General features: G+C 42.9%; 1 non-coding gene and 1 pseudogene across 1 annotated transcript; one reads left to right on the plus strand and one right to left on the minus strand.

Annotated features, from left to right (window-relative positions):
- Window positions 1–28,775: 28,775 nt before the first annotated feature.
- Window positions 28,776–28,893, minus strand: LOC124717259 (annotated as a pseudogene).
- Window positions 28,894–30,282: 1,389 nt separating this feature from the next.
- Trnar-gcg lies at window positions 30,283–30,357 on the plus strand. The gene has a single exon. It is a non-coding gene; the product is annotated as a tRNA-Arg (tRNA).
- Window positions 30,358–72,089: the final 41,732 nt, after the last annotated feature.

The raw sequence follows: 72,089 nt of genomic DNA on the forward strand, positions 1-72,089 counted from the left end.
AGCGTCACACGGAATCATATCACGCAAAGTAATATTAAGAACATATTCATCACACACGCGAGTCCTCAACTGATACCATGAACGAGTACTTCTCTTTATCTTTTGTCTCATACACAGTTTGAGACTAACACAGTACTCACCACGTGGAAGTACTCGTCTCTAATTTCAAGTCCTGCACACGCCATTTCTTAAATATTTCAACTTATGGTACACACGCTATTTCTTAAATATTTCAACTTATTGTACACGCGCTAGTAATTCAGCTTAACTTAAGCACACGGAAGTATTTCAACTTATTGCTACACGTGGTTTCATTGTGACCGTTGGTCACTTCCGAAGATTACTACAATCCCATTAATATTACCTGCCTGACATTTAATTCTCCCCACAAAAGTTCCTGAAATAGAGAAATTAATATTTCAAACTACTCTTAAATATTCCACAAGCATACCATGTCTCCACTCTTTCGTCATTACGGAGCACAACTAAAACAGGTCTTAACAGCACAAGATCCAGCGGCAGAGTGCTGAAACATGGCCGTTCTCTAGGTCCTCTCACACCTCTGTCGAAGTGGGGAGGCACCTTGTTACCGTATTGGTCAGCCACATTTCAGGCGCTCAAAGCTCAGGCAAATTTCATCCCTTTGGACCCACCAAAGGTGGCCAAAGGATCGACTCAAAGATCATCATATATTCACATTCACTATCTGTGGTTAGCAGACGACCATACATTCATTCAATTCACAGATCTCACCAAACTGGATGTAGGGATTTACTTTGTGGGAGTGCACATGTGATCAATTAAATAAATAAATTATCATTCTTTCCCACACTGGTATCTGGCTTCGCTATATTAATTGAAATTGAGTTATTTTACAAAAAAATGTGTTCTTCTGACAAAAATAATGAAGTATGTTGTACCTATTTTCAATGTCGGGCGGTACTGTACCCTTTCAGTAGTACTGATCTCGTAGCATTCTTTCAGTTCATACAGGTACTTTGCTTGCAAATGCCTCTGAAAGTTCTTTAATAACATCGTTGGTTAAAACAGTTCGTAGATTACACTTTATAATCAATTTAAGTACAGACGTCACATATACATAAACAAGACTAATCATTCAGTAGGTTTCTTTTAAGATGCTGAAGGGTATAAAATCCCTTAATTTTATTGGTTTTAGGATATGCCAAGTGGAAACTTCTCCATGTTGAACCCCGACTACTTTATAAAAACCTTTGCGTAAAAGCTGCCAATTACGATTTCTTCTGTGAAGGAGCGAAGATTTCGGTTGGATTTCCAACAGAACACATTCTCTTACCTGATTTATTGGCATTTTCTGTAATATTTTATCACAGTATGTTGTTTCTCAAATTTGCTTCCTCAGTGAGTGCGGCTAAGGCTTGTCTTAGCTTTTCCTCCCAGGAACATTCTTCTCTCTGAAGATGTGGAAATGGATCTGTCCATTCATTATTCTCATCCGTCTTGCAAATTCGTTCAGCTGGATGAATTTCGTACTGCACAAACTGTTCAAAAATAACTCTAAATGTTCTATTAATCATGAATGATGACTGTGTGCACGGATTTGGATGATAGAGTGAAATTCACGAAAAATACGTTCTGTGGAATTCCTTTCTGGGTGAAATCGTAATAGTTGCAATTGTTTAATTTCATATTCGCCTAGAAACGTTTCCCGTGCTCGTCAAGTGACATTTGATGCGTTGCCTCACAACAAGTCGGCAGACTTACCAATTATCGATATACAATCGTTTACTATTCTTTTAATGATTGGACCTGCTGCAATAGAATTTGTGGCATACGACTTGTCATACTTTATTTGCCTTGGTTCACGGATGACTGCCACTCTCTTGGTCCCTGTAGTGGAATATGTATTCTGACAGCATGTGTCATATGGGGTGAACTTCCATTTGATTTTGGTAAGTGTTAAATATACCAGGTTTGTTTCCAAATACATTGTAAATACTTTAGGAGTAATTGTTTTAATTACATTTGTTCCAATGAGTCAATAGTAATAGATGCTGCGACCTTATCTTTTTCTTGATCATCAATATTCTCAACCTGATTACTGACGTGTACTACTGATGTATGTTGTCTTTGCCTCAAGAAACTTTACCCTTTAGCGCTGGCAACATTTATCACGCTCTATCTTTGTTTTTACTAAGTCAATAACAGTATTTTGGCTATAGTTTTTCAGAAAGCATTTTCCTGTAGAGAAGTCGATCACTGCATCTTTCTCCCTAAGAAAATCTGCAAAAAAAAATTGCATTCTACAACTAGTCCACTTACTGTTAGAAAAAGGGAATATCCAACTTCGTTTCCTATTTAAACTTCCACCTGCATTTGCATTTTGACTGTCCATGATTTAACACCAATCAAGGATGTTAATGGTTTTTCAAGCAAACAATAAAATTGATCATCGACTACCTCCTAACCTAAAAAGAACACATCAGTGTCTTCTGATACAACGCACCAGATACACACATTGCATTAGTCGTTCATATAAAAAATACACGACATCCATTTAAAAGTGTACAATGCAACCTTAAACTAAGCAACCTTAAACTGATACACAGAATGAACAAATGATACAATATGTCTATGATAACTAGAAATCTATATCCACAGAATGAAATTGGAAAAAATCTATACAATGAAACTAACGGTATAGGTTCAACCAAATTTTCCAAAACCTTTGAAAAAGTATTTAAAGTATTTAAATGCAGAGCAATTTAATTAACCTCCTCCATTTAAATCCAATAATTTCTGCCTCTAATATTTATGTATGATCTGTTTTAATCTATTTTGATTTACCCACAGAATGTATATATGATCAGGTTTAGTCAACCTTGTAACACAAGAAAGAACTAAAAAATATAAACTCCTAATATCTAAGAAAAATTTTGTTAATAAAATAATATAAACAACCAAAATCTGGCTCCTGAATATTAGATTCTTATTTGTTTATCCTTTTATTCTTTAAATTCGTAACAGATTTTATAATTAGCAAGAAGCTTAAATTCAGTATCAGCTCACTGAAGTAATTTAGCTCTTACAATTGATGACTTTCTCTTACGCTTTCACACACATTTATATTCTGCTGCAGCCCATCCATATTTTTAGAATAAAAGACTATCTTATTTACGTATATGTAACCATTTAATATAGTAGTTCAATTGTGATCTGCAATAAAAGAACAGCCAAGCTCCAGTAATTGCACCTTTTAGTTATCTTTGTAATCGATGTAAACAAGCATATCTCTGACACGTATAACCTCTCTGAAGTGACATTGAAGACAAATGTGGAATGAAGAGCACAAGCAACAAGTGGCAGTATGCAGAATTTTTTCGACACTGCTCACCTTATAAATACAATAACACTCTTAAAAATTCTTCTTTTTCAAGTTTATCTGTGACTTTATTGAAAAACCAACTCTATTACCAGCAAAAGACGCAACGTTACCAGCTTTTCGCTTTGCCTGCTATTGCAACAACGCGTCTTTTCTCTTTACTGACATCAAGAATGTAACTACAAAATTCTCCATCTGGAGATGGTAGTGTGAACCACTGAAACGCATAGTGGAAAAATAAACAAGAAAGTGACGCAGTAAACTGTTTATTTATATTTACCCAGTCACAGGCCTCATGATTCCATCCTTTAAGGATGAAATACTGATTTTACAGTGCTATGAGTTGCCGCTTAACACCTCCATGTTATCTTCAGCACTATCTACAACACGTATCAGTATTATGGGATCTATACAAAAAATGTTGATAGTGGCAGTAATGTGTTTCAGTGCGTTAATCTCTTTTTGTGTGTATTCCATAAAATAATATTTTACAGATACAAATGTATTTTTGAGGGTATGTCCAGGCAGCCTAGTAATATTTTAGCTTGTCATTCTTTTGTTTACGAAATTATCCGTAAGTAGAGCTGAGGCTGAAAAAATACTGGTGTATTTAAAAATTGCAACATATACATCACTAATACAAGCCTTACATCACAGATTACACATGTGATAAAACAATAATAATAAGTATTATAAAACTATACTACCGTCTCTGACTTGCGATTCACTATGGTGTGAAACCAGATATTCTGAATGAGGACCTCTAAATATAGTGAAATGTAATGCAATCTAAAACAGACAGGAAATGTTCCTGGGAAATCTCCCTACACTCTGTTTTTGTAACGAGTCCGAAAAGTATGAACACTACTTGCTGGAGAATTATCAACCAAGCAGTGGGGTAACATCTAATTGTTTTTCACAGTACCAAAGGAATTAGAGACGAAACTCTCATCAGGACGTTCCAATTGACAGATAGAAATTTGCATTTACGGAATTGCATCCGATAAGTTAAAGCTGCTTACTGAGCCAGGATTCGATCCTGGACCTCTGACTTTCATGGGCTCTGCCGTACCAATACGCACACTTCGCGGACCGATAAGGAAGCAGGAGGGTAGATCAAGTTTTAACACCCCCTCAACCACGAGTTTATTAGACAAAGGGCACAAGTGTGGACCAAGGAGGAATGAGGAAGGAAGTCGATGGTATTCTTCTAAAGAAGCCACCAAGCAATTTCGTGTGTCACGTTTGGTACGAATTTTTTTCGTGTTATGCCAGCGTCTCAGAGTCTCGTCGTCACACTAGAGGTATATTAGTGTATTGCTGGAACTATTTTTATGACATAAATCTCATTAACGGAGTCGTCCCAATTTACTGTGTCCATACATTACTTTGCTTATTATGTTCTGCAAGACTGATGTAGGGTAGCACATACTCCTGTCTGATTTTCAGGGAGACTTATGTTGTCGGAAATGGAAAAGCGTTACACTCTGAGCAAGAGTCAAATGCATACAAACCGTTGTGGAGATGATATCAAATAGTGGGTTAATGATTAAATTTTCATCATTTCAAAACTGATGCACTAATACACTCCTTTATTCGTCACTGTATGGACTCTAATTTCTTACCACGTCTGACTCGTAGTCTGTGTCAACTCGGTTCGCTTCTTTAGGTCTTGGATTACTGTTTTCCTCGGTCTCTTTATCTTCTGGATCTTTTCTGTGATCTACCATGTTCATTTGTGCGTTACTATCTATACTTTGCAGTGACCTGACACCGCTTGCCAGGTTGCACACGGGTTTGGCCACAGCAGGAATGCTGCTCCCAGGCCACTCATAAACCAGCCAGATTGGGCTACCTAAACTTTCTCCAAATGGAAGATAAGCCAGAACTTTGCTTTTTACTGTCAACAGTGACATCATCAAACGGATAAGTAGCCATTATCTATTTTTAAACACTGACCATTACCACTGTGCTTCGTTATGTAGTGCCGCTACCTAGTCTTTAAAAATTATAAATCTACAGTAAAAGTAATAAGAAGTAATGTGAAAGCCACCGTAGAGTGTTGTGTTAATAGCTACGAGTAAGTAGTGACCACATGTGGCGACGTTTGGATCACAGTAACAGACACGCAATTAGACTGAAAAGTCAGGATAGCCGAGTGCACCAGTAAACTGCAGCAGTAACCGCGTAGCCAGCGATGCGATGTCACCACACCAGGACAAGTTTCTTGTTTTGGCGACGTGATTGGATGCTGGGTTGTAGTGAAATAAATGTACGACCCAGGTGTATACAGCAAATAAGTCCGAATTTCGAAGCCGGGGATCAGTTCTCACTGCCAGAAATCAGCAGATGACTGGGCATCACCAGCAGCAGCCGTGGGTTCAAGACTGGGCTGCGCCTGCTGCCAGCACCAGGTCATTCACGTGACCTGGTGCCACAGCCCCATCGACATGCCACTTGTACCTGCTGCCACGGACACTGAGTTCGCAGTAGAACTTGGCGCCACAGCACCAGCCGCCGTTTGCCTCCCGCCAGAGGGCTTGAGTCGTACACAATGCACAGCCACCTTTATGCACCATCGCGGTGACGCAAACAGAAGAAGGGACTGCCCGACCTTCACGATAACAAGTAAAGTAGCGCACAATTGATGTCAACGACTGTGGCCTCCAAAGGGTGCCGGCTGACCGTGGGCCATCCGTCACCAGCGCAGAGGGCAGCCATGGCAGAAGCTGCTGCCCATTCATCAGCAGTAGACAGCGGCAACCGGGAGAGGCGTGGTGGTTTGCCTCACTACGTCATGTACGTAAGTCAAGATACGTATTCTTGACTATCAGCACTGTTTCCACTGGGGGACTTCGACTCCACCACCGACCCACGCCTTACAGTTGGCTCAGTTTTTGGCGGACAGGCGTGTGTGGCATCCTGGACTTTGGTTTCACGTTCTACTGCCACCATTATCTGTGTGGTGCTGATCTGGCAGCAACTTCCTCAGCCACATTCCACCTGTCCGTTCACAAATACCTATTCTGTCTCTGGAAACGTCGACCATTATGCTTGGCCAATACATTCTACGTCCCACGCCTGCAACTGCCATCACATCTATGAGCGCAATCGCAGCACTTGCTTTTTTTTTTTTTTTTTTTAACGACGACACATTCGTCTTCGACTGATCTATTTATCACAATTTTTACGATTGCAGTTTCGACCGCAGGTCATTTTGAAGTGGGTGTATGTGGTGAAAACACGACAGTAGTGGACGTACATAAAATTAACGAGAATGATGAGAGCTTCTTGGCTAACGTCAGTATGCGTCACATACACCATCGGTATGTAACAGGTGGGCCTGAAACTCGCAGAACGTAATTAGGTAAATGGAACAGAAAGCGCTGGCCGGGGTGGCCGAGCGGCTCTAAGCGCATCAGTCTGGAACCGCGCGACCGCTACGGTCGTAGGTTCGAATCCTGCCTCGGGCATGGATGTGTGTGATGTCCTTAGGCTAGTTAGGTTTAAGGAGTTCTAAGTTCTGGGGGACTGGTGACCTCAGACGTTAAGTTCCCTAGTGCTCAGAGCCATTTTGAACAGAAAGACTTCCTCCATACAAGCATGGCCACCGAAAATATCGGTTATGTGAAATCCAGTTCAGACGTTTCCCACATGACATCTTGAAAGCCACAGATCATGGCTGTCTATAGAGACAACTCTTTTTTATTCCCGAAAAGCTGTAGAAACAGTACCACAACTACATTTATTACGAAAGTTAGAATAGTATGGTGTATCAAGCAAAATTTGTGACAAAATTGAGGATTTCTTCGAAGCGGAGACATAGCGAGGAAGCAGAAAGTAATCTAGGACGGAGAATTGTTGACAGGTGTAGAAGTAACTTCGCGTGTGTCTACCGGAAGTGTGTTGTGACCCACGCTATTCATACTGCTTATTAATGATTTTGCTGACAGTATGAATAGTAACCTCTGATTTTTCGTGGATGGTACAGTTATCTACGTATAAAGAAGTATAGTGTGAAAAAAGCGGCATGGATAGTCACTCTGATCTTGATAAGATTTCAATGTGGTGTACAATTGGCTACTTGCTTTAAATGTTCATAAACGTAAAATTGTGCGGAACACAAAACTAAAAAAAAAAAGTAGCATCCTATAACTACTATGTTAGTGAGTCTTAAATGGAATCTGCCAAGTCATGCAAATTACAGGATGCAACCGTTTCTAGGATTATGAAATGGAACCTTCACAGAGGCTGTCATGAATAAAACAGGTGACAGATTACGGTTCTTTGGTGGCATACTAGGAAAAGCCAAATAGTCAACCAGTCGGGTCTTTTGCTGAACATTCGTACCATCTAGTCTGGAAAATTATTCAAGTGTGTGTATATACGACGAACAAGCTAATAATAAAGTTTAATAAAGAACATAATCAAACAGAAGTATCGGAGCTATTCATAACGTTAGCTGTGAGGTGTCATCAGAGGTGATAGCAGAGATACTGTTGTCAACGGAGAATGATCCGCCTCCAGCGAACAGCGAGCCGTCGCATACGCACGAATACTGTTCAGAGTGCCTTTCGGTAAATGTCAAGTTTGCGCCTTGCTAGGCACTGATCCTCTGTAGTACGAATCTGTATAGTAACATAAACAGCTGACTGACGTATGAAATCAAGTTTGTAAATACAGTACATTTTATAAGTCAAGGAGAAAATAACAGAACAAATGTAACTGAAGAAAGCTTTCATTCGTTGACGTGATGAAAATGAGCTAACTTAGTAGCCACATGCCACACAGAAATGAAACCAAGCAATATTTGTAAGAGCTTGGAGCGTGGATTATCAGTTAAACGTAGCACAGTTAACATCATCTCAGATTCTGTTACCTAGAGCACATTACACCATATTCATCTGTGTGTGGCGTTGTTCATGACACTCTTCATGAAGTCTATACGAAGTGAATACCGTTTACTTTGCAAATTAGTTTCAGTACGGCAGGAGGACAAGCGAGGCCAAAAACAAAAACCGCTGAGTAGACTGTTCAACGCACAAGGACTGAATCTAATAAAATTACTAAAATCCCGCTTTGGTGGAGTAAGCTCAAGGATTGTTCTCTACATCTAAAACAGTTCTATTTGTGCCAGCATCGAATATAGTGCCTGCTAGTGGTCTATCTCAGAGTAAAATTTCAAAACACCAGCTTTTTGTTTGTAGCAGTTTCAGACGACTGTCGCGCTGTGTTATAAAACTCCACGGGTCGCTGTACTGTAGACCAACACAGAGCATTTCTTTGAAAATGTCCCTAAAACCACAGGCATGTGATAACCAAAGGTGCCTTAAAAATTACTGGAAACACCTATAAGTTTCCTTACATCTCCTTTTCAAAAGCACCTATTCTCATACGATCAAAAAGTAAATAAATAAATAAGTAAAAAATCATCACCAAACTAACAGGATAGCTCAATGACTATGACAGAGCAGTAGTTAAGAAAACCGAATAAAAGTAAAACTCAAACATCTAACGCCAGCCGGCACGGGTGGCCGAGCGGTTCTAGGCGCTACAGTCTGGAACGGCGCGACCGCTACGGTCGCAGGTTATAATCCTGCCTCGGGCATGGATGTGTGTGATGTCCTTAGTTAGTTAGGTTTAAGTAGTTCTAAGTTCTAGGGGACTGATGACCTCAGAAGTTAAGTCCCATAGTGCTCAGAGCCATTTGAACCATCTAACGCCAGTCGTAGTAAAATTAAAGCAAAAGTAGGCCAATCCGATAGAAGTATTTTCTGATGGAACCCACCGCCTCCCCATTCCCATTCGTTAGGCAAACGCCGGGATGAAACAGTCATCAGAGCAAGCATTCATAGTGCTTAAGAGAAGATCTTGAGACAATTCATGAAAAATACTCTCCCTACGAAACAAACACAATTTGTCTTAAGAGAACGAAAATTTCACGTCCTCTTGGAGAAAGGGACTGTATCAGTCACCATTATCTCGGGGGCAAAGGTGTCATAAAAAAGGCGCACGCCTCCAGGAAACACTCACTTCAGAACTGGAGAACTGCCTGGTCGCCCCCATGCCCTCAACTGTTCGTTGAAAACATTTTTCTTTGAAAAGCAACCTACAGGGCCACTGATGCTACGTACATCGGCAGGTATTACACAGTTGTGAGCACACACGCGAGCAACAAGAATGCTGCCTGTAGAAACCGGCTCAGTCGTAGTTTCAGTACGAGAAAAAACGTGACCTGTGTTCCCACCTACAGATTTCGACTGTTCTGATGTTTCTCTCCATCTTTTGCTACTTTGTGCTAATCGTTTCATAGCTCCTGCTCCCAAAATCCTATGCAGTGGTTTTTGTTTCTTCCCTCATCTGCCTCTATTACTTTCCCCCTCTGCAGCTACTTTCAGCGCCAAGTGTGTCTTTCCTCAATGCCTCGTCAGGTACTAAACATTACCTTCTCCTGGAAAGGTCTTCCACAGACTTTCTTCCTCACATATTCCTTGTAGTGCCTCTTCATTTCATACTTTGTTTTAAGATTCCTGAATTTCAAATACTTCCAGTTTCTTTTCCTCTAGATTTCCGTCTGTCCACGTTTCACTTCCAAACAATGCCGTCCTACAGAGATATGCTCTCAGAAGCTTCTTCCCCATTTTTGTACCAACGTCTGATATCAGCAGAGCTCATTTATTGAAGAAATATGCATTACGGATACTCTCTAAACCAAAACACATCGTCTGTTACTCTAAGAACAAAATACATGCTCAAAGTCTAACAGAAACGTCCTCGAATTTTCTGTGTTCCAACGTAAAAGTTGGCGAACACATTGCGGGCGCTGTTCTCTGACGTATGTCGTGCCACGCTGACGTACTATGTACTACCGCCACGAAGTTTTCTGTGCTGATTACTCGATGGCATCACCCTAGTGATGACTGCATTAAGTACGGTCAGTAATTGGAATTCGGCTTCATTCATTTTCCTTACAACAGCAAGTACTGGTGATCGGAGTTCATCGAAGCCCAAGGCGATCATTGGCTTACTGCCGCCCCAGTCCGCAAAAATAGCTGCCATAGTCTATGAACAATATAAGGATGAACTTTTAGCCACTTATGTACACTCTAACACAAACACAAAACAAAACTGAAATTAAGAAAAAAAACACGACGCACCATGGCGGGATTATTCGAATGGTATTAAAAACAAATGATCACAATTTCAGAAAAATTGGACAATTTATTCAAGAGAAAAATTTTCGCAGACAGAGAAAGCCAAAAACGGGTTGGTCCACCACTGGCCCTCATGCAAACAGTTATTCGGTTTGGTGTTGATTGATAAGAGTTGTTAGATGTCCACCTGAGTGATAAAGTGCAAAATTCTGTCCAATTGGCGCGTTAGATCGTGAAAATCCGGAGTTGGTTGGAGGTCCCTGATGATAAAGCTACAAACTTTCTCAATTAGGGAGAGATCCGGTGACCTTGTTGGCCAAGGTAGAGTTTGGCAAGCACGAAGACAAACAGTAGAAATTCTCGCAATACGCGGCCGGGCATTATCTTGCTGAAATGTAAGCCCAAGATGACTTGCCATGAAGTAAAACAAAACAGGGTAAAATATCGTCGACGTACCGCTGTGCTGTATGAGTGCCGTGGATGACAAGCAAAAGGGTCCTGCAGTGAAAAGGAATGCCATCCCAGACCATCACTCCCGACTGTTGGACAGTATGACTGGCGTATGTGAGGTTGGTAACCCTCAGCTCTCCACGGCGTCTCCACAAGCATCATCGCTGAACATCGGAGCTCAGTTCGAAGAGGGATTCATAAATGAAGACAGTTCTACTCCAGTCAATTAGATTCCAGACCGAAGACGTGTCTGAAGACACCCCGGGCAATCGTCGGATATCAACCTGACCGTCTCCATCCACACGGCCCGACAACGACTGATGTCTGGGGTACCATTTCTTTTTATAGAACGACCCCTTTAGTTGTCAGCCGCGGCACCCTTACAGCACAGCGGTACGTCGACGATATTTTACCCCGTTTTATTGTACTTCATGGCAAGTCATCTTGCGCTTACATTTCAGCAAGATAATTCCCGGCCGCGCACAGTGAGAGTTTCTACTGCTTGTCTTCGTGCCTGTCAAGTCCTACGTTGGGAAGCGAGGTCGCGGGATCTCACCCAAACTGAGAACGTTCGGAGCATTACGGACCTCCAACCATCTCGGGATTGCGACCTAAAGGGCCAATTGTACAAACTTTTGCACGATGTCCCTCAAGAAAGCATCCAACAACTCTGTCAAGCAATGCCAAGCCGAATAACAGCTTGCATTAGGACCACAGGTGAACCAACGCATTATTGACTTGCTCAGTTTCTGAAGATCTTTCTCTGGAATATATCATCCAACTGTTCTGTAATTGTAATCATTTGTTCGACTGTACATGTATATCACATCTACCGATTTCCATCCCATTCGATAACTCTTTCGTGTGGTGTGCCTGGTTTTTTTTTTTTTATGTGTACCTCGTAAGACTGCCAACTTCAATGTCGCTGTCTCCGACCTATTAGATTAGGCTATTAGATCAGATTGGCTACTTATGATGGGGCAGCATTAGTCTGGTAGCAACAGTGATTCAGTGGTAGCGTCTGCGTCTGTCAAAGCAAAGCGACGTAGTTCATAAAGGAAATGAATTTCGTGGTTTATCATCTGTTTACAATGTTTTTATTATCTAACTGACTTATAAAAAGAATTATAACCTTATGATAATGGTAAACAATAGAGTAAAGTCCGCTTTTTGGTTCAAGGCAGAGAGTTTCGCACTTGACAGAATTACGGTATATTAATAATTTTTACTTATGGACCGTCTGACAGCAACTGAATAAAACACAATTTTAGTGCCATACGAGTTTCGCCTTTATTTTCTGCAAGGCATCATCAGTGGACTGGAATATGTACATATGTTAGCTATTTTATTTACATTTTTGTCATTGTGCCTATAGGTTATAAACAGTTCTGGTGGTTGGTATTTCCTATTAAGTAGTAATGTTTTGAACTGTACTTAGAGGTTGCGTGGACAATTTCCTACATATTACGCTCCTGTTGCATTTTTGGTGTTGTTCTTCTTCTTATGAACGCCAATTTGCGGTTTTTCTCCCCATTCCACAACACTATGCACTGAACGCTTGTTTTAAAGCAATGTTTTGGTTTCTGTTGCCGACTGTCAAATGTTTTTGCCAAAGATCGAATGTTATTGCCAAACTTATGAGTGTAACTATTGAAGCATCTGTGGTCTGTTCGTGTATGCATTTGTGTGTGCGTTTGTGTATGTGTGTGTGTGTGTGTGTGTGTGTGTGTGTATTTTGGTGCTGAGGAAGACAGGACTATAAAAGTTGACAGAATTACTTTGATATATGAGAAAAGTTATAGAATGAAGTGCACCTCGTCAAATATCAAATTCAGATGCACCTGTTTCCACTTTATGCTGACGGCTTCCAATCAAGGGCGACACTAGAACTCTCACATCTAGTCCTGTACTGCTGTGCAGAGAAAATTAATGAACAGCAACGTTTACACAACTTCCCTCTCCTGTTAACATTGAGCTGGACGTCAACATTCCACTTTATACTGGCAGCTTCCACACGACGACGACACTAGAGCTCCCAGGTCCAGCCACTGTGCATCTGTGCAAAAAAAACTCAATGAACAGCAACAAGTACACACCTGCCCTCACCTGGAAATATTCCACTTTGTACTGGCGGCTTCTGTGCTGGCGTAAGCTGTCGCCATCACACCAGGCGGCAAAGAGGTAGTGACCAGTAGGCTTAGGCAACAAAACTAGTGAACTTGCCCATTGACTAACTTGAATGGGGGCAATTTTACCATTATCTTGCAATTATTTCAGTTCACTGGCTACTTTGTCTCTTAAAGAAATTGGAACAGGGCGGGCCCGGAAGAACTTAGGCTGCGCATTCTCTTTCAATGTAACATGCGCTACAAAGTTCTTAGCTTTTCCCATTACTTCCGAAAATAGTTCAAGAAATTCTTTATGCAAGCTAGCGGCACTTCCTTTCGGTGTAAATGTAGATACTAACAGTACATGGTCGTGGATACTAAAGCCAAACAAATCAAAGGTATCAAAACCGAAAATGTTCTCACTGTCTCTTGATTTCAAGACAGTAAAATTCATTGTTCTATTGTGAGCTATGTAAGCGGCAGGCAAACTACACTGTCCAAGCACAGAAATTTCCTGTCCTTTGTAAGTAGTGAGGTGCTTGCTAGATTTAGAAACGCTTGGTGAGCCTAACTCTTCATACGTGGCACGAATTAGCGAAGTTATTGAGGCACCTGTGTCTAACTGAAAGTTCACATGACGGCCAGCAATTCGTAAGGAGACAAATAGTTTGTTAGAACGTCGTTACGCAGCACTAGGGTGAGAAGGAGGAGAAATTTTAATCTTACTTTTGTCAGAATCTGGTGTGGGTTTGGAAAACGCAACGTTCACTGCATCTGCATGAGCCTTTTTTTTTTTTTTTCTCGCCCTGACAGGCTTGGTGCAGGACATTACTTTTATAAGTTAGATTTGCGTGATGACTACTTGCAGATTCCATTGGATGAAGAATCACATAAAGTGTTTGTTGTAAATACACACTTAGGACTGTTCAAGTATTTGCATTTGCCCTCCGGCAGTGCTTCCGCACCCGCCATTTTTCAACGTTCCTAAGAGCACCTGACTGCAAAATTGCCAGTTTGTTCAATCTACCTTGACGATAGTCTCGTCTCAGGTCGTACACCAGAGGAACACATTGTTAACTTGCCTACTGTTTTGCAGGATTTAAGTGTCGTCCCGAAAAGTGTGACATTTTTCCAATTGTACTACAGTTCTAAAGTCATGTGATATATAGTCAGGGTGTGCAGCTTCTCCAGTCTCAGTTGCTTGCAATCAGTGACCTGCCTGTTCCTCGCAATGTGTCTGAACTGCAGTCAGTACTAGGCAAGATATACTACATTCGGTTCATTTCGAATGCCGCTCAGATCGCGGCTCCATTGCATCGTTCGCATCGCAAAAATATACCTTTTGTGTGGAATAAATACTGTCAAGACGCATTTCAGAAACTCAGTATGCCTTGCTTGGTGACAGATGTTTAGTACATTTTGATCCTGCCAAGCCATTAGTTCTGTAACTCGACGCTTCTTCCTACGCAATCGGCGCAGTGCTTTCGCATAGAATTGGTGCCCAAGACAGAAACTGTTGCTTTTGCCTCAAAGCTGCTCACTCAGACTCAGTGCAATTATTCACAAACTGAAAAAGAAGCTCTTGCTATTGTGCGTGGTGTGACCAACTTCCATCACTATTTGTATGGTCGCAAGTTCTATTTAGTGATAGATCACAAGCCTTTGCAGTCCTTGTTTCATCCGTCAAAGCCGGTTCCTAAACACGAGACCCAAAAATTGTAACGATGGGCTTTGTTGCTTTCACAGTATCAGTATTAAAATTGTGTACATATCTATGGCACAACATGGCAATGCAGACGCCTTCCGATTGGCCCAGACACTGATTCTGATGCATCAGTTCCATCTTGTTGCCAAATCGATCCGCAGTACTCTGAATTGCTGGATTCTTTTGCCTTCCATTACGGAAAAATAGCACAGGCCACGAAAGCAGACCCAAACATCAAGATTTTGTTGCATTGCACTTGCGCATCTTGGCCTCGTTCATTGAACAGCATCCAGAACTCAGTTGTGCGCCGATACTTTGCTCGTCGGCATAACCTTTCGGTACAACAAGGTGTGATTCTAGTTCAAAATGAAAGTGGACAATCATGTGTGCTTATCCCCAAAGTGTTACGAAAGGATTTGTTGCGATTGCCATTGGGGAATTGTTCGACTAAACAATTAACGCGCCGGCACTGTACTTGGCAATTGAACAGATGGCGTTACAATGCAGCGCATGCGCGGAGAACCAGTCCACTCCACCACAGACATTCTCATCTTGGCCTAAGACTCAATCGCCATGGCAACGAGTGCACATAGACTTTGCAGGACCATTTTGCAACACTCATTGGCTAATAGTGGTAGACTCTTTTGCCAGTTTCCATTTTCGGTGCCTGTGGTTTCTACTAAGTCACGTAGCATCATTCAAGCGTTGTCCTCCACATTTTGCATAGAAGGTTTGCCACAGGTACTTGTGTCGGACAAGGGACCACAGTTCACTTCACTTGACTTTGAACAGTATTGTGACTCGACGGCATTCGTCATCTAACAAGTGCTCCGTTTCACCCGCAGTCCAACGGAGAAGCAGAACGCTTCGTACGCACTTTCAGACAACAGACAATAGACAGAAACGGCAATAGGCGCTGCAACTCTTTCTCTCCTACCCGCCAACGGACCATCACCAGCGGAACTTCTGCATGGTCGCCGCCATCGGACGCTGCTACGCTGCTACACTTGCTACACCCACCGCAGCAACCAGCGCCGCCAATGGTCCTCGCCGGGAGATCTTCTTTTCAGGGTTTATGGCAACTGTGGGCACTGGGAAAGAGGAGTAACCCAGGAACGCACTGGCTCTTCTGTGTCTTTTATTGCAGGTCCCGATGGTTTACAGGGCCAAGCCAGAATTAACTTCGCGTGTGTCATTTGCCCCCCGATCCTGCTGCTCTTTTCCCCCAGATTCACGGCTTCACGGAAAGCGCGGCCTTCGCAACCACCCGCCCCTGACATCAGGGCACCACAGGAGGAGCGGATGGACGATGCGCCCTCGCCCCCGCCGCCCCCGCCGTCCCCACTCGTCGACCCCATGGACCTGGACCCGCCATCGCCATCGCCGTCGCCGTCGCTGTCGCCGTCGTGGTCGCCGTCATCGCCCCAGCACACTCTCTCAGGCCTGGACGTGTGCACTGGCAGCAGTTTTCCGGTGGATGTTCCAGTTGCCTCGCAAGCCAGATGGCAGGGTATAGTTGGAAGTACGCCGTCCTCCACAGTTACGGCTCTCGGCTCATCTCTATGTTCGGCGTCCTGCCTACCTCCCTGTTGTTATTCGCATCCTCAGTATGTGTCAACGGTGCGGTATTTCGAGGGAGGGGAGGGGGGGTGGAGGGGGGAGAGAATGTGATGGCGTAAGCTGTCGCCAGCACACCAGGCGGCAAAGAGGTTGCGAGAAGATCGACAGTAGTCGCAAGCAACGCGTCTATCAGGAGAGAGATCAAATAGAAACTCACAAGTAATGCGCCGCCAACGCCCTCTTGGCCGCCAGTATTTAGGTCGCTACCGCCGACCGGAGAGTCCAGTCAATCGCAGTCATTCATCCAGTGAGTCAACAAGTCGAGTCATCAGTCACAGCCCTGTGGGAGTCGCAGACACAGTTCGCTCAGCCTCTAGCTCAGAGTCAGACAGAACATAGCGACCAGAATCGTGTACATAGCGAGCTTGTACTTCGGCAGCAGTGAGGCTAACGTGAACTATTACGGAGAGCTTGTACCACAACACCTGGGCTATCTTAATTATCTTTCTAAGTCTTATTAATAAAGAACCCTGTTAACATATGCGTGCTGTTGGCCGGCCGGTGTGGCCGTGCGGTTCTAAGCGCGTCAGTTTGGAACTGCGTGACCGCTACGGTCGCAGGTTCGAATCCTGCCTCGGGCATGGATGTGTGTGATGTCCTTAGGTTAGTTAGGTTTAAGTAGTTCTAAGTTCTAGGGGACTGATGACCTCAGTAGTTAAGTCCCATAGTGGTCAGAGCCATTATGCGTGCTGTTGAGTTATAGAAAGAGGACACCGGGCACCAAACAACATCCTCTCCATGCTTCTCGTGGTACAAGCCTACAGTGACAACGAGACGACACAAAAGCTGCACACGACGGCGACAATAGAGCTCCCAGATCTAGCCACTGTGCATCTGTGCAGAGAAGTTCAATGCATAGCAACGTTTACATATCTGCTCTCACCTGGAGAAATTGAAACAGACGTCATCATGCTACTTTATACTGGAGGCTTCCACGTGACAGCGACAACAGAGCTGCCATATTTAACCACTGAGTAGCTGTGCAGAGAAATTCAATGAACTACTGCCCTTACCTGGAAACTGTAGTCATACATTGAACCGTACATCATTTATAATTCACTGTCAGCTGTTTATTGTAAAATAATTGTTGTGGGACCCTGTGACTTCTCTTTTTTTATTGTGTTCTGTCACGAGAATCTAATAATAATACATATAACGTAAGTTAGAAGTATTTGCTTAGGGTTCTACGTAATTATCTAAACTGATTTATACATATGGAGTATTCTAACCTTATATGGATGTTATGATCCCTCTAGAATGCAGAGCAATACCTTATGTATGTTACAAAACCAAAGAAAATGTAAGTATTCTCTAGAAGTATAATCTCAATGAAGACAGCATGTAAATGGGAAATAGGTAATTATAGCCGATTTCTGCTTGATGGAAGAAGATAAAGTGCAATACTGAGTAATTGTAAGGTACTTAACGCATTGTATGTAATGGGGATACGCACAGAAAGCTGAAGCTTAAGTTAACGATGAAGATTGCTATTAAAGGAATTGCGTAGCGAATAATAGATACCCGCACGATCTGTGACTGGTTACTCAGTTACGGCGATCGTAGAGACAGCGTACTATGAAAAATGTTTGCTGGATAACACAACTGGCGTCTTTTTTTGTGAGTACGTGTCCGCCTTTATGCTAGTTGATGTTGAAATCTGCTGGCGATATAGGTCTCGTAGTTTACGTCAGTGGCCGACCATCGAGCTACGAGAAGGAAATACGATTTTATTTCAAGTGTTCTATGGACGGGATAAACGTGCATGACTATAAATAACTCAGTACGATATTGTAGATGGTTTGAAGAAAACGTAACTTCCGTTGCCGGCGTCCATCTCATTAAAAGATCTGTGGTGTTCTGTCATGTTATCCTGGGAGATACTGAAAATACTAAAATAGTGAAATAACTCATTTTTTCCCCCGCCTTTGAAGAAGCCTTCCTCAGGCATAGTCTCAGTGTAGCGTACTTCATAGACGATGTGGCGGTACACTCATGAGAGTGGTCGTCACCAAGCTGGAGGCCGAGTTATGGATCTTCTCCCGCAAAATGCATCGTCATCTCGTCTAATCCTGTTTATACGATTATTATTGGTCGAGAACCTTGACTAACTCTATTTCAATCAGTATTTTCGTGTGTGGGACCACAGTCGCGAAGTAATTTAGGAATCATAAAAATATTTTAAACGGTCGACTGTAGGTTGTTAGTTTTTTTACTCATGAACTATACTGTATCATGTGTTATATTATTTGGTCAGTTTCCGCTTGTGGCTGTTTTAGGATGCAGTTCCGCTCGGTGAAACGTGTGTCATACTTAAAAACTATTTAGTGCTACTGTGATACTGTTCCTACGTAGTACTAAGTAGTTTTTGAGTATGACACACGTTTCACCGAGCGCAAATGCATCTCAAAACGGCCATAAGCCGAAACTGACCGTTAACGTAACACGATGTGGTTATGATTGAACTTTCGTTACTTGAAAGGGCCCCCATGAAAAAGGACTGATCGTAAGACAATAACGCTTTGTGGAAACATTTGTAAGGACACGCGGAAGAGAAAACGAATACACCATTGAAAGAACCGTGAGGCGGTAAGATTAGTTAACGGAATACCATTTTCACTTCCAGGCTACAAACGTTGCTCAGTGTGGCGACCATCTGAATCAATGACATCCTGGAGAAGTACTAGAGATACCATTTCGCCGTTGCTCACTGTACATTTTCGAACAGTGGACCACGGAGTGTTCAGCCGTCGTGACGCAGCTCGTGCACTACTTAAGATCGCACCTTGCGTCCAGCATTCGCAGCCATGGCAACAGTAACTTCTTCGACAATTTGTGGCGCAATTGTCCGTCGTCCTCTCTCAGAAGCAGTTTCGAAATCGCTAGTTAATTCGAACTTCCGAATCATACTGTTCAATTCCGTTGTGGGAAGACACCCTCCCCGTATTCCTTTAACTCGTCGATACTCGCGCGGAGCAACAGCACTACTGCTGTTGTTTTGATGAAGCATCTTTACGAATAAAGTCCTGCTTACGTTGCCTAGACGCATGGTGACTGTCTGCAACTGTAATACACACTGATGCTGGTGTTTCAGCCCTACATCGCCGTAGCAGTACCGGTGCCTAAAGACAAGTCATGACACTAACACTGTCAACAACGCAAATCCTGCAGCGCACAGTAGGAATATCAATCCTGTAAAGTTCGGTACACATACTGGAAACGGTTTTCCGACTCCACTGGCTCAAGTACCGAAAGTTTAGTCATAAACAGCCTGTACATGACGCAGTAAAGTTTATCAGTATGTAACCCACCACTGGTTTTCTTACTATTCATTGAGTGGCTGCCTATGGAGGGTTACTTACTTTCCCTAGCACGAGCTTATTTTGATTATTATTATTTCTTTTGTTCCAGCCTGCTATGATAGCAGATCCTGCCCACATTCGCTGTTATTTTTCTTTGGCGACGTAACCTTCTCTGATAGTTTTGACCTTTATTTGAAATAGATTTAGGCCTACTTAACTGGTTAAATTGATTAAGGCCGCAAGGGATAACGCTATGGTATTCTATGGGGCAGTCAGAGAAAGCTACGTACCGTTAGCTAAACTTGAGCCAAGCACTTTGGATTTTAGGAGTGTAATCATCAATACTACAAATGAGACACTATTTTCAAATCTCATCATCATCATCTACATCTAAATGTCTACTCTACAATTCACATTTAAGTGCTTGGCAGAGGGTTCGTCGAACCACAATCATACTATCTCTCTACCATTCCACTCCCGAACAGCGCGCGGGAAAAACGAAAACCTAAACCTTTCTGTTCGACTTCTGATTTCTCTTATTTTATTTTGATGATCATTCCTACCTATGTAGGTTGGGCTCAACAAAATATTTTCGCATTCGGAAGAGAAAGTTGGTGACTGAAATTTTGTAAATAGATCTCGCCGCGACGAGAAACGTCTTTGCTTTAATGACTTCCGTCCCAACTCGCGTATCATATCTGCCACACTCTCTCCCCTATTACGTGATAATACAAAACGAGCTGCCCTTTTTTGCACCCTTTCGATGTCCTCCGTCAATCCCACCTGGTAAGGATCCCACACTGCGCAGCAATATTCTAACAGAGGACGAACGAGTGTAGTGTAAGCTGTCTCTTTAGTGGACTCGTTGCATCTTCTAAGTGTCCTGCCAATGAAACGCAACCTTTGGCTCGCCTTCCCCACAATATTATCTATGTGGTCTTTCCAACTGAAGTTGTTCGTAATTTTAACACCCAGGTACTTAGTTGAATTGACAGCCTTGAGAATTGTACTATTTATCGAGTAATCGAATTCCAACGGATTTCTTTTGGAACTCATGTGGATCACCTCACACTTCTCGTTATTTAGCGTCAACTGCCACCTGCCACACCATACAGCAATCTTTTCTAAATCGCTTTGCAACTGATACTGGTCTTCGAATGACCTTACTGGACTTTAAATTACAGCATCATCTGTGGACAACCTTAGAAAACTGCACAGATTGTCACCCAGGTCATTTATATCGATCAGGAACAGCAGAGGTCCCAGGACGCTTCCCTGTGGAACATCTGATATCACTTCAGTTTTATTCGATGATTTGCCGTCTATTACTACGAACTGCGACCTTCCTGACAGGAAATCACGAATCCAGTCGCAAACTGAGACGATACCCCACAGGCCCCAGCTTGATTAGAAGTCGCTTGTGAGCAACGGTGTCAAAAGCTTTCCGGAAATCTAGAAATACGGAATCAACTTGAGATCCCCTGTCGATAGCGGCCATTACTTCGTGGGTGCACAAGAACGATGTTTTCTGAAACCATGCTGATTACGTATCAATAGATCGTTCCCTTCGAGGTGATTCATTACGTTTGAATATAGTATATGCTCCAAAACCCTACTGCAAACCGACGTCAATGATATAGGTCTGTAGTTAGTTGGATTACTCCTACTATCCTTCTTAAACACTGGTGCGACCTGCGCAATTTTCCAATCTGTAGGTACAGATCTATCGGTGAGCGAGCGGTTGTATATGATTACTAAGTAGGGTGCTATTGTACCTGTGTAATCTCAGAGGAACGTAATCGGTATACAATCTGGACATGGAGACTTGCCCGTATCAAGCGATTTGAGTTGCTTCGCAACCCCTAAGGCATCTACTTCTAAGAAACTCACGCTAGCAGCTGTTCGTGTTTCAAATTCTGGAATATTCCATTCATCTTCCCTGGTGAAGGAATTTCGGAAAACTGCGTTCAATAACTCCGCTTTAGCGGCACAGTCGTCGGTAACAGTACCATCGGCACTGTGCAGCGAAGGTATTGACTGCGTCTTGCCGCTTGTGTACTTTACATACGACCAGAATTTCTTCGGATTTTCTACCAAATTTCGAGACAATGTTTCGTTGTGGAACCTATTAAAGGCATCTCGCATTGAAGTCCGTGCCAAATTTCGCGTGTATGTAAATTTTAGCCAATCTTCGGGATTTCGCGTTCTTCTGAACTTCGCATGCTTTTTCCGTTGCCTCTGCAACAGCGTTCGGACCTGTTTTGTGTACCATGCGGGATCAGTTCCATCTCTTACCAATTTATGAGGTATGAATCTCTCAATTGCTGTTGCTACTATATCTTTGAATTTGAGCCACATCTCGTCTACATTTGCATAGTCAGTTCGGAAGGAATGGAGATTGTCTCTTAGAAAGGCTTCTAGTGACACTTTATCCGTTTTTTTCAATAAAATTATTTTGTGTATGTTTCTGGTGGATCTGGAAGAAACGGTATTGAGCCTAGCTACAACGACCTTGTGATCACTAAGCCCTGTATCATTCATGATGCTCTCTATCAGCTCTGGATTGTTTGTGGCTAAGAGGTCAAGTGTGTTTTCGCTACCATTTACAATTCGCGTGGGTTCGTGGACTAACTGCTCCAAATAATTTTCGGAGAAAGCATTTAGGACAATCTCGGAAGATGTTTTCTGCCAACCGCCGGTTTTGAACAAGTATTTTTGCCAACATATCGAAGGAAGGTTGAAGTCCCCACCAACTATAACCGTATGAGTGGGGTATTTATTTGTTACGAGACTCTAATTTTCTCTGAACCGTTCATCAACTGTATCATCGGAGTCTGGGGGTCGGTAGAAGGAGCCAGTTATCAACTTAGTTCGGCTGTTAAGTATAACCTCCACCCATACCATTCGCACGGAGTATCTACTTCGACTTCACTTCAAGATAAACCACTACTGACAGACACAAACACTCCACCACCAATTCTGCCTAATCTATCTTTCCTGAACAGCGTCTGAGACTTCGTAAAAATTTCTGCAGAACTTATTTCAGGCTTTAGCCAGCTTTCTGTACCTATAACGATTTCAGCTTCTGTACTTTCTATTAGCGCTTGAAGCTCAGGGACTTTCCCAGCACAACTACAACAATTTACAACCACAATTCCGACTGTTCCTTGATCCAAGCACGTCCTGTATTTTCCATGCACCCTTTGAGATTGCAGCCCACCCCGTACTTTCCCGAGGCCTTCTAACGTAAAAAACCGCCCAGTCCACGCCACACAGCCTCCGCTACCCGTGTAGCCGCCAGCTGAGTGTAGTAAACTCCTGACCTATTCAGCGGAGCCCGAAACCCCACCACCCTATGACGCAAGTCAAGGAATCTGGAGCCAACACGGCCGCAAAACCATCTGATTCAGACCCTCCACCCGGCTCTGCACCAAAGGTCTGCAGTCGGTTCTGTCAACGATGCTGCAGATGGTGAGCTCTGCCTTCATCTCGCAAGCAAGACCGGCAGCCTTCACCAAATCAGATAGCCGCTGGAATCCAGAGAGAATTTCCTCAGATCTAAAGCGACACACGTCATTAGTGCCGACATGTGCCACCACCTGCAGCTGGCTGCACCCTGTGCTCTTCATGGCATCCGGAAGGACGCTTTCCACATCAGGAATGACTCCACCAGGAATCATTAAATGATGTGGCCTCTTCGAGTCGTGGATTCAGGTAGGCTTTCAGCAGTCTTCTCCAAGTGGGACCGTCTTGGGCAGTTCTCTGCCAGTTGTTACCAGCGATCTTCTTGATGTCTTTGTCCCATCTGTCTGGTGGTCTTCCTCTAGGCCTCTGGTGCTCTCTCAGACTCCACTCCAGCACTAGTTTCGTCCATCTGTTGTCTTTTCTTCTTGCGATCACGGAAATAGCTTCAAATGTTAAAATATTTATTTTTTACTGTATTTCGCTAGTTAACAGTAATCTTTTTGTATTTAATAGATGGACAAAACATTCCTGGTACATTTATTCACGATCCTATGGATTTCTCATACGAGAATAACAAGCCACGTTGGCATTAATCTGCAGAGTCCTGTGGGGTGGGAAAATCTGGGGAGCACGTGGTCACTGCTCAAGTCTGTAACACAGACATTCCCATACACTGATTCACACGGCAAACAAAATGTCGACAGCAATTATTAGTGGGAAGAATTGTATGCATCTCGTGGGGCACGATTTTGGTGGCTGGATATCTTTCCGTGAAGCGCTTGGAATCAAATCGATTCATCTTGCCGAATATACGCTCGGTACAGTTTTATTGATAATTTAAAATGTCCGGCACAAATAAAATGAAATGGCAGATAGAAACTTAAGGCTTGATCTGCGCTTTGAATCTATAGATCGCATGGTCGCGCCTAACGGAAATCGCACTATTATGACACTGATTAACTGAACCAAAAATTGCAGAACCTAAACCGTAATTCAAAAAATGGCTAGGAGAAGAAATTGTTGAGATTAATAAATTATTATTAACAGATTCAAATACCTTTTGTCCCTTGTTCGACACAGACGTTCTGAGGGAACGTCTGGTTTCTTACCTGTCTTCAGAACAACTTAACCTGCAACCGTCGCGCGGAGCTCTCTCCGAAACGCCCGAGGTGGTGGGGGAGGCCCATGACCAACCTCTGCTAGGAAAAAGTTTTGCTTTACTCATTTTTGGCCAAGCCCTCCTGTTCCTGCTCTCTGCCTTCCACCGTTTAGGTAGGTAGAAGATTAAGAAACCCACCACTTCTCTGGTTCGTCTGCTACTGCATTCAAATCATTCACACTTGACCACACACTTTCAGAAAGGGTGAAAAATGGAAATCAGGACAAAGGACGTGCACATAAGAATGAAAAAAGAAATTTGTAGACCCATATTGCTACTACAGGCCTGCGGGTGTTGGGGCTGAGATTAATTAGTTGCATCACTCATGTATTTAATCATGTAACGACACCTATTGTAATGTTACAAGTATTAAAATATTTGACAGCCAAAATTGGAGTTTAAAATCGTTTTACTATTCATATACCACCTGTGACTTGAATGATCCAGTTTTTAGTAATTTTTGGGGTTCAATGCTCCAGTCCGTAAAAACGGAACCTGTATAGGATAGCTCTGCTGTCCGCCTCTGTGTCTGTGTGTCCGTCCGTCTTTTAAGACCCCTTTTTCTCTGGAACAGTTTCGCCTGTCAAGCTTAACTTTATCTTACATAGTAAAGTCTGTGGTCTCTTGGTGGTGGAAAAAATTTAAGCTTCTAAGTCAATGCAATCAAAAGATTCGGTCATTTATGTCACATATTTTGATGCAAACTCTGTCGTCAATATCTTTAGGGTACTTCCCGTTAACCTAGAAGCATGAAATTCGGCAACAGGTGAGGTGCCACAGTATAAGTAAAGTAAAACTCTGAAACTTGTTAAATTGTAATTATATCACATAAATACTATATTTTGCTATTCGTACGTACGTTGCATTCATCATCCGTCAAAAGCATAATAAACGAACATTACTGCATGAAAGAAATCAAATGTAAGTTTTATTCATATTTGACTAAGTACGTAAAAAATGTTTAATATTGTCTCTCTACATATATAAACTGCAGTCTCCTGCTCGCTTCTGATGTCGAGGCTAGTCTGAGGAACCACTGTAGAGATTTTGATACAGTCTTGGAATTCCCGGGACCAATATCTTGTCAGCACCAATATCGATAACAGGCAAATTCGTTGAGGTTATCGATTCCCAGGATGGGTGAACTACACCAGTGAAGTTTGTATGGAAGCCTCAGTGCGAGGATCCTACAAGCACTTGGTCAATTTTTTACCCATAACGATATTTTCTTCCACTTAGTTGTGATATGTGTTGCAATAGTTTTCTCTGTGCATTCATTCCGGTTTCCGGGCTCTAAATTCTGCTGTACTTTACATTAGATTCGTGTCGGCATCTTCGACAGTCTGTGATGAACTGTACAAAGTGGTGAACAACCCAGTCGTTAAAGCGCTTACATTTTGAAGTATATAATGTTTCAAATTTCTTAAATAACTTTCCCAGAATAAATTATCATAACCTGACCGCCTGCATAGAGTACCACAGCAAGTTAAAGCAACGCATTCGTAGTCAGACTGTAACTGTTATCAATAAGAATTTCGACACGATTCGCGACGCCTTACTTAGAACTGGCAAAAGCACAGGCAGTTGAGAAGTCAACACAGAAAATGAAACATCTTACATAAAGGAAAACAGGAAGATTGACTTTCTGAACGCAGGTGGAAACAACAGAAAAAACAGCACTCCCTCCATCTGGACGCCCGCATAGCGATAGACGACAGACATGGGTTCAGAATTGTAGTGCAAACAAAGGCACCACACGGCAGTCGGATTTTTCAAATTTTCTGTATTTATCGTGCGTCAAGTTCACAACTCAAATTTAAATCCCCCGAAATAGTGTGAAGCAGCTCTCGAAAATTCTTGAGAAAATCGACTTTGGAAATCTCCGACAGTGTTTGTTATGTTAAAGCAAGATGAGTTGTCATCAACAGGTCGTGTGGCTGAATGGTAGAATTCTAGCCCACCACGTTCGTACCACGTTTTCGATTTCCAGCCCTATCAACATTTGGAACAGAGGTCCACGTCCCATGAACACTTCCATGAAGCGCAAAATACCTAAGAGTGAAAAAGACTTAAATTTTATTTTTCTAAATTTAATCGTCTTTTATAAAAGATGTGTAATTACGCATTTTTTGTCCAATAAAAACTGGATTTTTGTGGGTAATATGTAACTGAAAATAAGAAGAGGTGCAATTTTCCTAGATATCTCTTAATTAGCATCTATTGGATGAATTTGATATTTAAATGACGTACGTGTTCGTACTGGGTGAAAAAAACTAAACAAATAGTGAGAAACGAGGCTCGAACCAACGATTACCAGTCTCGAGTGCTACTGATTTTTTCCACCTTTATGTGTCTTAAGCTTCACGAAATCGCTACTATACCACGCACCTTTGTTTAAAAGTGTGCGTCAGCTGGGAATCGAACCTAAAACCCGAAAGTGGCAGGCGAGCATTCTCCCACACAGTCACATGGCTTACCGCGAAAAATTTTCTTTGCCTTAGCATACTAATGACGGTCGGGAAAAGTCAAAATTAATTTTCTCTAGAATTTTTATGAGTTCCATTGACATTGTTTTGGTTGTTTATATTTAAGTTTGAACTCCACGTACCATAAACATAAAAAAAATTCAAAAACCTAACTGCCTCTAGTCCCCTGGTAAGTAAAATACAGATAATGGTGAGTGTGTACTACGATCGTATATTATGTAAATTATGAAGTAAAATTGACACAGTTTGTTTCTATCATTTTAACTCAATCCGCTGCATGACACGAAATTATCAATTTTTTTGACGAATGCTGTTTTTCTCTGAATTGCAATTTCTTGTTAATTACATTCAAATATTGTACACTAAGCACCGATTTAAACACCTAATTATAATTACTGTAATAAAACATTCTATATAATATAGTATTACTATTAAAATAGTAGCAAAAAGTGAAGAGCACAGGGAATTACATTTTGGCCTCGCGCCCGGCCCCCCCCCCCCCCTCCTTCCGCACCGCCTCTGACCCCACATCCCCATCTAGGATATGAACCTTGAATCGGCGCTTGGAGTGTGTATTCCGTTACAGCGTAACGCTGCAAGTGTCACAGCAATAGGCAGTTATTTGTTGTCTACAAGCACGAGCCTCACTTGTAGACATTCTACCGCCTGAAACACTCATTCACGAGAAATGGTCACATATCTCAAAATGCTCGTTTTTGATTGTAATGTACTCTTTTGTACACTAAAGTTTTGGGACATCTTGTATAGTTATTCCGCTTTCACAGCCCACACGCAATCCCGTTTTCTAGCAATAGCAAGCCGCCAAGGCGCCCACTCACCTTAATCGCTTTATTGGGTACACTGTTACGGTCTAGAGTTGGAAAGAGACTGCTCGGCTCTAGCAGGAACCCGTCGGCTTTCTGCAGAAACAATTTCCTGCGCCAAATAGCATTTCTCCCGATAAGGGTTACCTCATAACATGGATACCACCAAACCGACGCCTGTGGAGATTAGTTTTCTGATACATTATCCCTCTCATTATCGACGTTAAGCACGGCTCACACCGCCGAGTAGTACAGGCTCTGGGCCTTGTTTTCGACGGCAGGGGCGCGAAGTAGCAAGGCCGACAGAGGGTTCTGCAGCCATGCGCATGCGCAGCTCGAAAGCACTTGGGGATGGGGGGGGGGGGGGGGGGGGGGGAGGGACAGCGACTCGGGCAGGGCAGCGCCGCCTCGTCCAATTTTGTGCGAGGGCTCGGCCGTGAGCTCCCGCTGGTGGGGCGCAGCTGCGGGTAATTGCCGCCGCACGCCGCGACAACGGCGCAGCCGCCGCCGGCTGGCCATGATGAATCGCTTTTTAATTACTTTGTTAATCAGGCTGAACGTCCCTTATTGTTATAATTAAAATATCGTGCGGAAACAATTAACTGAACCGCAAATGTTGCTGGCCTGTAATTGTTTGCGGCGTAGGAGCGCTGCTTACCAGGCGGTAAACAAAAGAGCGTTACATCAGTCGCCAGCAGTTTCCTTCATCTTCAGTTCGCTGATGTCATCTGTGACAAGTTGTTACTGTAGCATTGTACTTCAAAGTGAACAACGGAAAGGCTATAATGGGCGTGCAAAGCTGGTAAGCGTACGACAATGTGAGGAATACACTAACGACGAAAGTGGTAATAAAGGTATTTATTGGTAGGTCTCTCTTTTTTCTTCCTTATTATTGGCATTTGGTTTCTGTACTATAACACACAAACACACACACACACACACACACTCCGTCTTCAGGCCACAAGTGGCCCACTGGGACCATCCGACCGCCGTGTCATCCTGATATGAGGATGCAGATAGGAGGGGAGTGTGGTTAGCACACCGCTCTCCCTGTCGTTATGATGGTTTTCTGTGACCAGAGCCGCTACTATTCGGTCGAGTAGCTCCTCAATTGGCATCACGAGGCTGAGTGCACCCCGAAAAATGGCAACAGCGCATGGCGGCCAGGATGGTCACCCATCCAAGTGACGGCCACGCCCGACAGCGCTTAACTTCGGTGATCTGACGGGAACCGGTGGATCCACTGCGGCAAGGCCGTTGCCTTCTTTACTATAAAGCCACCGATAATTTATTCATTTCAACAGTAGTCTAGATGAAAAGGCGTTCACTAATTGCTATAACTTTATTTCCTTCTGGATTCACTATTCCATTTAACACATTTCATCATTAGTGTATTGCTGTCTCACATTACAATATACTAACGAAGAGTCGCACAGAATATACTGTTGACAGATAACGTATTGAAACTTCCTGGCAGATTAAAATTGTGTGCCCGACCGAGACTCGAACTCGGGACCTTTGCCTTTCGCGGGTAAGTGCTCTACCATCTGAGCTACCCAAGCACGACTCACGCCCGGTACTAACAGCTTTACTTCCGCCAGTACCTCGTCTCCTACCGTCCAAACTTTACAGAAGCTCCCCTGCGAACCTTGCAGAACTAGCACTCCTGAAAGAAAGGATATTGCGGAGACATGGCTTAGCCACAGCCTGGGGGATGTTTCCAGAATGAGATTTTCATTCTGCAGCAGAGTGTGCGCTGATATGAAACTTCCTGGCAGATTAAAACTGTGTGCCCGACCGAGACTCGAACTCGGGACCTTTGCCTTTCGCGGGCAAGTGCTCTACCATCTGAGCTACCGAAGCACTACTCACGCCCGGTACTCACAGCTTTACTTCTGCCAGTACCTCGTCTCCTACCTTCCAAACTTTACAGAAGCACTCCTGCGAACCTTGCAGAACTAGCACTCCTGAAAGAAAGGATATTGCGGAGAAATGGCTTAGCCACAGCCTGGGGGATGTTTCCAGAATGGTAGAGCACTTGTCCGCGAAAGGCAAATGTCCCGAGTTCGAGTCTCGGTCGGGCACACACTTTTAATCTGCCAGGGAGTTTCATATCAGCGCACACTCCGCTGCAGAGTGAAAATCTCATTCTAGATAACGTATTATTACTGTCTTCAGAAATTAGTTACAATAAGGAGATTTTCACTCTTCAGCGGAGTGTGCACTGATATGAAACTTCCTGGCAGATTAAAACTGTGTGCCTCGCCGAGACTCGAACTCGGGACATTTGCCTTTTTTATTTTATTTATTTTTTTAATCTCATTTTTGTTCCATATTGTTCGTTGAATTTGGTCGTGGCGGATGTCCGATGACACTCGTTCAGGTTGTTCGTTGATCCGTTTACTCAGTTTTTTTATTACGGAGGGTAGCTAAACCCTCTGACCGAACACGCTGAGCTACCGTGCCGGTTGCCTTTCGAGGGCAAGTGCTCCACCAACTGAGCTACCCAAGCATGACACACGCCTCGTCCTCACAGCTTTACTTTTGCCAGTACCTCGTCTCCTACCTTCCAAACTATACAGAAGCTCTCCTGCGAAGGTACGAGATGAGGTACTGGCAGAAGTAAAGCTGTCAGGACTGGTCGTCAGTCGTGCTTGGGTAGCTCAGTTGGTAGAGCACTTGCCCGCGAAAAGCAAAGGTCCCGAGTTCGAGTCTCGGCCCGGCACACAGTTTTAATCTGCCAGGAAGTTTCATTTCAGAGCACACTCCGCTGCAGAGTGTGGCTAAGCCATGTCTCCGCAATATCCTTTCTTTCGGGAATGCTAGTTCTGCTAGGTTCGCAGGAGAACTTCTGTAAAGTTTGGAAGGTAGGAGACGATGTAATGGAGAAGTAAAGCTGTGAGGGCGGGGCGTGAGTCGTGCTTGGGTAGCTCAGTTGGTACAGCACTTTCTCGCGAAAGGCAAAGGTCCCGAGTTCGAGTCTTGGTCCGGCACAAGGTTTTAATCTGCTAGGAAGTTTCATTAGTTACAATGTATGTCAAAATTGACCTGGTTTCGAAGCTACTATGAGCTACTATTTGTGACCGAGGGCTTATTTGTTACAATATAATTCTGACACGGTCACTGAACCTTAGCAGCTATGTTCAAAGAAGATCTAATTGTCAAATACATGTGATGTCGTTGTAGAATTACTCCTATGTTTGATTCTTGTTTAAAACTGCCGACAACCTACACGACGCTTTCACTTCATGCTCTGACACACCACTTAAATGACGTTGTGTTGCTGTGGTCTTCAGTCCGAGGACTACTTTGGTGCAGCTCTCCATGCTACTCTATCCTGTGCAAGCCTCTTCATGTCCAAATAACTATGGCACCTTACATCCTTCTGAATCTGACAACTGTATTCATGTCGTGGTCTCCCACTACGCTTTTTACTCCCCACACTCCAATAATAAATTGGTGATCCATTGATGTCTCAGGATGTGTGCTTCTTCTAGTCATGTTGTTCCACAGACTTCTTTTCTCTCCACTTCAGTTCAGTACCTCCTCGTTAGTTACATGATCTATCCAGCTAACCTTCAGCCTTCTTCTGTAGCATCAGATCTCAAAAGCTTATACTCCCTCCTTGACCAAACTATTTATCGCCCACGTTTCACTTCCGTACATAGCTACACTCCACACAAATACTTTCAGAAAAGACTCCCTAACACTTAAATCTATATTTGATGTTAAAATCATCTTTTCTTCACAGGTGCTTTTCTTGCCATTGCCGTTCTACATTTTACACCCTATCTATTTCGGCCATCAGTTATTTTGCTGGCCACGTAAAAAGCTTCTTTACTTCTTTAAGTGACTCATTTTCCTAATCTAATGCCCTCGTCATCACCTGATTTAACTCGACTACATTTCATTATTCTTGTTTCGCTTTTGTTGATGTTCATGTTATATCCTACTATCATGACACTGCCCATTCCACTGAACTGCTCTTCCATGTCCTTTACTGTCTCTGAGAGATTTACAGTGTCATAGGCAAACCACAAAATTTTTATTTCTTCACCATGAGCTTTTATCCTTAATCCTACTTTTTCTTCGGTTTCCTTTACTGCTTGCTCAATGTACAAATTGAATAACATCGGGGATAGGCTACAACCCTGTCTGACTCTCTTCTCAACAACTGCTTCCATTTCATGCCCCTCGACTCTTGTAACAGCCACTTATAACATTTTAATAAAATACTGATGTCGAAGAGTGTAAATGGAACGTAGAATCATTACGAAATGGGTACAAAGATGATGTCGCTACAGTGTACCCAGAAGGAAATAACAGTCGCAGGGCGAAAACATTTTCATTTAGATAGTTCTACGTGGCTGTTACTCCCATACCCCGAATAATAGGAAAATTACCCCTGCCGTTTATTGAAATTGGATGAAACGTGATTTGAAACCAAATTATTGATCTGTCTGCCGCTGATTCCCTGTTAGCTGGAAAATTAACCTCACCTGCCAATCTAATGTTCCCTCGATTGTGGTGACATTGGGATTTTTCTTGTCTAGTAAGGACTTCAATGGTGAAATAAAAATTTAGTGATGCAAGGCAATAGGGAAATGCTACAGACCTGCAAACTGACAATCCTAGTAATTATTTCAGATAGTAAATAATTCAGATGTTTTCACCATACAACACATGAAATGTGAGGTAGCTGTTACATTCTACGAGAGAGCGATCCACACACAATTAAGAAAATAATCTGTCACCACAACGTCTTGCTGCAAGTCAAGACGAAACAATTAAATTTCAATGAACATAAGAAATGAAATATGAACAACTCTTCCACCACTTTGCGAGAGTGTGCGAACAGGAAATAGCAAAGAAACTTGTAATCAAAATGGAAATAGCTAATAGCCATCATTTCTGTGTCTGAATGAGTGCCCAGATAAGGGCAGCATGAACTAGCTTATCGTGTCAGCATTGAAAAAGCCGTCACGTACGTCTGTCGAGATGGGAACGGTTGTATCGCTTGGAAATCGCGACCGAAATTGCTGTGAGCGCTCTGCTAAGAAACTGTAGAACTAAAACGAACTGCTCAGTCTGTGGCTGTTACGAAGTAACGGAAGCAAGCAAACAGAAACAGAAACAGAAAATAACGGCAGCTCCCACAATGATGACGATTTGGCTCAGACTTACAATTGCAACGAAATCGGTTGCCGAGAGCATCTCTCGGCACTTTTACAGATACGGAAGCCTCACCACAGTAGACGCTACTGCCGGCAGAAAGAGGGCCCCGCAGCCACAATAACAGGAGTGGCGGTTAAGATTTCTTGGTGCGAGTGACAGGCCGGCCTCCCAGCTCTGGAGCTGGAGAGACTGAAGTAGCGCCAATTCTGCTAACGCGGGAAAGTCTGGCATTCGTGTGCGCCGAAGTAGCTGTAGCTTGAAATTCAAAGTAGCGGCTCTACAGAATTTCGCGATCTTGGCTATTGCTGGAAACAATCAATCCGCTGTCCTGAAAATTTCTCCACTCCCACCAGACGATAGTTTTCTCTTCAGGCAAACCATCGGTGGTCTCACACTGCCAGGAAAAAAGTATTGTTTATACATCAATTAATTTGATCAACTTACGAGTTAATAACTTGTTCAAACTGTGACTAATACCATTAGATTCGTGATTTCACGAGCAATCCGAATCGGTGATCGGATATTGAAGCGTTGGTCTTGGGGGGCGAAAAGAAAAAGAATTGTTATTTTATATTTCTGAAAAATGTCGAAAAAGTGAATATTTTGGTGAGGCACTTGGCAACAGAATCAGGGAGTGATTACACTATTATAATAACATACGTTGAGCATTAAATATCTGGTTGGATTATTTTGAACAAGAGTAGCAGATTGATTTATTTGAGATCGTTCGGAAGAAACATCATCATTTCTGAGCATTTTTATAGTCGCGATTTAGTCATACCCGGAAGAACACTAAGGGACCAGAAGATTTATAGACTTTAAAAGAAATGCAACACTACACAAGTAAAGAAAAAAAAAGAGCTGATTCAGAAATAATATGAAAACGATAATGTTCCTTCAGCCTCATGCTGCGTTCGGCCCATCAGCGTGATCGTAATTTCTGGTGACGAACTAACACAAAATAATTAACATTCAAGTAAATGAGGAGATGGAAATCATCAAGGTTAATTAACTAAAATAAGTACACTTATCTTTAACACACGCTTTTTAATGCTACGTACCTTTTCACATTAAATTACGATAATGACCATCAAGGTTAATTTACTAAAATAAGCACTCTTATCTTTAACAAACGTTTTTTAATTCTACGTACCTTTTCACATTAAATTACAATAATGACTATTGTGGTTAAATACTTTATACATAACAGTCAAAATGTCCTCTTGATGCTGTCTATTCGTAATCATTTACAAGAAACTACATGTTTTCGGATTGGAAAAATAACAATTACCATATTTACTGAATATTTCCACATAAAATATAAAATACCGATGTGGAACGCAGCAAGTCCGCGTCCGCTTTTCATGGAATACAAACAGGAGAAGGCGAGGCGCCCAATGCCTCATTTGTCTTGAAACAACAGAATTCTTTTTTATATCATTAATCGATACATGTACATAGAGATTTACAGGCACCGCGCAACAACAGCAAAGATAAAAAATAATAGATTCTGTCGCTGCTATGCGATGGTTCATTTCTTTTACTTTAGAATTGTTCAATAACTTTAGGCCATCAGGTGTTTACTATTGAGCGTATATTAATGTCTGTGAGGCGAAAATTACTAATATTTCAATATTTAAACTAAATTTAATCAGTAGTCGTGGTTCCTCCATGCCTCTTTCATGTCGGAGAAAAATCTCTGGGTTACAGAATCATACCAATAATACTGCGTTTTGATTGTGATCTACGATCACAAATATACACCCACTATTAAACAATGTTAGTGTAAATCTAATGTGTGTTGTTTCCAACAGAGTGGTAACGTAATGAGAGCCTTGGACCCAATTTCACTCGAGTCTTTTAGTGTTCCCTCTTATCGGCACACCTTAAGAGTATGAGATTCATACCTTCGTCGCCTCCACATGTACGAGGAGGAGCGTCAGTTTGTCCCAGTCAATTCAGACGTCTTTGAAACCGATCATGGTTAAGTTTCATATGTGCTATGGTTGCATAAAATTCTGTTTACACCATTCCTTGGTATATACATGAGTTGTGACAACAGGCTGCATTTCTCAGTAACATTTTCCTTTGTGATTAGCTCATTTTCGTTCGCTCCCCACCTTATTCTCATTGCCATTTGAAATGGTTGCAGAAAATCAGTGTGTATTACCAGAAGATGGCGAGGTGTGGCTAAATTTACATCTTGTTTAGCCAGATGAGCAGCCTGTTCGTAGCCGCGGATGCCACTTCGGATTAATATGACTTCTTTATGATGATTTTTCAGACTACTAGCTTCCTTCATAATTCCTTAGAGAACAAAGTTGTTGAGTCGTTGTGTAGCTCTTCAGCACCTCCACTTTTGTGACTGGCTGTTCACTGAAATAACAATAAATCGCTTGGACATGGATCCATTCTTTATGACTGATGAAACCTGGTTTCACCTGAGTGGTTATGTCATCTCACAAAATCACAGGTTCTGGGCAGCGTAGAATCGGCATAACTTCCATTGGTGTGTAATGTCTCCACGCCACATTATTGGTCCCATCTTCTTTCATCAGACGCTGACCTCGACGAGTCACATTGCCAACATTTTGGGACCATTTGTGGCAGCATTAACGGAGGAGTAAAAGACGTGCAGTTACTTCCAAGAGTATGGAGCAGCTGCCCATACAGCCGATCGGATCTTGGAGCACAATTATACAATCTTCATGCGTGGCAGAGTTACGAGCAGAGGTCAGCCTGGGCGCAGCCTTAACTGGCCACCCAGGTCACCTGATCTGGGAGCGTGCGATTGCTTTGTCCGGGGAGCCCTCAAATCTATGGCGTATCGCAACAACCCTCATAGTCTTTAGGAACTGCAACAGAACTTTTCGGAGAAAAGCGCAGCAATTCTTGCAGTCAAGCTTCGATGCCCGCTTCAGCAACTTAATGGCCAGGGCCACATTCGACATCTGCTATAGTCAAATTAGTACAGCTTCCTCTGCTGCGTTTCTTTGTACCCTGGGACTCTGTTTTCCAGACCACTTTTATTTGCCCCACCCTATATGTCAATAATTATTTTTGTCCAAGTATTGAACTGTGTTTTGTCTTTCACAGGCGGAGATACGGAAAACACTGGTAATCGTGTAGAAAGTTTGTTATTTCGCCTAAAAATCACAACAAAAGGAGTCAGTTTACCGAACCAACCATTCTAATCTACACTTTGGATTTTTCTAGCCTATATATGCTAGTGGCATACATGCCAGGTTAGTGCAGCAGAGCATTCGCTGCTGTATAATAACATGCAAGCAGCCACACGATTCTTAAAGACGTCTGTGTGATGGACATGTAGAAGCTACGTCGAATAATTTAGATGAACTGACGAAAATGTAAATGAGAACATGTGGTAAATATGTGTATTATGCATCCGTGTCGTCATACATACCGAATAATTCTATTTACTGGTCAACACGCTAATCCGAGTCTGATTTATGTGTTACTGCCAGTCACAATTAGCGCAGAGAGAAACAGCAGTGAATAAATATCGCATTTTGGTAGAAACTGCGGAAAAGGAGACATTGGTCACATCTACATCAGTGTGACTTCACACTTGAATGACGCACTGCCTGTTGGCCTCTAACTCCAATATTTGGCTGACTTTTGTTTAACAATTATCCTCACTTTTCGACGGCATGAGTGGCTGAAATTCTCGAAGTTCACCCTCCATTGCTGGGTATTACGTGTTAGGATAAAATCTTCTCGGTTTTCAAGCCGCGTCAATTTGAATCAAATTCTCGAGCTTTCGATGGCTATCTTCACCATCGTCGTCAGGAGTAAGACCACTGACCGCTGGAGCTGGTTCGGTTTCCCACCTATATAGCCAGAGTTGCGGCCCCTGGCACCAATCAGAGAAGGCTGAAATGATACATGCACAAAAGGTGCGTTGGCCAGCTTGACGTTGTAAAGTTTCGTGTCTGTGGACGGGTTATTCACCCACCTAGGCCTGCTGTTGAGCAGAGATGAATTTACCGCACAGCTGAAGGCTAGCTGCCCCAGGCCAGAGGGCGAGCTGCGGCCAGCCAGGCTCTCTGAAGGTTTCCGGCGAACCATGCGCAATGACGAGCAGCGTCATCGAGACCGGGTCAACCCCAACGCTGGTAATTTGGGTAGCTGTCGCTCACAGTCTTTGTGCAACAGATGACGCGCCACGAAATGACCAAGTTTCAGACAATCTTAAAGATAGGTAAGACAGAGCTCTCTGAACTTTGAAAATTAGTCACAATTACATGATGAAGCAAATCTGAGCACATCAGCGAGCCTCATAGTGACTGTGTGTTGTGTGATGTCCTTAAGTTAGTTAGGTTTAAGTAGTCCTAAGTTCTAGGGGACTGATGACCTCAGACGTTAAGTCCCATAGTGCTCAGAGCCATTTGAACCATTTGAACCACATCAGCGATCCCATAAAAATGAGGCAGATCCAGTCACACAACAGAAATTTCAATATCTTTAAAACCGCAAAGTTAATATTTCACGGTGAATAAATATCTTCACAATGAACCTCTGAATGAACGACTTTTAATCGCTTCATGCGATATCAACAAACGATATCTCAGATGATAACACTGAACTTTAGCTATCGTCCCTGAAAGCCATGTATCTACATCTATTTTATTTCTGCATTACTTACGTCTTTTCTATTCTTTTATGATGCAAATTGTTTTCAGAAAATCAAAGTCTCCACATTTACACAATAAAAGAACACATAATCAGTATTTCATATTCTGTGACACTTGTGTACTTATTTAATGAACAGTTTGCTATTTTGCCAGTAACTTTATTCAAATGTTGATTGCAAGTGCTATTAAAAAACTGCTGATTTATAAGTGGTCAATCGCAAGTGTTAGCGCAAACCATGATTGGAAAGAGAACCAAAAGGCGCTTCTGTCAAGAATGCATAAATGACTGTTTAAACAATACTTAAGGACAATCATTTGTTATTTATCATGAACATAACTGTGCAATAATACCTGCTTATTTATTTATGAACCAACTATTACTTACAGTTATTGTAAATGAGCTGAGGGTAATCAAATTTTTATGACATTTCTTTATTAAAATAGTGTTTTAATATATTAACTAAGTCTGGGAAGTGGTCAAGATGAGTCAAATCACGTATAGAATGGTGCAGTTTTGGTGGGGATGGCCTTCAAACAATGGAAAAGCAAACAGTAACAGAGGACTGTGGGAATCAAGTGGAGACTAGGACTTTTCGAGTGAAGATCTCAAGGTAGTACTTCTGGGCACTTTGTGGCGAGTTCTGGAAGAAGGCAGGCCTGTCGATTACCATGCATGATTCACTCATATAGGAGATTGTTTCTGGGTGGTGATAGCCCACTACAATAGCCTAATTTTTGAAGGCACTTCATATTTCGAGAGGTCTTAATGTGCCGCTTGATTTACAGAACTGAAAATGGACAGAGTATGAGTTACTATTCATTGCATCTCGTGTGTTTATTTGTGAATCATCATGTTGAACTCTGAACTATTTTGAGCTGGTGAATCTTTCATGTATTGTGTATACGAAATGGACTTAGTTTTTGTGAGTCTTTGATGACTATTTAATTTGGGGATTTTGCTATCATTCTCGTATTGCTCTCGACGTAACTTTACTGCATTTGATAAGGGTATTTTCTGACTGCATTTTGACTGAATCATACAATCACTTCCGGTTTATATAAGATGTTCTTTCTTGGATAAACATTACTCAACACAATTCTTTGTCGTCCACATCAATTATAGATGTTAGAACAGAAGCTTTGTTATTAAATTAATCATATAACTTTTAATTTGTATTTGTGTGTATTTTATTAATTCGCAATCCTAGCCAATGCATAGACTATTTGACTACAAGATCACTGGTACAGGTTATTATTTGCAGCGAATTAGCTGCAGGGGATGTAAGCAGACACCCGCAGCTCTACACGATGACTACATGGAGCTATTATTTTTAAACAGAGCCGTGCACAGCCCAAGCACGTAAGGTATTGTAGAAGCAATGTCAGGCAAAGTCACAACTAGCTTGCTCATGTGGGTTACTGTTGGGCAGAGAAACTACACAACAGTAACCAAAAGGTACCGTCACGTCAGGTGACACAAGGGGCCAGCCCCATGTTTGAAAATGCCCTCCCGACTCCCTACAAGCATGAAGCATCCATTGCCTCCCTTGTAGGGAGCCAGTTTCAAACGTGGTACCAGCCTCTCTCGTCATCTGACATCACGCGGTCCTGCAGTAGGTCAGAGCAGCTATGAACTGCTCAACTCATCATCTGCGCATACGTCGTTTCGGCCCTCTCTGATTGGTGACTAAGGTCGTAATCGTGGCTATACAAGCGGAATATCCTGCAGCCCCTGCCGTAGCTACTCACACTGACTGGATCGCTAGAAGCTATTCTTATAGATTTAGAATCTGTTAGTCAAAGCCGCTCTGCTATTGCATCCGACTGTCACCGCCGCCACGACACTCATCGCTAGCAGTGTTCACAAAATCGTCACCGGGAAAGCAGCTTCTTCTCCCGCGGACAGACGCTACTTCCATCGGCGGATTACCTCACGACGACATAGGATACAAAATGAGGACATCGCCCGAAACTGGTGCCACAACCAACACAGCCGCAATCTACACAACACCACCTGCTACCTGGAGAATCACATGGGCGACAACAACCTGCCAAACGTGTGCAAGACCTGTTAACTACAAGCACCCCAGCACCGCCATCTTCACCGTCGACCTCCCAGGACACAGCACCATCATCTTCACTGCCAGCCCTCTGACTGTCAGCCACATCATCGCCAGTAGCATCATCAGCCGCAGCCTCGTCAGCAACACCAGTTACACCACATACACCGATACCAGCAGGTAAACTTTCACTACCCCAGTCATCCCACATACTCAATCCGAAACTATCACTAAAACTAAGGCCCTGTACCCCTGATCGTCAGGGTGTAATTAAAGGGACCCAGCTAAATTTCCCAGATACTGATGACAAGCAGGTCATCCCAGAACTCCTCCGAATTTCTCTCTTTTGGAGGAAACGCTATCATTACGTTCCTTACAAAAACCCTCTGCTTAAACACCCCAATCCGAACCCCAAAATTCACAGCAGTGATTAAAAAGGTCAACTTACTGTACACTGACTAAGAGATCGAAAGTGAACTCTTCTCATAACCGGGATTCAATATGCGCAAGGTACTCCGCATTCAAAATGATAATGGACTTCGCTTCTTAGTATGAGTCTTCTCAGAATCACTCGACACCACTGGCACACTTATTAAATCTGAGGCCTTGATTTACCACAGGAAGGGTCCTGTAGAAACATCTCGATCCACTATATAAGCATTTAGAAGCCGGTGATGCCTCCAGTACAATGATCATGTGACAGAACATTGCAGGAACCGACCCATCTATCCTCAATGCAAGCAAAACCACCTTCACAAACAATGCCCGAACCTGGACTCCCCACCTACCTGCAACATCTGCGACCGACTTCACCCCACCAACTTCCACAAATGCATATCCAAACCCTCTCCCCAAAAGCCTGAACTCACCATCTCCAGACCAGTAGTCGATCAACCATCCCATGCAAACAACTTCCTTCAGCCTCCACCGACCGCTGAAAACATGTTCTGTTTCATAACATACATCCTTCTGAAAGACCCCACATCCTACAACAAATAATACTTGCCAGCTGTACCATCTTCCACCTCATTACCTATGTCACATATTCCCAAAATAAAGCCCATTTCATATTCGATGGTCTCGAAATACTAGTCTACCCTACCCCTCATATCTCTTCTCGTTTTATTGAAAATGGCGCAGCAAACATATAACATCATCTACTAAAACAGCCATTCCCTCTACTCCAGTAAACATCTTCTTATCCATATCCTCCAACAATATGAAGTCCAAGCCTTCCTCCTCAATGAAAGCTTTCTCTAACCACACCATTCTATCTACATGCCTCCTTACATCCTACATCTCACTGATTTACCCCATCCTATAGCCAATGGTAAAGTGGCCATCGCCCATCTCCGAAATATGTCCTACTTCCCAACCGCTCCTCAATGCTCCAACTGAGTTCCTCATCCTCACCATCTTCCCCCAAAATTCACACTAACCCCTGCCACTATTTGCATCCACCCTAACCATCCCATCCCTTACGATTTCCTGACCCATGTAGACTGAACCTTTACCACATAAACCTTTACCACATACATAATCGCAGCTGACTTAACCTTCACTCCTGCACACCCGCCGAAAAACAGCGATGGCTTCAGTTTATCAGTATCCTAAATGGCCATGATATCAATATTCCCATCCTGAAATAGATACCACCCTGATACCATTGTTGTCTCCCCTAACCTCTTGAAGTTCAGTGCAGTAGAAGTCCTATATCCAACTGGGAGTGATCACCTGCTTGTCCTCCTCCAGATCTCGTACTGTGTACCAAATACAACGCGCACCACTCTTAATCATCCATCCTGGCAAGTCCAGGATTATTTCCGTGCAGACTGGGTGCATACCATGTCCAAACCCATATCCTAATCGAAAGCCATAATCCCAACATTCGAAATCCTGATGGCATCCAAAGTGAGGCTGACCTCCTATAACACACCATCTCGGACGCCATTTTCCACCATATCCCACTCTGAACTCTCTACTAGGACTGTCCTCTTCCTCCAAGTTCTGTTGCCCTGCTCCAAGAACCCTGCTGTGCATACAGTACGTGTGTAATCGTGACCGCGACTTGCTCACACGCCACCGACAGCTCTAGCGACATGTTCGCAGTTACTTACAAGCCAAACGACTTCGGAACTGACACATGACCTGCACCAAACTAAGCGAAACACCTACACCATCTCGGACGCCATTTTCCACCATATCCCACTCTGAACTCTCTACTAGGACTGTCCTCTTCCTCCAAGTTCTGTTGCCCTGCTCCAAGAACCCTGCTGTGCATACAGTACGTGTGTAATCGTGACCGCGACTTGCTCACACGCCACCGACAGCTCTAGCGACATGTTCGCAGTTACTTACAAGCCAAACGACTTCGGAACTGACACATGACCTGCACCAAACTAAGCGAAACACCTACAAATTCTACAAAATATTGGAAAGCATTCCATAGGTTCTCTGGAAACAACATCAGTCCCACCTGTCCCATTTGGCACAACAACAAAAAAAAAAAACAACAAACATGGCTCTGAGCACTATGGGACTCAACATCTTAGGTCATAAGTCCCCTAGAACTTAGAACTACTTAAACCTAACTAACCTAAGGACATCACACACACCCATGCCCTAGGCAGGATTCGAACCTGCGACCGTAGCATTCCCGCGGTTCCGGACTGCAGCGCCGGAACCGCACGGCCACCGCGGCCGGAGCACAACAATAGATCACTTCCAGACAGCATCACCAAAGCCAACCGCTTTGCGTCCTACTGGAAGGCACATTCACTATCCCACGTGATCCCAGCTTTGATTACATGATGGACCCTTACTTGTATGAACGTCCACCTCTTGCTCCAAATTTCCAGTACTTACAGAGCACTCCACGAGCACGACTCAACGTACCAATAACAGCTGACGACATTACACAAATTCTCGCTAAAAAGTGAAACACTGCGCTTAGTCACAATTACCTACCACCACCTCAAGGAATGTCCCAGAGCCTACCACGAAACCCTTGCTATCCTTTACGATACTGTCCTGTGTACAGGTTATTAACCAGAGCAGAGGAAAATGTCCAAAGCTCTTGTCTTCCTGAAAGCTAATAAACCACAATTGCAGACTTCATCATAGCGACCTATCAGCTGTACATCAATTTTCTATAAACTCTTTGAAACCATTCTTACCCAACGAATCCATCAGCACATTGAAACCCACCCACCCATTCCCAATGTGGCTTTTATCCCACCTATTCCATCGACGACCAACTTCTTTAATTTACTCACTTAATCTCCCATCAACTGAATAAACTGAAGTCCACCATATTTGTCTCCCTTCATATCCAAAAATCCATCGACTGAATGTGGTATTATGAACTTTTTTTCACGCCACAAAAGCATGAACTCCCAGTTAACGATGTCCACCTTATAACATGCATCCTCCAACACCATCCTATGTACGTCACAATCAACTAGGCCTGCTCCCACATCTTTTACCCCACTGCAGATGTGCCTCAAGGCTCTGTCGCTGCCTTACAGCCTGTTCGCTTCAGACATTCCCAAAACGTCACCCCCAGTGCACCTCTGGCAATATGCTGATGACAGTGCCTACTTAAACATTCATCATACCCTTCAACACCCCATTGCTTCCCTCCAACTAAGCCTGAACCGCCTAGACGAATGTTGTAATACGTGAAAACTTCAGGTAAATCCAAGGAAAAGACAAGCCACCAACCTCGTCCGCACAGCTTGGCGTTTCCTACGTCCAGATTCCCATCTCTCCATCCCAATAACTAACACACTAAAGTATTTAGGAGTAACTGTCGATAGAAAACATCTCCTTACTGTCCAACACAGACTCCGAAACCAACTAAAATCACTAAAACAACTAACAGGCCTTCTGTCATTTTGCTCACTTGTAAATCCTTCATCCTCCCTTTCCTTACGTATGCCTGGATCGCCGCCTCACCTAAATTCTGTAAGTCCCTTGAAATCCTGAAAAGACATGCACCTCGTCTTCTGTATCCACCCACATTCCCCATCTCGCATCTTGTACAAACTCATCCGCTTCCCACACCTATTCTTCTTCCCAGAGCAATTAATCGAAAAATCCAGTCCCAGCACCCAATTTCCCATGTCCTAGAAAGCAAACCAGGCGCCCTGCTGCGTCACTATATCCATATTCCACCCTCCACGCTCCTCTCCCACCAAAATTTTAACCAACTCCCACTCCCCATAGATGTTATCCACCCCGAAATTTCTAGTCCTAATCAGAACCCTTCTCCTCAGACCATCTTCCAATTTTCTCTTTCCCATTTAACCACCCTGCTGACTTCTAGTCCCTAACAGCTGTTCTACACGGCCTGATTTACTCACCACCACCCCTTCCTCATTACAAATTTACTATATGTCTCTGAGCATGACCATTACACGATGGCATCCTTCATAACATCAGTGTTATATTTTAACTGTAATACAAAATCGTCGAAAGAGTTTTAAATAACATAAATATTACCCATATATGTGTGTTTTACAAAATCCTCGCTCATTGTTACTACATTTTGTGTAAAAATCGTCAATATCATCCATCTATTTTTTTTTTTTTTTTTACAAATTCATCTGTTATTGTCGCCCTTTACATATTTTAACAGTCTTTAAATACAGTTTATGTAACGTTTGACTGAATGGCTGCTTTCATCCGCTGCCAGCCCGCCCCCATAGTGGTGAATTAAAACAACAATTCAGAAAAAAATAGCAGCGGCAGTCAGTGGTTTTACTCGTGACGACGATGGTGGAGATGTCCATCGACAGCTCTAGAACTATATTTCAATTGACACAGCTTGAAAACTGAAAACCGAGAAGATTTAATTCCGATATGCCACCGCGAAAGACTCCAAGGACACATATTTTTCCTCTGTGGTGAGGACGTAAAGCATTGTGTGTGACTGCTGCAAAAACTGCGGAGAAAGAAATCACCTCTTTTGAGCTCCTTAGCATTGTTGCAACGCTGCCAGGACAAGGAGGTAATTCTTCGCTTTGCTGTAGTGAAGCACGACATATGTACTGCAGAAGTGAACAGAATTCTGAAGAGAACCAGAGACAGCGGATACTGCAGACTAGGTATGAGTTTGATCTTAATGCCAAAAACCTATTTAATCGTCATCAATTTTTGTCATCAACGTTGTCGGCATTCCATTCGAAGTGGGAGGACGTATTCTTGGCAGCACAACAGTGTGAAAGTTTGTGCAAGACACTGTGTAAGAAATGTAACAAGTTTGACAATTTAATTCACGAAGGGATTGACGCGAAGAATGATAAGGCCGTAGAATAGTTGTTAATTTCTTTAACCAAGAAAAGGACGGCTGCTCTTTGCCGGCGCAGAGTACAGGCCTCAATTTTTCACCAGTCCCGCGACGCCTGCCAATTCTGAATATTATTAGTGGAAAGGAGCAATGCATTTGGTACCTCTCGCACAACGCAGCTAAGGACGTCAGACTAACCACCAACCACATACTGGCGAAAGCTAAGCCCACAAAATCTAATGTTAGCCAGGAGGAACGACGTAGCTTACGCTTAATACGTGAGAACGAGGTCTTGATTGTCTTAGCACCCGACAAATCAAATGCCACTGTGGTTCTTAACACTAAAGACTACCATTTGAAGGTGCTAAATTTATTAGGAGATCATGCGTACTGAGAGCTTAATGCTATCCGACAAAGGCCGTCGTTAGGAAAACAGGGAAGTTATTAAAGAACTTTGGTTTGCCAGACGAAGTGGGGAAGAAATAAATGCGCCATGCCGTCAGACATCCCAGGGTCTATGGATTGCCGGAGCTGCTACGAGCTGCCCAACTCACCTTCTGCGCACGCGTCGTATCGGTCCTCTCTTACTGGTGCCAGAGGCCTCAGTAGTAGCTATATAAGTCTAAAAACGTGCCAACCTCGGCAGTCGGTGGTTCTACTCCTGACGACAATGGCGGAAATAACTATCGAAAGCTCGAGAATTTTGTTCGAGTTGACGCGGCTTGAAAACTGAGAAAATTTTATTTAGACATACCGCCGCAAAAGGCTCTGAGGACACGATTATTATATGTACCTGTCGACCAGAATCTGAAGGCTTTTACCCCGTCATTTACTCTGTGCTTCTCTCATTGCTACCTCTAGCCACTCCAGCATGGAAATCTGGGATCCATTTACCTTGGGACTTCCTTCTTTCTTGTTGAAACTGTTGTTACGTTTGCGAATTTCCGTGGCTTTACTGAATAAGCGGGCGTGGTCGCTCTTCTCCTCAGTGATAATCTGCGTGTCGGCGAATTTTGTTATACGGCCCGTATGGCCCATTTCTCCACCTGTCCCATCCTGCACTGCCGCTTATGTTCAGTGATTCAGGTACTGATGGATCGCATAGTCATTCCGACACAGACTTTGCACATGTATAGGGTATGAGGCAGTCTGCCCATCTTAGAGACTCTTTGATCTTGTTCGGTTCGTAAACAGTGTTTACACCACAAATAGCAAATTTCTGTTTTGTGTAATAAGAGGACGTGATGGCTGAGGACTCGTCTGAAAACAAAAAGCTTCCTATCAAATTGATGAGGTGTCTTCCAGTCTTGCATGGACAGTGGACCAGATATGCCCAGTGTAGTAAAAAATGGGAATTCACTGAAGGAAACGTAATTCTGGCCCCTGTAAACAATATATACAGAATCAGTTGCGAGTAAATTTTGAAAATGTTTTGTTAGCGTGTTTCTGGTTGATCATTAAAACGATAACGACCATATTAGCATTGAAAATTTCACATTATTAACGTTAGTTACAGCAGTTCGTGTATAAGTCTATTGCACTATGTCGCACATTTGTGAAAATCGGTGCTTGATTTCAGCTGTAAACTAGAAAAACTGCGATTGTCATCTCCACTTAACCTAAAGGGTAATGACAGGGACTTGGCCTTATTCCACCGGTCAGATGACTAGTTGTTTGTTTAAAGAGATAGGGACTCACATGGTCTACATGTATGTGTGATGTAAGAAATGCACGCACAGTTCAAACGTATCGAACTTCAAAATAAATTTCTAATTTCTCGGCAAGGTGTGTATTTAAAAACCGTTTTAGGAATAAAATCTATATTTCAAGCGTTTGCCTCATTCCTTACTAATATTGGGTGTCCCACATAAAACCGGTATGCCTAATGTACCTGTTAATCATCTCTAGTGAAGTAGCAACGCTGTCCTGAAAGCTGGCTACACCCCACTTTATCGGCTAGTTGAGTTCAGCTGTCTGTTGTTGCATCAATTGCTGTGAGAAGCTCTTGTTGTTACACTAATGCGGCATTTTGCACTACAACAGCGAACTGGACAAGGAATGTAAAGAAATGTTCCAAGTGAAGTATGCTGATAGGAAACGCCCCACGACCAGCACTATTCAAGACCTGTACAAGAAATGAAGCGCTGTAGGATCTGCGCACAATGTGTAGAGGAATAGGCGACCGACAATGGGAGCCCCTGAAATTATAGACATAATTCGCATGGACATTACGAGAAGTCGCTGCATGCCGATAAGAAGCTTTTTGCAGCAGCCTGGTGTATCTCGCATGTCGTGTACTAAAACATATGAAAGCATATCGTGTGGTGCAACAGTTGAAATTTGAGGAACAGGAAAAAAGGGTTCATTATTATACCTGGCTGTTAATATCAGGTGCTAACGGTTCCTTGTCAGGTCATCTAAACTCCCAGAATTGCAGATACTGCTCGTAGGACAGCCTACATATTCTGCATGAAGAACCTGTCCACTCAATGAAGACAGGTGCTTGATGTGCGTTCCTTGGCAATTACACCTTAAACTGCGCCAGATATAGACAGGTATTTGATTCTTTCTCTGGACAGTTAACAAATGCAGAGAAGCTCTATGCAGTATACGAAGAAGATGGAGCAACCGCTCACACACACAACTAACGTTTGGCCCACATCACCGACAGGTTTGTTAGTAAAGGCCTCTAGCGTCAAGGTCACTGGACTTAAGATCATGTGATTTTTATTTATGGAACACACTAAATATCACAGTGCATGCTGACGATCCTCGAACAATACGCGATCTTAAACGGAACATTAATAGAGAAATTAACATCACTCTGCTGAATTACAGCGTGTTGCTGGTAATCTCTTATAAACCGGAACTACAGTTTCTAAGCTTTTCTATTTCCTACTCTTTTTTTTAGTGAGTCCGTTGTTTCCTGAATCTGGGGCGTGAGGCGTAACGGTTTCATATGGGACACCCTGTATAATATATGTCTTAACGAAAAGCATTTAGTTTATGACTATATCATTTTCGTGAAATGTGGTAAGATTTTCCAGCAATTTCAACATGTTTACGTTGGTTACATGAAAATTTTATAAACATTTTAGCTAATTTTCTCCACATAAAGCAAAACACTAATGATCAGTCATTACTGCGACTAACTGTTCACTGCGACGGTTGAAATAGTGTTGACTCATCGCCATTGTGGATAGTTTCATTGCGTTCCAAGAGGCATTCAATGCATGTTCGATGGCTGTTCAAAACGTTCAATTGATGATAATGATGTATAGCTTTTATAGCTTTACGGTCAGCGATGAAAAGCAGTCACAGTGATCTATAGCACTCGCCGATTAAATTTTACGCCCTATTCCCTCGCATATCAACACTACAGTACAATTTGAGGTAGGGACGGCAGTTAACACTGAAACAATCGGTTTTCGGTTTTTTTTTTTTTCAACGCCATTTTACCTGACTGTTACCACCGCTCGAAATAACGCTTTCTCAAATAATCGATTTTTTATTTCTACTATTTCCTGTAATAAACATAGAAATCGAAAAAAAGATTTTAAAATTTTGTTTCTTGAATTTCAAGATACATAGAATCAAAATAGACAAATAAAAGAAAACTTAGGCCGTTCAACGTTCGCTGTTTTTCTCGAAAAGTGATAAGTGGTTGAATACTACAAAAAATAACTAGTACTCTCCCTCTGTTCGTAATTTTTGAAACTATAGTCAAAAATATCGCTGTACTCGAGGAACATAGCAGTATTTGTGCATCACGAAAAGTCAGTACTAAAGGGTGAAAACTGAGGATGAAGAACACTATTTTTCGTGTTAATTTGTCCGTCTTCAACCGCAACGAGTAGATAAAGGCATATTATGTAGACACAGGAAGCATATCAGCTACTTTCTATTCTTATCTTAAGCGATCAATGAACGGTTACGTTTTAAGTTTTCTCTTTGCACGGTGTCACAAGTTTGTTGTCGAGCCTCCTGTTCATAATCTTTTATAGCAAATAGAGCATTGTACTTCACTGATACCGCACTTCATAAAATACTTCCAGACGAGGGGTGAGGTCATTCTATAGTAGAACTGATGTCTGATAATAGCGAGGAACTACCACATAAGCCACATGCGGCAACTCTTGCACACTGCATGTACACTCATACCATCTAATAAGCCACAGCGCATGGTAACAGTTACAGCATTATCTCAGCAACGATGTACCAATTCTTATGCCACGTGTTTGTTGCTCTTTTCTGGCGGCATCGTTATAAAAATAGCACTGATCCCCTATCCTATTTTCCATATATTTGCAAGCAATGGAAATTTTACGAATAAAAATAACTCTTTTTTTTAAAAAAAGTATCTTTAAAAACACAAAATTTTAGCATTGCTGCTCTGGCTATTGGTTTGTGTAACCGTTTATTAGTGAGGAACAAAAAATACTTGCTATAACCGAGGCCAAAAACATACCGAAAAATACAGGTTATTCAGAACTAAAATACCGGTATGGGTTTTAACCGGTCCGTTTTTCCCAACCGTAATTTTAGTTGACTTTTATGCTTACGAAAATGGAGGCTGGTGCTGTGAATTGATTTCAAAAAGAACAACGAATCTGATGATGCAATAATTGTTCTTTATAGAGACAGTGCCCTAAATTATGGCATTGTGACTGAGTAGGCGTTTGCCATGTGGATAAACGAATCTGAAACAACAATCACAATGGGACATCTATCACGTAGTTAAGAACAGTGTATTACCGAACATGCCAACCACGACTTCCAGACGGCCTCGTTTGTTGTAACGCAAATGCCGAGTCTGGAAACCTTCTCCCAATCCCATTTTGGACCTTCTGCCACACTAACAACTCGCCTAGTACTGACTGAAGCGAACTGGGCTCGTTAAGTTCCTGAGATCAAACGCTGGGAATACTCTTCATATCCACCGCAGAAAATGACTTACAGGTTTTTCTCTTTTAGAGTTGCCGTAGTGTGATGTTGTCCGACTATGCTTGTAATTGGCATACAATTGCTGGAAAATATTACCAGGATATCGCGAGACTGCAGGAGTCTGAATGTGGTCGTTTGTCCCATCCTCAACACACCTGGGACACACACTGAGCTGAGCTTTTCTTTTTTTGCTATTCATATACAAACATCAAAAAAAGTTTTGCATCACTCCATGTCCCAGAACTCCTGAAGATAGACATTGACTGTGGATATTGTATTACAGACGTAGTCCCTTTGGCTGTTCAGAGATGTCACTTAACCCGTCCAAAGATGTAAACAACTAAGCATGAGCAGCGCCTATTTGACGGAGGGGGTCCGACAGCCGATTAATTCCAGTCATTCCACCAGGAAGGAGGTACACGGCTCGTGTTGTCTGTAGTTCAACCACGTCTAGACGGTCAATACCGCGGTTCGATCGCGTCCGCATTATTACTTTGTGCCAGGAAGGGCTCTCAAAATGAGAAGTGTCCAGGCGTCACTGAGTTACCCAAAGTGATGTTGTTCGGACATGGAGGAGATACAAAGAGACAAGAACTCTCGATGATATGCCTCGCTCAGGCCGCCCAAGGGCTACTACTGCAGTGGATGACCACTACCTAGAGATTATGGCTCGGAGGAACCCTGACAGCAACGACACCATGTTATATAATGCTTTTCGTGCAGCCACAGGACGTCGTGTTACGACTCAGACTGTGCGCAATAGGTTGTATGATGCGCAACTTCACTCCCGACGTCCATGGCGAGGTCTATCTTTGCAACCACGACACCATGCAGCGCAGTACAGATGGGCCCAACATCATGCCGAATGGATCGTTCAGGATTGCCATCACGTTCTCTTCACCGATGAGTGTCGCATATGCCTTCAACCAGACAATCGTCAGAGACGTGTTTGGAGGCAACCCGGTCAGGCTGAACGCCTTAGACATACTTCCCAGTGAGTGCAGCAAGGTGAAGGTTCCCTGCTGTTTTGGGGTGGCGTTATGTGGGGCCGAAGTACGTCGCTGGTGGTCATGGAAGGCGCCGTAACTGCTGTACGATACGTGAATGCCATCCTCCGACTGATAATGCATCCATATCGGCAGCGTATTGGCGACATTCGTCCTCATGAATGACAATTCGCGCCCCCATCGTGCATATCTTGTGAATGACTTCCTTCAGTATATTGACATCGCTCGACTAGAGTGGCCAGCATGTTCTCCAGACATGAACCCTATCGCATATGCCTAGGATAGATCAAAATGGGCTGTTTATGGACGACGTGACCCCCCAACCACTCTGAGAGATCTTCGCCGAATCGTCGTTGAGGAGTGGGACAATCTGGACCAACAGTGCGTTGATGAACTTGTGGATAGTATGCCACGACGAATGCAGTCACGCATCAGTGCAAGAGGATGTGCTACTGGGTATTAGAGTTACCGGTGTTTACAGCAATCTATCACCATCTCTGAAGGCCTCGCTGTATGGTGGTACAACATGCAATGTGTGGTTTTCATGAGTAATAGAAAGGGCGGCAATGATGATCTGTATTCCAATTTTCCTTACAGGTTCCGGAACTCTCGGAACTGAGTTGATACAAAACTTTATTTGATGTGTGTACTGACAACTGCGTGGGAGGCAATTTCAGGAATATTGCGAGGTTTAAAGAACTGTGGGCCATGCTGCCTGTTGATTTCAGTCTCGGGTACTTTGACCAGCAGCAAAGGAGCGTGAGGCTTTGACTATCCCAGCCCCTCGTGCTGGCGAAACGTCAAACAAATCATCAAATAAACGTCGGCCAAAAAACACGATACAGGAACCAACAGGCGGTTTGTCAACATGTGGCCACGAAAGCCGCAATGATTTTGAACTGTGGATATGTTCTTATAAAGGCAAAGTGTGATTTTTTTTTACCTTTTTAATGGTATTTGTTGTACATGCCACGTATACGTGTCACAAGTGGGGGATGAAAAAATTCCAAGGACATATACAGCCGATAATATGTTTTAAACAACACCTCAAATTTTTATGAAAGATGTTCTTCAAACAGTGAATTAGGCATTTTTACTGTGAAAAGCAGTACTGTGTCTTGCATTAGCGACGGTTGGCAGGTATGCACCGATGTAGGCGGAACATGTTACACTATGAAGCACCGGTCCGATATTTATCAGAGTTTATGTTTTTTGTCATTAGTATTCTGAAAGGTTTTGATGCGGACCGCCACGAATTCCTCTTCCGTTCTGTGCCAGCCTCCCCATCTCAGAGTAGCCCTTGCACCCACCGTCCTTGATTACTTGATGGATATTTTCCAATTTCTGTCTTATCCTACAGCTTTTAGCCCCTACAGCTCCCTTAGGTACCAGGTAGCTATTTCCTAACGTCTCAATAACACACGTAATATCAGCTTATACGTTCTTGTTGTCTGTGTTCTCCTTTTGTTGCTTCCTTGGAGAGAACCTCCTCGTTCCTTTATTTATCAGTTCAACTAATTTTCAGTATCCTTCGGTGATTCACTTCTATGCAATGCCATGCCCCAAACGTAATACTCAAAAATGTGTTCCTCAAATATTGGCCGATGTTTGGTATTAGCAGACTTCTCTTGGCCAGGAATACCCCTTTTGCCTGTGCTAGTTTGTTTATTATGTCCTCCTTGGATCTTCCGCCATTTTGCTTTCCAGGTGGCATAATTGCTTCATTTCGTGTATTTCGTATCCCCAATTTTATGTTAAGTTTGTCGCTTATCTTCTTTCTGCTGCTCCATGTAACATTCGTCTTTCTTCAGTTTTCCGTCAACCTAGAATGCGTGTTCGTTAAACTCTTCATTCCATTTAACAAGTCCTGCAATTCTTCCTCACCTTAATTGAGAATAGCGATATCATCAAAATGATTTTCATATTTTCATTAGTATCCTTTCAGCATGAATTTTAAGCATTCATTTGGACCTTCATTTTATTTACAGCATTGATTTTTCGACGCATGGATTGAACAGTAGGGTCCAAAGAGTGCATCCCTGTCATGCGCTTTCCAATCCGGTTACATCTTTCTTGATCTTAAAAGTCTTATTTTTCCATATTGGTCCAAGTAGATGTTGTACATCACTCGTATTCTGCTGTAGCTTACACTACATTTCCTGAGGCTTTCGAACATCTTGCAACATCTTACATTGTCAAATGCTTTTTTCTAAGTCGACAGATACTTTGAACGAATCTCCATTTTTCTTAAGTCTTGAATCTATTACCAAGTGAAACGTCAGAAATGCCCCTCTGATGTCTTTCCTGTATGTCTTAATCTTGTCAACAACTTGAGCACATAAAGTGTTACGCGTATCTGCTCTTGTTATCTACAGGAATTAGTGGATGTTATTTTTCCGAAAGACTGATGGTACGTCCCCAGGCGCGTACTTACTATCAACGAACTTGAATAGTCATGTTGTTCTCACTTCCCCTAATTATTTTAGAAATTCGGAAGGGATGGCACGGATGCCCTGCTCCTCGTTTGGTACAAGTCTTTCAAAGCTCCGACTCTAACAGTGGATGACTCTGACATCCATATCGACACTCTTTTCTTCTTCTATTCATTAATGCGCTTGTTTTCGTTGTGAAATGGCAGCAAACAGCCCCCAAAGGTCATGTTGAGGAATTTCTTCAGATGCTTGAAATACAATAAACTGAGCCGATACGCTGACGTTGCAACGTTCATGATAAAGGGAACAATTCAAACCTACGGTCTTATGACGAAGTGAATTATAGTAAATGTTTTCACTCACGTACTCTTAGCACATTGGAAACTCTTACACCATATATCGCGAGCTTGATTTTAATTAAACTTTGTTGAGATACTCATAACTGAAAGTGTGACTTCCCCAGCCATGAATACACTCTTGTATTCATTCCGCCAGGAAAGAAAACAGCACCCAAATGGCATGTTTAGGAATCGCTAACCGTGCCTGAAACACGTTCTGCTTCAGTTAATGACAACTGCTGGATGGACGCTCTTGTTAAAGTATGTGTCTTCTCATTGCATCCCATACATGCTCTATGGGTGAAAAATCAGGGGAACAATCAGGCAAATGAAGGATCGGTACATCCGTCCAGGCTTTTGCGCTGTGAAGTGCAGTGTGGGATCTTGCATCATCCTGCTGGATATGGCACTGAGGTAACCTAATCATGAGGACTATGACAAGAGGCTTACCATTCTTGCCGCATACTGGCGCGCATTCGTACTCTCTTCAACAGTTAACAAAAAATGGTTCAAATGGCTCTGAGCACTATGGAACTTAACTTCTAAGGTCATCAGTCCCCTAGAACTTAGAACTACTTAAACCTAACCAATCTAAGGACATCACACCCATCCATGCCCGTGGCAGGATTCGAAACTGCGACAGTAGCGCCTAGAACCGCTCGCAACAGTTAGCAAATCAACCCTGTTGTCATAACCAACAACTCCCAACACCATGATTCCAGGAGTCAGAGGTAATTGGACGCGTTGATGGCGATCTGACCGCCAGAATAAGATTAGAGACCGACGTTAAAAATCATAGAATTCCACCAAAGTCCAGGTTGACTCTGGTTCTGCCACCTAGTTTCTGTTGTATGTGGTGTAGTGTTAGCGCTCAATGATGCACTGCGAGATCTCAAACCATCTTCCAGTAATCTATTCCCGATGGTTCGTGTTGACATGCTGCCTATAACTGCTGTCCGGGTTTCAGATATTGTCATCTGCGTATTCGCCAGAGGTACTCAGGTAATCCTATGATCTGCTCATGGCTACTCTCCTCGACACACCAGTGTCTTGAGTCCATCTCGTCACCACACATTCTGCTGCCATTGCACTACAACCCCTCGGTGATGCGGTGTGTCAGTATGATGCTTCCATGTCTCTCATCCCAATGGTTTGAAAGATCTGAAAGATGGCCTAAGGCTGTACTTGCATGTCCTCTTGACATGCTGTATTGTGATAGACATGTTATACTCCCCCGATATTCGTATGTAGGAACGGCCAGTTTCTGTACTGAAAGTAAGCTCACGCAAGGATGAATCTTGATCAATATATCGAGCAGGTATGAAAACTGGAGTATCAGTTTGGTAGAGATCGGTGGAGGTGATGGTGGTGTAGGATTTCCCATTTCCGTCGGTGTACATTGCTCCTAATTCTGAATACATGAAGTCGCAAACATTCTGCACCGATTTTTGCGGGTCTGTCACCCTCCGACAAGCACTTTTGCCAGTTGTGATCCTTCGTCTGGTCGACGGTAATTCTGGAAAATTTCTGGCGGAGATTGTGCAGGCCGCTCATCTTGTAGCGGCGCTGACCGGCAGCCGGTAGATAGCGGCTGTTACGGCCCGGTGGCGGGCCGCGCGGCTTTACGGGCGACCTTCACCTCCGTCCACTCAGCGATAGCGGGACAGCGGCCCATCTCCGGCCGCCTCACCGCACCACTTATCGGCCGGAACCGGGCGCCGCTGCCACCGCGTGCTACCACGCCGCCACCACACCTGCCGAAGTAAACAGATTTCTACAGCTGCACTTGTCGAAATAGGCTGTCTTCTAAAAAATGTCCTCCTCTTTCTCTCTCTCTCTCTCTCTCTCTCTCACTTGTTCTCTTACAGTGTCTGATAGCTTCTCAGGGAGGTTAGAGCAGGTAATGCACAATTGGCCATTAAAATTGCTACACCAAGAAGAAATGCAGTTGATAAACAGGTATTCATTGGACAAATATACTAGAAGTGACACGTGATTACATTTTCACGCAATTTGGATGCATAGATCCTGAGAAATCAGTACCCAGAACAACCACCTCTGGCCATAATAACGGCCTTGATACACCTGGGCATTGAGTCAAACAGAGCTTGGATGGCGTGAACAGGTACAGCTGCCCATGTAGATTCAACACGATACCACAGTTCATCAAGAGTAGTGACGCGTATTGTGACGAGTCAGTTGCTCGGCCACCACTGACCAGACGTTTTCAATTGGTGAGAGATCTGGAGAATGTGCTGGCCAGGGCAGCAGTCGAACATTTTCTGTATCCAGAAAGACCCGTACAGGAGCTACAACATGTGGTCGTGCATTATCCTGCTGAAATGTAGGGTTTTCCAGGGATCGAATGAAGGGTAGAGCCACGGGTCGTAAAACATCTGAAATGTAACGTCCACTCTACAAAGTGCCGTCAGTGCGAATAAGAGGTGATCGAGGCGTGTAACCAATGGTACCCCATACCATCACGTTGGGTGATACGCCAGTATGGCGATGATTAATACACGCTTCCAATGTGCGTTCACCGCGATGTCGCCAAACACGGATGCGACCATCATGATGCTGTAAACAGAACCTTGATTCATCCGAAAAAATTACGTTTTGCCATTCGCGCACCCACGTTCGTCGTTGAGTACACCATCGCAGGCGCTCCTGCCTGTGATGCAGCGTCAAGGGTAACCGCAGCCATGGTCTCCGAGCTGATAGCCCATGCTGCTGCAAACGTCGTCGAACTGTTCGTGCAGATGGTTGTTGTCTTGCAAATGTCTCCATCTGTTGACTCAGGGATCGAGACGTGGCTACACGATCCATTACAGCCATGCGAATAAGATGCCTGTCATCTCGACTGCTAGTGATACGAGGCCGTTGGGATCCAGATCGGCGTTCCGTATTACCCTCTTGAACCCACTGATTCCATATTCTGCTAACTAACAGTCGTCGGATCTCGACCAACGCGAGCAGCAGTGTCGCGATAGGCTACAATCCGACCTTTATCAAAGTCGGAAACGTGATGGTACGCATTTCTCCTCCTTACTTCGAGGCATCACAACAACGTTTCAGCAGGCAACGCCGGTCAACTGCTGTTTGCGTATGAGAAATCGGTTGGAAACTTTCCTCATGTCAGCACGTTGTAGGTGTCGCCACCGGCGCCAACCTTGTGTGAATGCTCTGAAAAGCTAATCATTAGCATATCACAGCATCTTCTTCCTGTCGGATAAATTTCGCGTCTGTAGCACGTCATCTTCGTGATGTAGCACTTTTAATGGCCAGTAATGTATATACTTAAGAGGACTTAATTCCCGTGAAATAAGTCCTTCGATAAAGATTGCAGGCGTGTTGAAAAGACGACTGAGTTTCTTCCTTTGATAATCACTTTAAGAAGAAGTGAAACGTAACCACCTGTATGCAACAAAGTAACCATTCTGCATCCATCGTGCTAACAAATTCACTCCTTGGCACGAGTAACAGTCAACAGCACTCGTCTGGAATATGTTTAAAATGGACAGATTTGAACACTACTCAAACCTTAAGGACCCGCCCAATTTGTTATCTAAGGAGTCAAATCGGATGGAACTCTTAGTTTCCCAGACCGATATAGCTTTAAGTTCGCCACACAATAAATCAAGCACCTTCATTTTAGCATCTCTTCAGGCTTAAGAAAAATCGATATTTACTATGATATTGAAAAGAAAATGTCATAGGCGTGAGAAGTGTCAATACCCATCCCATTCATGCCGTAACAACTTACATATGTCCTTGAGGTTATACGACTGTTAGGCTTTTCGTTCTCGCACCGGTCTAGCCATTTCCAGAGACATTCAGTTGGTTCCAAATCTTGTATAAGTGAAACAGTCCATACTAACAAGACCTACACGACAAACACACGGAGTCCCACAGCTACCTAAGACCTCTAAGAGCCTGTCAGAGTGCCTCTTCCCTCAGCTTCCCCGCAGCTAACATGACCGCAGCGTCTCTATTCACTTCTCGCTGCCGCTTCTAACCACCCAACTTCCCTCTGTCTCGGAGCGTACAGCTCATTTCCTCTTCGATGACGCCGGCTATTGCCATGACATAATGTCGAAAGGCTCTCGTCACCTTACTGCCTCTGCTTATGTTATTTCTTCAGCAGTTCTTCAGAGGCTGGATGCAGGGGAAGAGGTACACTCTTTGACATAAAACTCGACCGGTGGCCGGCCGCTGCAGAGGCTAAGTCCGCGCCGATCGCGACATGGGACAAATAAACTGGCCAACTGTAATCTGCACAATCTGGCAACTCTGTAGACTGCGGCACTTCCTGGAGGAAGTCTTGTCCCATATAAGAGAAACCATACGCTGTTTACGCCTGTGGTATAGCGGTACCGTGCGTTGTTTCTGTCTACAATGTCTGTGGATCGAAACTAGCTGGCGCAAAAAAATTTTATAGCCTCTTCCAACTGAATGCTGAAGACATGAATGTAATGGTAATGTAGATTCAATCTATTTCACTTTCTATCACACCGATAACAAACTTTTATCCAGTAACCATTTTGCGGCAGATTTCTTGCAGAGTGTCCTCCTCTGGACGTCACATGCGGCAAAGCTCCGGGATCCATTTGCTGGCTACTGGCCGCAGCCGTGGCGACAGCAGCGGCGCTGCACTCACCCGTTCTTGATCGAAAGCGCCTGCTGCCGCTCATCGCTTTTGATAATTTAAAACGCTTTATTATTGTCGAATGTTGCTCCATAGAAGATTTCTACGATTTCCATTCACACTCGAAAGCAACATAGACCGACGCCCTGATTACTAGATGAGTACTGTATTACATTCAAAAATGTTCAAATGTGTGTGAAATCTTATGGCACTTAGCTGCTAATGTCATCAGTCCCTAATCTTACCTACTACTTAACCTAAACTATCCTAAGGACAAACACACACACCCATGCCCGAGGGAGGACTCGAACCTCTGCCAGGACAGCCACACAGTCCATGACTGTATTACATTAATCGGCAAGAGCTACGTATGGTCCGACAATAATTTGACAGACTTAGACGAAATTAAACCACCTCACTACATTCGATGAATTTATAAATGCTTCATACCTCTTTCTTTTCCTTTCAAAGGCCATTATTTGTGCAACTTTTCGCCAATATTCGGACGTTTTCGTCAAGCCAGAGTGAGCGTCTGTGGTGTAAAGTGTATTACAGTTTTTGTTTCATTCCTTCTGGTAAGTCTATGAGACAAACTGGGTAAATAACTCCAATACATGCTCTGTAGCAGTGCAGGAACACTGCACATTTGGAGTTCCATGTATGGAGTCAGGAAGTATTTAACGTTGATCAGAAGTGATAGTTAAGGTCATCAGATTTAAACCAGAAAGAGTTATCGATTTTGAGGTTTCATAGAATGGAAAGGATTTGCTAACTCCGGTGTCAGCAAACGTCTACAGTTAAATGCTATCGCAAAATTTAGAAAAATTAATTGGTTTAAATGGCTCGGAGCACTATGGGACTTAACATCTGAGGTCATCAGCCCCCTAGAACTTAGAACTACTTAAACCTAACTAACCTAAGGGCATCACACACATCCATGCCCGAGGCAGGATTCGAACCTGCGACCGCAGCAGCAGCGCGGTTCCGGACTCAAGCGCTTAGAACCGCCCGGCCACAACGGCCGGCGCAAAATTTAGAAGAGAGGAACTATATTTATCTACATGTTCACTTCATAAATAATCTCCTGACATGTTAGACCTATATGACGAACAAAGCTCAAATTCGAATCGTTGACAGTAGGTTTGAATCTTTTCGGAAACTATTTTACAGTGAAGCACCTTGGCATTTGCAAAACAGACATTCATGATATTAACATAATTTACTAAGTCGAAATTGCAAGAAGATTCATGTGTAAAGGCATTCTTCGTATTTAGCAGTTTGCATCTCCATTGGTTAAAATGGAAAATAAAACATTGTGTTCAGCGGCCTTCGCCGAGATTGGAACTGCCATTTCATATAGCACCAGCATCGCAATGCATAAGGGAATCGCTGAGCTAACGACACACTGGCGGCAAAACACGGACTATAGTCATTGCGATATTGCCTGAGCCTCAAAACGCAACATTAAACACACAAACAGGTGTTACTTATGTGAAGAATGCCTTTCTTGGAGTCCAGAAATTAAATATAATTTCTAAGTGTCTCATCTTACAGTGGATTATATCGTATGAGTCTTCGATGTGAAAAACGGATTCGAAGTGAATTTTGCGACGTAATACCGGGCTACACCCGGAAGTAAATGCACTCTCACAGTGTTGACAAATACTTGCTACGACGCTGCCAATTCTCAGCTGTCTTACGAGACAGCTCTTTAGCTAAATGCTTGTCGTGATTGTCCGATACGCTTCTTCAGAGGGGAGACGCGCGGACGTTTGGTTTTTATACGGCGTTCTCCCCTGATAGTTTCTGACGTCGCCTTGTGGGCTATGTATACAATTGAGGCATTCAATTATAATTAATCCAGAATGAATTACGTTTCAGCTTCCGGCGTGGAAGAAGGCTGTTGACGCCGACATTATATAATTACAACGCAGGGAAAGCAAAATGGATGATTCAGTGTTTCTCATTCAGCATAAAGCATATGAGATAATTTTCCGTAACGTTCATAATCATCTCAAAATACAAACGAAGTAAAAATACATCGAAAGCTTATTTTAATTGAATATAATGTAAGATATCAAACACTTTGCACCTCGATGTCGAATGTGTCCACGTGCAATCTTTTGCAGCATACATACAGAATGTCATCATTACCACGAGTCTTAATAAATATGTTAGTAGGGATGGAAGCAAGAAGAGACGCAGTCAACAAATATTCTATTCCACATGGCATTCACTTCATTTGAGATTTAAGAAGAAGTAAAGCGGGATATTACTTCCGTTAACACGAAAGATATGCCACACATATGGATAACGAAGAAGTCTCTGTCTTCACACGTTTCCTCCTTGAAATGGGTATACTCTATTATGTACTAAGTAGCCTGATCATTGTTTTCGTGATGTTATCCTCTTGTTTGGCCCCTAAATGATGAACAGATTCCAAATGCATGTCTCTGCATGAAGGTAGTTGTTCGAACCCTTCCTACATTGTTTTTTGTGTATTTGCTTGGAATTCGTGATGCAGACCGCTGTGCCTCCCCCCCCCCCCCCCCCCCTCTAGGGTTAGGTCTCCAAACTAAACCGTTTTTTATCCACTGGTATAATTTATTCAGACAGCATCAGCACAAGACTATCAAACAAAGCCTTTGTTTAATATCTTGCCTAATGACTGTCGTTTCTTTCATAATAGTGATCCTTGACAAAGCATTTTAACGAAGTTTATATTTGTGTGTGACAGATAACTGAAAAAAGATATTCTTTTATTTTGTCAGTCGTCCTTTCTCCACTGAGTTGTTAATGGTTCTCTTTATAAAACGCGTAGTAGCGTCACAAGGGCAACTGTCGCAATGCAGCCGCAGTGGAATCGAGAGAGTAGGGTGCGTGTGGCTGCACTGATTGAGCAAGGCAGCTATTCGGCATCAGAACCTGGCGAAAAGTGTGGAGTACCGGCAAGAACAGCTAGACGCTGGTGGAAAGGATACGAGGAAAGGGGCTATATAGGGCGGAAAAGAGGAAGTGGACGGCTCCGTGTGTCTACCGCAGCAGATGATCAACGTGTTTTGGCGAGTATACGTGCAAATCCATTCCTCAGTAGCCGTGCCCTGAAAGAGCTATCTCAGTTTCCCGGCAGCGGAAAGATTGTTATGAGGAGACTGAAAGACGTCGGACTATATTGTCGGAGAGCTGTTATAAAGCAACAATTAACCGATTATAAGAGGGCTGACCGCATGGCTGCTTCAGCAGAATATATCGACTTTGACTGGAGTAGAGTAATCTTTTTGCGAGTCGGTAGTATGGACTAAAAGAAGACAACCTGCACATTGTAGAAGCTACACGCAATTCTTCAGTACAAGAGAAGTGTTTTAAGTAGAACAATAGACGTGTTTCTCAGTAGTAAAAGTGAAGAAGTGCTCATTGCTCTTAAGATATTGATTTCAGACTCATTTCTCTTGTTTAGTGGATATGTTTGTCTTGTTTCTGTCCATCCTATCAGCTCTCGAAATGTGGATTACTTGTTTTTAATACCCTATATTCGAAGCAGATATGTAGACAAAGGACGTCCATACTCATTTCCAGACTTTATATTCCTATTTTATTCCATTTGTATTTGTTATTGGGCTCTAATGTATTCAAAAATTGGAACCAATCAACTCAGTCCAGGCCAGTTTTTTTATAATAGTAAAATTATACCTTTCATTTCGAACCATTCCTATATCAATGAAGGAATTATTTCTTTATCGGTTCATTTCTTCTCTTTTAACTAGCAGCACATACAAACCTGTAACTGATTTAGTTATTCTTATTTTGTTCCCAAATAGGCCTGCCCCAATAAACCGATCTATATTTCCTTTTATTCAAATGGTACGATATTCGTATGTTTCTTGAAGGCATGCTGTACTTTTCACTGTTAAATGCCTTGGCTGATTTTTCTTTTTAAGTTAAGCATAAGAAAAATATACTTTACAGTACTTTACTAACATTACAATCACGAACTATAACATATCCCCCAAGGTATGCACTCTTTTTCTCCGGGTCACTTCTCGAAACTTAGAATATAATTGCGCAGTAATGTCCACATGTAAAATTAAAATGTGTTCATCGTTTCGTAAGCGTATTTCATCACCTCCTGGCATGGGTGAATGATAACACATCTGTCAAACAGGAGAGGCGAGGTCTGTATCACCTAATCCCAGGTTGTTCGCGCTCGTTTCTGCCATTCACTTTGACATGGGAAGTGCGTGGTGACGGGGCTAGGAATCGGAGAGTGACCGTACTGGTGACGTAGTTTGTGGTTCCTGGTGTCTCAACCTAAAGCCGTTCACCCTAGTGTGCTTTCTGTCAGGAAATATCGTTCTCGGAAAGTGGACAGGATGGTTTTCTCTTCCTTTGAAATTGTGAGATAACCGCATCAGCACGTTTCCAAGATAGTACACAGTTGTTCACGAGATTTGTTTCTCGTAAATCTTTTTCTTTATTCCTCCTTTACATTCAATTTTGATAGCAGCTGACAACTGCCTGCATTGCCTTGATTAAAAATTATATGACAAAGAAACGAATTGTTTTCATGTTTAATATTTCGTAGGCGCGTGCAAATATATGAATTGGTTTACGATTTACAAATTTTATGATCTTAGTCATAACAGCAGCACTACATATACGAATTGTTCTTGAGCAATGAGCATTACATAAAGATACGAACTCGTAGTGGTATTTAGTTCTCACTAATATGAAGGGATGACTTATTTCACTAACATTCATGAAATCAGCTGTTTATCTCAACTGTAGGCGTTTACTCCGAGTGCGGGCCGCGTTGACACGAGGTGTGAACAGGCGACGTCAGCGGCCACGGTCTCCTTCAGTAGAGAATATCTCGCTATAAAACAGATTTCTTTCTTCTATATATCTTTGTCATTGGAAAGATAGAAAGAATAATTGTATAGTGAAGGCTAGCAATCGTTTTGAATAAGCGAAGCAGATTAGCTTTACAACCAAGCAACAGAGTCCAACAGTGCAACAGACTGCTGCACTGTATTGAACAACTTACACCCCACCTCATCATTACCAAAGCATAGGAGGACGGCATATTCTGAAAGAAGTCCTACCTGCGTCTTATAACTGACGCCTTAAACTATATTCTGATCCCCGTCCCAGCACCCTCCCCTTGTCAACGTAGGTTTTTGTCAACACAAAGGATTTTGCAATGTGGAATCATCCGAATAATTTATAAACCTGTAGCTTAGACTACACAGCCAATGCAGTTGTCGAATATTTTCACAGTATGGAAATTCTTAGTATCAGTCAGAAGTATTTAATTTCTAAGTTAATGGATGATCATTTCTTTACAAGACCATAGCCTGATTCATAATAGCAGAGCCGTCCAGAACTGGTTCCAAGGTCAGCAGAGAATAAAACTTCTTCCTTTCGTGCCAAAATCACCAGACCTCAATCCCACTGAAAATATGTGGTTCAAAAATGGCTCTGAGCACTATGGGGCTTAACATCTGAGGTCAGCAGTCCTCTAGAACTTAGAACTACTTAAACCTAACTAACCTAAGAACATCACAAACATCCATGCCCGAGGCAGGATTCGAACCTGCGACCGTAGCGGTCGCGCCGTTCCAGACTGAAACCGCCTAGAACCGCTTGGCCACAACGGCCGGCGGAAATATGTGGGCGGAGGTTACGAGGTCGTTACACCTGGGTCAAGGAATTGAGAAAGTCTGTGGGAAAATATAGAGAATACATGGTGGGAGATAAACGATCATCACAATCTCTCTATGAAGTTAGCCTTATCATTTCCCCGATGCCTTCGAGCAATCATAGACAACGAGGTAGGATTGGTAGGGTACTGAAAGAAAAATAAAAGCCAAACCAGTTGCGAGTTCCTAAAGTGTTCCGGAAACCTACTAATGCTAAATGGTTCATGCGCATTCTCATTAAATGCGTCACTACGTGATTCTTACACATAACAACTACTAATTAAATTCTTTACTCAAAGAAATAAATAAACAAAAGTACGCGCAACGGATAAATGTTTAATTTTTAAGTATTAACCCCAAATTCGGTACACTGTTAATCATCCGACTGCGTTTAACGAAAATACGTAACAGGAATCGTAACTGGGCCTGCATAATAACTCCTCCTCCGTTCTGTAAGCTATTTCTTATCATTCTGTCTTACTTTCATCTCTCAAAACATAATAACGGTATTACCAGTAACATACAGGATAAAATTTCCTAACAGCTGATCTTGTAACAGCACATATAAAGATATTTTACTTCCTATGGTTTCCCACCCATGGGAAGGAATGGAGGATAGCCCACAATGCTTGATTCATAACGTCACAGCAACACACTATCACTCTTATTACCATTGGGCAAAGCAATGATCGTATCTCCACGCGGACCAGTATTAGAAAAGTCTAACTTCTTCAGTCAAACCTCTGATTTATTGACGTGCCTCGATGTTACCTAAGTCGCGCGTGGCTGGAAAGTTCACGCGGTCGTGATTCCGAAATTTACTTTCCCCTCATATTCGTGCGCGGCACGTTATTTCAACTGAAAAAATTCCCTCCACAAGTTACCTAGACTTATTTCCTAATTATATGTCGGCACCATTAAATAAAATACCATCCAAAGCCTCCCCTCCAAAAGATACATAAATCCACACACAGAACTTTTCATAGTACTTAACAGTTCGTGTATAGCGTGGATAGCATGGCAACACGAATTACTATTACACTGTTTCCCCTTTTTTTTAATTCAGGAAAGCGATCTCAGTAATTCCCACGTATCTTTCAAATCCAGTTGTTCTAAAAATCAGCTTCACACGTAAATTTCTACTGACTCATTCCACAAAAGGTGACTTCTTATTCTTTCATATTAAATTAGCAATCTTGCCTTTATCCATGAATTTCAGAAGCTCGTCAAATTAAAAATTAAAACACACGCAAGCTACAAATGGCTTCTTTGAAAACTAATTCTTTCAGATCAAAATTAAGAGCATTACTTTCTACCATGAATTTCTGTTAGCAGCTCGATTAGTTAAAGCCACGAAATAATATTTTCCTACACTTCCAGGGCAGATTCTGAAACAAACTAACCAGAATCATCAATTTAAATTGACCATTACTAAAAAGAATTATGTTAAACAACACATTCCTACTTATAAACTAATGGTTCCTAGCACACAGTCATCTACATCATTTTCATCATCAGCCCCACGTAGTGAGTGCCAGGTCTTTAGACTATAATAGCTCGTCAAATGTATCTTTACAATTGAATTCTAACACTTTACTGTTCACCGAATTACTCAATCGAAATATCAAATTCCGTTAACTTTCAAGTTACTCTTCGCGGTCGCGACATAGTATTCTCACATTTGCCTATCTTTTACCTGTCTATAAACAATTTGGTTCCCTCAAAAATATTATATTAAATTAAATATACTCTGAAAGAGAATGTTACCACGTAAGGTGGAACATTACAGCCTTAAATAACTCATTTCCTTTCCCTTTGCGGAGAGCATTTTGCTCCGCCACTTCCTCAGTCCATCCGGCTGCTTCAGTCGTCCCCAGGCAAGTGCCTTTCTCTTACCACGCTACCGCTCTCCCCCTGCCTACGGCGAGGGTGGTGTGCACCCTGGTCAATCAAGGATCCAGAATTTCAAGCATTTGAAACTCCCGGCAGTCTTCTTCCCAGCATACAATGAAATGTGCCCGCGGTTTTCTACTCAATGAGCTTAACGTAAGAATACAGACAAACCTAGCTCCCTTCTCTCCAATGTCAGGGACAGACCTTTACCTCAGAAAACTCTCATGTCGCTGCATATCGATACATCATTGCCTTCCCATGATTCTAATAATTTCGTTTCAATATTCACTCCCATTCTATCCACAATGCATACTATTTACCTTGGTCTCAACCCAATCGTGGACTATTTAGGGTAATATAAGTGGGAAAATTGGGTTTTCATACATTATACCAAAATAATAAACTCATCCAGTTGCTCTGATCAATTTCCAAGACACAGCAGGTTGGTTCAATAAAAATCAACAGCTCAGATCGAGCGTCTGATAATAGATACCTGATACCTGACGTAGCAAGATATTCTAGCAATTACATGTGGATAGTAATTCCCGTGCGAATAGGCTGATATTTTTGAAGTACAGCGCCTTTGGGCTATCAGGAAGTAAATTCGGAGGAATATGGCCAAATTCAGGGCGCTGCGTTGACGGTGCCCACGCTCGATATGATGAGCCTGCTGCTCTTACTGTTATTTTGTTTCTTTCGTTCTGAGGTGTACCACGAAATAAAATTCTCATCCGCTAGACGATTTTCACTTCTATTCGAAAAGCTTCTTGAGTGATCCCGCAGTGAACATTACCTAGAGATGATACTTGCAGTTTTTGAAGTAAAGGCATATGTTTAAGGATAAAGAACTATAGTCAAAGTTAAACCAGATGATACTGAAGGAATTAGGTTACGATATGCGACAGCGAGAGTGGTAGCCATTGTTTGCTATGTGGGAAGCAAGAAATCTGAGGCCTTCAGTAGTAAAATGTATGTAAAATTCAATAACAAGAACTCCTTTTTGATGGGGTAAGGATGCTAATATCATGTATATCTGATGCTTAGGAAACCTTATTTGAAAGTATATGACAGGCTTCCTGCTATTCTGTTATGTCGCTTGCTTTCAGTAGACATATAGATAACCCATGGTAGAGCTTTCTCGTCATCCGAATCACATAAATGTGAATGTCAGAGGGTTATTACTAAATTGTAGGCACATGGCCACACCACTTATCTAAAATTTGGAGAGCAGACTCTCTCGTGATAGATTGGATGTCTAGATCCTATCATGAAATATTCAGGCTACGAAAACACGTTCTTCTTGCTGTCAGCGTGGTCCACACTGCAATGTTGTAAGCATCCTTTGGCACCCCTGTTGGCATAACAATGATTTGCAGCTGTGGGACTGATTTATCCTGCTAAATTCGCCTGACATTTTCTTGTCATCTGTATGAAATACTGTGAGTGTTCCCTCTGATGATATCTTATTGAGTTAGTAATATTTTGTGAATAGAAGGTCATTTCATGCAGAATCTATCCCTTGTCTCATCCTTCACATTGTGAGTTATCAGTTATCTACTGCATTATGGCAATGAGTGAGTTTATGGAGGAATTCCTTGGCATTATAGTTGTAAAGTAGTGACTTTATAAAACGGTAGTTTCCTCCGAAAGCTGTTCCAGGTTTGCTGCAAAAGATGTGTCTTATCAATTCCTTTCGGTAAGTTTTAAATCAGGTGCTACCTGTCACATGTAAGTGTGTCCTAGCAAACTGGCAGGAGTTGCCATGATCGTAGACCTCACTAATCTTAAGTCACATCAAAATTACTGAACAGATTCGAAGCATCTATGAGAGTCACGAATTTTACTTTGTTCATCAACGCGGTCTGAAATAAGAGGGCAAAAATTACAGGGACAAATGCCCAAGTTTGTTAGTATGCGTTATCTGTGGTAGATCTGGAGGTGAAAACCTACGAAAATGCACAACTGCACTTTTGCGAAATTGTGTTTTATTTTTGCATCAATATTGTTGTGAACCCACCATCTGGTATCAACGTTTTACATTAGCAACCATTATATCTACATCTACATCTACATCTACATGACTACTCTGCAATTCACATTTAAGTGCTTGGCAGAGGGTTCGTCGAACCACAATCATACTATCTCTCTACCATTCCACTTCCGAACAGCGCGCGGGAAAAACGAACACCTAAACCTTTCTGTTCGACCTCTGATTTCTGTTATTTTATTTTGATGATCATTCCTACCTATGTAGGTTGGGCTCAACAAAATATTTTCGCATTCGGAAGAGAAAGTTGGTGACTGAAATTTCGTAAATAGATCTCGCCACGATGAAAAATGTCTTTGCTGTAATGACTTCCATCCCAATTCGTGTATCATATCTGCCACACTCTCTCCCCTACTACGTGATAATACAAAACGAGCTGCCCTTTCTTGCACCCTTTCGATGTCCTCCGTCAATCCCACTTGGTAAGGATCCCACACCGCGCAGCAATATTCTAACAGAGGACGAACGAGTGTAGTAAGCTGTCTCTTTAGTGGACTTGTTGCATCTTCTAAGTGTCCTGCCAATGAAACGCAACCTTTGGCTCGCCTTCCCCACAATATTATCTATGTGGTCTTTCCAACTGAAGTTGTTCGTAATTTTAACACCCAGGTACTTAGTTGAATTGACAGCCTTGAGAATTGTACTATTTATCGAGTAATCGAATTGCAACGGATTTCTTTTGGAGCTCATGTGGATCACCTCACACTTTTCGTTATTTAGCGTCAACTGCCACCTGCCACACCATACAGCAATCTTTTCTAAATCGCTTTGCAACTGATACTGGTCTTAGGATGACCTTACTAGACGGTAAATTACAGCATCATCTGGGAACAATCTAAGAGAACTGCTCAGATTGTCACCCAGGTCATTTATATAGATCAGGAACAGCAGAGGTCCCAGGACGCTTCCCTGGGGAACACCTGATATCACTTCAGTTTTACTCGATGATTTGCCGTCTACTACTACGAACTGCGACCTTCCTGACAGGAAATCACGGATCCAGTCGCACAACTGAGACGATACCCCATAGGCCAGCAGCTTGATTAGAAGTCGCTTGTGAGGAACGGTGTCAAAAGCTTTCCGGAAATCTAGAAATACGGAATCAACTTGAGATCCCCTGTCGATAGCGGCCATTACTTCGTGCGAATAAAGAGCTAGCTGCGTTGCACAAGAACGATGTTTTCTGAAACCATGTTGATTATGTATCAATAGATCGTTCCCCTCGAGGTGATTCATTATGTTTGAATACAGTATATGATCCAAAACCCTACTGCAAACCGACGTCAATAATATAGGTCTGTAGTTAGATGGATTACTCCTACTACCCTTCTTAAACACTGGTGCGACCTGCGCAATTTTCCAATCTGTAAGTACAGATCTTCGGTGAGCGAGCGGTTGTATATGAGTGCTGAGTAGGGAGCTATTGTATCAGCGTAATCTGAAAGGAACCTAATCGGTATACAATATGGATCTGAAGACTTGCCCGTATCAAGCGATTTGAGTTGCTTCGCAACCCCTAAGGTATGTACTTCTAAGAAACTCATGCTAGCAGCTGTTCATGTTTCAAATTCTGGAATATTCCATTCGTCTTCCCTGGCGAAGGAATTTAGGAAAACTGCGTTCAATAACTCCGCTTTAGCGGCACAGTCGTCGTTAACAGTACCATCGGCACTGCGCAGCGAAGGTATTTACTATGTCTTGCCGCATGTGTACTTTACATACGACCAGAATTTCTTCGGATTTTCTACCAAATTTCGAGACAATGTTTCGTTGTGGAACCTATTAAAGGCATCTCGCATTGAAGTCCGTGCCAAATTTTGCGCATCTGTAAATTTTAGCCAATCTTCGGGATTTCGCGTTCTTCTGAACTTCACATGCTTTTTCCGTTGCCTCTGCAACAGCGTTCGGACCTGTTTTGCGTACCATGCGGCATCAGTTCCATCTCTTACCAATTTATAAGGTATGAATCTCCCAATTGCTGTTGCTACTATATCTTTGAATTTGAGCCACATTTCGTCTACATTTGCACAGTCAGTTCGGAAGGAATGGAGATTGTCTCTTAGGAAGGCTTCTAGTGACACTTTATCCGCTTTTTTAAATAAAATTATTTTGCGTTTGTTTCTGGTGGATTTGGAAGAAACGGTATTGAGCCTAGCTACAACGACCTTGTGATCACTAATCCCTGTATCAGTCATGATGCTCTCTATCAGCTCTGGATTGTTTGTGGCTAAGAGGTCAAGTGTGGTTTCGCAACCATTTACAATTCGCGTGGGTTCGTGGACTAACTGCTCCAAATAATTTTCGGAGAAAGCATTTAGGACAATCTCGGAAGATGTTTTCTGCCAACCACCGGTTTTGAACAAGTATTTTTGCCAACATATCGAAGGAAGGTTGAAGTCCCCACCAACTATAACCGTATGAGTGGGGTATTTATTTGTTACGAGACTCAAATTTTCTCTGAGCTGTTCCGCAACTATATCATCGGAGTCTGGGGGTCGGTAGAAGGAGCCAATTATCAACTTAGTTCGGCTGTTACGTATAACCTCCACCCATACCAATTCGCATGGAGTATCTACTTCGACTTCACTACAAGATAAACTATTACTGACAGACACAAACACTCCACCACCAATTCTGCCTAATCTATCTTTCCTGAACACTGTCTGAGACTTCGTAAAAATTTCTGCAGAACTTATTTCAGGCTTTAGTCAGCTTTCTGTACCTGTAACGATTTCAGCTTCTGTGCTTCCTATTAGCGCTTGAAGCTCAGGGACTTTCCCAGCACAACTACAACAATTTACAACTACAGTTCCGACTGTTCTTTGATCCAAGCACGTCCTGTATTTGCCATGCACCCTTTGAGATTGCAGCCCACTCCTTACTTTCCCGAGGCCTTCTAACCTAAAAAACCGACCAATCCACGCCACACAGCCTCCGCTACCCGTGTAGCCGCCAGCTGAGTGTAGTGAACTCCTGACCTATTCAGCGGAACCCGAAACCCCACCACCCTATGGCGCAAGTCAAGGAATCTGCAGCCAACAAGGTCGCAAAACCGTCTGAGCCTCTGCTTCAGACCCTCCACCCGGCTCTGCACCAAAGGTCCGTAGTCGGTTCTGTCAACGATGCTGCAGATGGTGAGCTCTGCCTTCATCTCGTAAGCAAGACCGGCAGCCTTCATCAAATCAGATAGCCGCTGGAATCCAGAGAGAATTTCCTCAGATCCAAAGCGACACACGTCATTAGTGCCGACATGTGCCACCACCTGCTGCTGGCTGCACCCTGTGCTCTTCATGGCATCCGGAAGGACCCTTTCCACATCAGGAATGACTCCACCCGGAATGCACACGGAGTGCACACTGGATTTCTTCCCCTCCTTAGCCGCCATATCCCTAAGGGGCCCCATTACGCGCCTAGCTTTGGAGCTCCCAACTACCAATAAGCCCACCCTCTGTGATTGCCAGGACCTTGAAGACTGAGAATCATCCTCTTAAACAGGGCAGGCAGCTGCATCTATCTCAGCCAGAGACAGTGCCTGAAACCTGTTTGTCAGACGCACCGGGGAGGCTTTCTGATCAGCCTCCGGGGACGTCTTTCGTTGCCTGCCACTCCTTGGAACGACCTCCCAATCAACCACAGGCGAGGGCTCAGCCCCACTGCGGGCAGTAACCGGGGCAACCACAGCGGCAGACCGATCTGGGGACAGACGGGACTAGGTTGACATCCCCGTGATACCCAAGTCCGGCCCCCCACAGTGGTGCCCATTGGCAACAGCCTCAAGCTGCGCGACCGAAGTCAGCGCCGCTTGCAGCTGTGAGCGAAGGGATGCCAACTCAGCTCTCATCCGAACACAACAATCACAGTCCCTGTCCATTCTAATCGATGTTGAACAGCAATTACTGAAACACGAGTCCGTGCCTAGATAACGCAAGGGAAACACGCAAAGAATGTATTAACTAACCTGTACAATTGCCTAACGACTGCGCTACAATCTGCCTGAATTTACGATTACGGTAACTAAAACTCGAAATTACACCTCCTATACGAAACTCATACGCAATTTAAGTAAGAATCTACGAAGTAAACACTAAAGCGCGATGCTACAACTCTCAAATACTATAATACGCCCGAAATTTATGAATTAGACAATGCAAGTACCCAAAAACACACAAAGAAATTAAGAATTAAACTATGTAACAAATAAGTAAGCTAAGGGTATACGACTTGCTGCTGCAGCTGCTTATCCAACGGCGGCAGGGAGCACACTCATCATTTT

Source organism: Schistocerca piceifrons, chromosome 1, assembly GCF_021461385.2.
Source record: "Schistocerca piceifrons isolate TAMUIC-IGC-003096 chromosome 1, iqSchPice1.1, whole genome shotgun sequence".
In the NCBI taxonomy this organism is placed as follows: Eukaryota; Metazoa; Arthropoda; class Insecta; order Orthoptera; family Acrididae; genus Schistocerca; species Schistocerca piceifrons.